A 72,089-nucleotide genomic window follows, 5' to 3' on the forward strand; every position below is an offset into this window, starting at 1 on the left:
GTAGATAGGGGAGAGCAAAGACTTCACCACCCATGGATCCAGCAACAAGACTTGATTGTTGCAATTAAGACATCTGTCAAAGTGATGGTCACTGTCTTGGTCTATTGGGAGTGGGGGAAACTCATGAAACAGTTTGGCAGATTAATATATGTTCAGGTTTAGGTGGGAATGTGTCACCATGAGATTTCCTAGTTTCTGAGCATTCATATTAAAGTAGAAGTCTTTCACCTTCTCATGCTCTGTCATGTAAATAAGGAGCTCGTGTTTTATAAATATTACCATTGTTTTCACATTCTTCTCCAAGGAGAGGAGAGGTTGTGTGACAGTCCTTTTGACCAATGTGGTTGAGAGGTGGGAATTCCACTCTCCAATCCATGGTCACCTTTCAAATAATATTTAAGAGCATGTAATAAACAAAGGTCAGACTGGCTCTGCCCTGCTTTTCTCTCACAAGTCCCAAGTCTCTGCATGGTCATTTCGAGGGTGGAAAACAGCGACAGGAATGCCCAGGTACCTCGCTTGGTAGGGGGAGTTTTAACACTGGGGATCATGTGCAGTCCTCTGGTGGAAGACCCCAGAAACTAGTCTGGGGGCACTTCCGTGATCGTTGGTGGTCACAGATGCCATTGCCATGCCTTGGGGTGATATGTGTGTGAGCAGTTGCTTCTTTTCTCACAGTTTGCCACAGTGGGAATTTTTGTCTGGATGCATTAACTAGGATGTACTAATGATACCGAAATCAGCCAGATAGAAACTTTCTAACACAGTTTTGAGTATTAGAAAGCAGACATTCTTTAATAAAGTGTGTTGGGCTCTTGAAGAATATCTCCTCTAATCGAGCACACTGAGTGTTGAATAAACAGAGTTTTTATTATACACACTGATTATATATTCATTAGTTAGCCCTGCTTACTTGATGTATATGTATTAGTTTATTTTACTTAGTCACACCGCTTATTGGAAGTCCTTATATGGTCTTTTGGGGTCTTTTTTGGTGGTCTTCAGCATCCAGTGTCCCAATATTTTTGGTGGCTGTTCCTTGATCCCAGCTTCTGAGTAGGCACAATGTTGTTGTTTTGCATGACTTCTGCTTTGTTAGCCTAATCTAGGTACACAGGACTGAGCTAGCATCCCACTTGCCTGAGTTACATCCTCTATCTACTTCTCCAAGGCTACTTTGTTCCCTTTATTTGGTAAGAGTAAAAATGTTCTGTTCTACTGTCCTTATCATTAATCAACTCTTGCCTCCACCAGGCCTGGAATTAGTGCTTTCCTGTCACAAATCCCTCCCTTCTGTGCTTATCTCAAGTTCCTGCTGTTGTTGCTTATGACAAGTTCCTTCTGTGGCCTTGACAGTGTTTGAGACAGGTAACTCTGCTCTTTAACTCCTAACACCTTCTTGGATGACCCCTCCTTAACAGTTCCCTCTCAGTTCACTGACATGGGCTTCCAGCTGAAAGGTGGGTTCACCATCCCACTTCCTCATGTCCTCCCCTTGGTCACACAGAAAGAACCAGAGTGGACCATGCAGCCTGCACTTAGGGCTTCCTTTTCCTCTGGGCAGAGCAGAAAGGAACTGATTTCTTGGACCGCTCCTTACAGTGAAGAACTGGCCCATAGGGATGAGGATGTTCGGAGATTTTCTTCAAAGTTTTGGAGCCAGGAAAACACTCTCTGTCGGGCGATTGAAGAGACAGAGTCTCCATGGTTTGCATCAATGAAGCCGATTTTATTGAATGCACTACTGGTTTATATACCATCCAAACATGAGCTAAAAATAACTACTTGCTTAAGCAATAACAACCATATCTATGTTTCTTAGTAACATTGCTTAACTATGGGCTACCACAGACTTGCACAGGCCTGTACTTTCTTGCATATTAAGCACAACCTAATCTCTTCCTCCTTCAGGGTCCTGCCTCAACTTGCTAGGTCTTGTGGCCTGTTGCGGTGTGTTTTATGATGTGAAAGTTTATTCCTGTTAATGGTTTTTCCCTGGGTCCCTCCCCCCCCCCAGGTTTGGGTCAGTCCTCCCTTTTCCCCAGACCCCCAGAACCTTCTACACCCCTCCCCAGAGACATGTCCATCAACTAAAGGGGTTTTACCCCCTCAGGGGAATTCCAGAGAAAGGCGTCAAATGATAGGAGAAAAACAAAGGAAGTAAATCCACCCTAGAAGAACATTGGCTCACCTGAATGTTCCTCTACCTAAATTGTCTCCTCCCCTGTCCCCTCATTGGTGGGTTCCTTGCCCCTTGCTCCCACTACTCCTCCCCCAAATAAAAGGGACCGCAGACCGCGTGATTGGGGTCTGCCGGGGTTGTTTGACTGGTTCAAAGCCCATGCTGGGGCTCAAATAAACTTTGGACTAAGAAAACCCCTCTGCAGTCCGGCTCCTGCTCTTTTGTCTGGTCCAGTTTCTTGGCAAGTAAACACCAAGGAAAGCGGTCTCCTTTTTCCGGCTCCCTGAGGGTCTGCATCTACTGCCTCCGTCCTTGGTCTGGAACAAGTCAGGACTTGAACCAACACGTCATACAGGTGTAACTGATCTCAGCCACTGAGCCAAGAGAGGTATCTCTGCAAGTAATTTCAGCAGCTGTCTCTCTGGGGTATCAGCTGGACTCAGCAGCCTGTAGAAGTCCTGTTCCGTGGTGGGGACTAGCAACCCCCCAGTGGCCCACTAAATCTAGCACATCTACTTCTGTAATGAGTTCAGCAGTACTTTGAGTCCTGCTTTTTAGCTGTATTCCCACATCTCCCCCTTTCTTTTTGTTCCACCAGTAAAATCTTTTTTGTGGACTTATCAATCAGCCTCTCAAAACACATGGCAAACAAATCATCATAAGCAACAGTATGGCTAAAACATAAATTCCTGTTTTAACTAAATGCTTAAGCCAGCCAGTAAGCTTCCATCTCCCAAGTATGTGTCCAAACCAATCACTATCATCTACAACCTTCAATTTGGCAACACTCTCTCAAAGGGCCTGTATGCTAGCGTGAATAGACCGAGAGTGGTCAGACAGGTTCATGCAACAGAAACCTTCAAAATCTTCACATCCATGTCCTGGCAGTCCTACTGCTGTTCTTGTCTTGGTCATGAGGGCTGGATGTCAAGTAGGTAATTTTTCTTTTCTCTGGGCATCATTTTCTTGGAGATGATTGATGTTTGTCCAGACGAGCAGGTAACTACTTTGAATCTGTTGGTGATAAAACATGCATACCTTCTCCCTAGGCTAGTAAATCATCTAGGCCTTATGACTGTACACTCAATGAAGGATCTTTATCTAGAAACTTTTAAAAATTACCTCTGCACATGCAAATCTTCAAAGCAGTATTGCTCTGCTAGGGATCAAATTTGATTTGATTTGATTTTAAACTTTGAAACTAGTAACAAAAACATCCTATAATACTTTACTTTTTAAAAGCACACAAAATGATTGCCTCCTTTGCAGTTGGCAACTATAAAATGAACTACATATCTGGAGTATTTTAAGGTACACCATATTTAGCCAAGTATTAAAAAAATAAAAAGTAATCTCTTAAATTTAAAAACAGTTATAATTTGTTTTTTGAATATACAAAACACAATGCATGGCATGCAGATTTAATCTTCATGAAAGCAAACTCAAGTTTTATGTTTAGATAGCACAATTTTCCGCAATTGTTCTTGGCACAGTTTTCTACCTACATGACGTTGAAGACATTACAAAGTACTTCTAATATACTGTAGTAAGCAAAAAAAGGAGGAGAGGTTGTGTTGGAGTCCATGTTCCCATGAATCCTTTGCGGAGAGTGAAAGGTGAAGGAATTGAATTAAAACTTTGGAAAAATTAGAATATATAAAGCCACACACACATAAAGTAGAAATCTAAGCCTCAATTTTAAGCTTCACATGCCCTAAGTGCCTAGTTGTTAGTGTACAAGTACAGAGCTTCAGGCCTAGTGATAGAGTTTAGACATAACAAAAATAGAGTAGCGTACTGTTCATAATTTTTGGTATGAATTTTGAGCAAATCAGATAAAGTTTTTCACGAATGCTTAGATAGAGTTTTTACACACAATAAGATAGAACTTTTACACTAGCAAGATAGAGTTTTGCACTGATAGATATGCTATATGCATAGGTTTTTGATACTGCTTTTCGTAGTTTTTCGTAGTTTTACGAACTTAGAAAATTGCACCTAGATTGGGTAGTGTGTAGATAAAGATATGAACATGCATTTGTAACATATGGATAAAAAGCCTCTGGGTTGGAAGTGAAGGTATCGATTGATCAAACCAATCTATCGATCCAACCTCCACCTTCTGCAGTCTGAACCGAATGGGATTCTAAAGGTACCATCTATTGTAGTCTGTTGCTCATGACCAGGGCCCTGGGGTCCCGTCCCTTCCCTTTCCCCCTTGTTTGGGGCTGCCAGGGACTCTGTGAGGGTTTGGAACCCCGGGACCCCCTTCCTGTCTCTGCGATCCCTGCGGCCGGGAACTCTGTTTGGGATTCGGGACCTCGGGACCCCTTTTCTGTCACTGCGATCCCCACTGCCGGGAACCCTGTTTGGGGTCAGGAGTTGAAGGTTGTTTTATCCTGAGGCTGGAATGTTATGTTTAATTCCATGTTAAGACTAATGTTTATTTTGGTATTTTATTTCTAAGACTTTATACTCATAACCTATTGTGAGACTGTAAGACCCCTCATTTAGGACTCTCGCACCTTCAGATACATGCTTTCATGTAATAAACAACTTTGTATAAGACCTTAAAATGTTCTTGGACCTTTAAGATCTATTAGCCTGTAGAAACGGCCTTGGAAAGGTTGGGCCTTTTTTCTGACTTCCTGTGGTTTTCCTTTTTGTTACTTCTTCTTGTTCTTTTTCATGTCACCTTTCAAGATACTGTGAGAGTAAGATTTACATTTGCAGTTTATGGAACTATATTTTTTCTTTGTAATTCCTGTAATTTTTTTTTTAATCCTGTAAATATGCATCTTTTCATGATTTGCTAGCTACATATAAAATATTCCTGCTGCTCTAAAATGCCTTTATTTGATTTGAATTTTTATTACCATTCAGATTAAATGGGAACATTTCCCATATTCAATGCTTTTGTACAGGATTCATTTCATCAATTTGGGCTAACGGTGCAAAAAAGTTCTGCTCAAAGAAAGGATCTGCATATAAATTGTCCAAGACTCATGGTACAGGGATCTTGTAAAGGTTTAAAATTTCTCTACCCTTCTGGCAGTCTGTCTTCACAGCAAAACTTGAAGAGGTATTTGGCTAGCATTTATTTGGCAGAAGATAGCAGCAAAATGTACATTATCCCCTCTGTTATTCATCATCTAAACAAATTTATTCTTGCTGTCTTACATAAAATATCTTAGAAGAGCCAAAGACTATAAAAATCCAACTTTGTTCTGGATTCATAAAACCAAAGCTATCTGTGGACAGAATTGCGCTGCGTGATGCTGTGAACTCATAGCTGCATAGTCATTGGTTTCAGTGAGCTGTCTGGAGAACAGCATTTTCAGTGGGCTTCACTTTTGTGACTGTAAGGTGGGGAGTTAAGTGGGGCCTTGAGCCCTGAGAGTATCATGGACTCATCGTGTAGCTCTTTGACCAGCAGAGGCACACTGTGGCATGATGGATTACTCACAGAGTTTCTGTGGTAGAAAAGTTTTCTGCCCCGTGAAGAACGAGAATTCCATTTTCCTGCGCAGAGCTGTTCTGTATGTTACAATGGTACCTTGGATTAATCAAGTGCTATTTGCACAATGGTGAGTGATCTTGGATTATTAAGCTTCTAGTATTTGATCTGTTTCTTGTTTCAGTAAATAGCAAACCTTCCAATGACTCCAATGAGAATAAAATTAAGCTGCTGCTTTATTCCATGTTTGCGTAATAAAATGATGGTTCTTGCAAATATTTGCGATGGTAATTTCAGGTACTGAAGCACCAGCTCTGCTCAGGGCAATTCTGAAATTGACTTTAGCTATTTTTCATGTTTCTTTGTAGGTGAATGCTGCCTTCTCAGAGGCGTGATGACCTGGCTCAGGAACAGCACGACAGCCAACCCCAGGCCGCTTGGGCCATCAGCTCACAAACACCAGTGTGGTGGACGGCAAAATGGCGTTTATTGGCGGGCGGTATGGGGTTAAATATCTTTGGTTTAGGATGTCATTTCTGTCTGCTTACATCACTAGGACAGGGGGAGGAACTTTTATCTATCCGTACAGTGCGTTATCTTCCGGTTGCCTATGCCTAATTTCCCACAGGTGAACTGAGGCACTTCTAGTTTTCAAGGCAAGGCATTTCACAGTATCCTCAAAAAAAGGTTGCTCAAAGAAAAGGTGAAAAAACTGGGGTGAAGGGGGGAAATCCCAGTCCTGGTTTATGTCAGATTCAGACAGATGATCAACAATTAGTAGTTTCATTAGGTACCAGCGAAGTCTTTCACTCTCGCAGATCCCAAAAAGCTTTAAACATCCAGCAACTGCTTCCTTGCAACAAGTCCCAAAGCCAAAAGCCAGATCTGGCCTTAACTTTCCCCTTGCAACCTACAAACTCTGCCAGATGTACAAGTGATTCTCACTCTCCTTCTCAGCTACAAGGAAAAGCACATCCTTTCAGTGTCCCAGAGTCCTTAGCAAAACCTAACAGATATTCCACTTCAAACAGCTCAGTATGCCAGGACAGAAAACTTTTGCTGACCTGCCCTCTTGCCTTTTCCTTGCAGACTTTCATTTTCAGAGCACACACTGAAGCTATGCACTTTGTTTCTCAGTTGACTGTAGTGTCATATTGCCGGAGTCCCGTATGTCCATCTGCTTCTTGCACAGAAAAACTGCTTCTGTGGAAACATGCCAATGCTACGTACTCTCCTGCTCAGCTATTTGCACCATCACATTATGTATCCTGCTTGCAGTCTGAATCTAAACCAAGAAGTTTCTGGCTACATCTTGCACACACAGATGTGCCAGGAAGAAAAGGTTGCTTCGATCTTGCCGCTTAGGTTCAAAAATGTCCATTCACTCTGCAATCAAGTGATGACTTACTTTGCTTTACATCCAGCAAACTTCACACACACACACACAAACACACTGGAGCTATGCACTTTCTTTCTTTCTCAGCTGCACTCACTCATCCCTCACCTTGACTTCTCTACTGCTTTTCTCTTGGCCTTGCTGTGCATGGACTTTTCCTCTTAAGACACCCATTGTGTTGCCTACCTCTCTTTACGTTGTCTTACCTTTCCTTTCGAACCTTGCATTTCCTTGTCATTCCTGGCCATTCCTTTCCTTTGCCTTCCTGACCCATCCATGTTCTTCCCTTGCCCTTCCTATAAATCCAGTGTCATGCATTGACTTACTCACCCATCCCCCATTCCTTTCCCATTTGTCCAGGTCAACCCTTTGTCATGGGTTAGCACTGCCCAGATGTTAATGCACCCATGAATATATGTTTTTTCCTTATCAACTACTGTGGGGATGTGATCAGGAACAGAGCAGAGCAGGCTTAAACTTTAAAAACAGAAAAACAAAACTTTATTACATTACATAAGAACAGAGATAGAAAACTCTAAACACACACAGAGACAGAAATAAAAACTTCTCAGAACATTTCTTCTCTTCCACCAGTTTCTACCCTTTACACATTACCTTCTATAGACCAAACCTTTAGGTTTTAAATGAAACAATTACCCTTCAAAAAAAACCTAATCTTCAATTCAGCAAGGTAGAGAGGAGTCTCTCTTGCACCACAGACTGCTCCTCAGGAAACGCAGGTCCACTCTTTGCGTGTTTCCATGTCACCTGTGGCACCGCCCGGAGAAGTCTGCCAGGGGACACTTTCTCTTTCCTATGTCCAGTGCTCTCACCACTGTCCATAGGCCAAAACTGCATATAGGGCTCTTTTAAGGATGCTTTCATGCCGAGCTCTCCCCATCTTTCCCCTGGGGCCGAGGGCTTTTTTTTCTCTGCGGGCAGAGGGCGCCACCACACCCTCTCCCTTCTCTGTTTGCTCCACTCTTAAAGTGCCAGTCACTGTAGCAAAAGCAAAGGCAGCTGCACCCACCCAAATGCAGTTTATGTTCAAAGGAGACTCAAGTTCAGTCTATGGCTAACATTATGCAAGAAAAGTCCAGCTCAAAAGCTACTCCTCTTCAATCTCTGCTCATCTGGGGTTCTTTTCATCTTTCTTTATCATCTCAGTCTCAAGCTGTTTCTCTCTTCTGAAGCCACTAGCCATGAGAGTTAATGTCTGGGAAAAGTTTCTTTCTGCCTCAGAAAGAGTTAACAGTTTCTGGCTCCCGGCAGGGCTGCAGGCTCGGGCCGCAGGTTCAGCAGCTCCCCCATGCAGTTGGGCCCTTTCTCCCCGGGGGGGGGGGGGAAGGAAGGCACCTCCACAGTTTTCCACCCCTTCAGCCTGGATGGGGCCAGCTCAACTCAAAGCTTGTCTCTTCTCTTCTTCCCCCGGGGCCCCAGCTTACTTAGTCTGCAGCGTGGTTCTCTTCAGACCGGCCACGTGGCCCCCTCCCCCACCCAGCCTAGTAACTGGGCAGGGGAGAGGAGATGTTTCCCTGCTGAAACCGGAACCCAAAAGAGGCCGAACCCCCCTGGAGTCCTGCTTTTAACCCCTTGTGTCCTCAGAGGCGTGTCCAAACCTCCGAGTGACCAATTTAAGTGCCAGCACAAAACCTGATCACTGATTGGCCTGCCTACATCCCCCTGGAAAAATTCACCTCCCCCCCCAACCACGACACCCTTTAATTTCCTTCTCCTTTTTGGACTCTCGTGTCCTAGCCTGCCTCTCCTTTGTCTTGCTTTGCAAAGATGCCACTTATCTTGCCTTGCCCTTGAACCTCTCCCTTGTCTTCCATTACTTTGTTCTACCCTCCCTCACCTGGAATTCAACACTCCTCTTTTCATGGAATTTCTTCAACTTACCTTGCCCTGCCTGCTCCTCCTATAACTCTCAAGGCCTTCATGTACCTCCAGTGTATCAGGAGCATGTGAGCAGAAGCCCAGGAGAGGTCAGCAGGCACACTCATCTGTCCTGGCAGCTTTGTTCTAGCACCTATCCTTGCAAGTCTTGAATTTTGGACACAAAATTCACATTTCACCTTTGGGCTCTGGGACCAGAATGATAGTTCTTTTGCATATAAAGGAAAGCAGGTAGCCCAAGAGTTTTAGGTACAGATTAGAGATGACCCATGTGAGATCAAGGCCAGACAGCATTCTGTCCTGGTCATTTTTGTGTACCAGCAAGCCTTGAATGTACCTGTCACTTGCCTTGCCTTGACAATCCAAGAGTTTCCTTGCCTTGCCCTGCTAAATCTCCAGTGCTTTGCATTCTCTTGCATGCCAGTGCCCCACCCTTGACCTGCCTACTTCTTTTCTCCAGGGCCTTGCCTTGCCAGTCCTACACCTCATTTGCATTTCCTTGCCTTTCCTGTCCCTTCCTTTACTTTGCCTTGCTTCCCCACACCTTGCATTGCCTTGCTGTCCGGTCTGTAGCCTTCCCTCGGCCTTCCTTCCCTCCACTGCCTTTCATTGACCTGCTCACCCATCCCCCTCCTGACTTTCCTTCCCATTTGTCCAGGTCAACCCTTTCACTTCCTTCTTCTAGGACATTCACTACCTTGTCTACCTCTCCCTCTTCTTTCCTTGCAAAGCCCATGATTGTTTTGCCTTGCCCTTGAGCCCCTCCCTTGCCTTGAATTATGTTGCTCACCTCTACCCCACCTGGAATTCAACATCCCTTTTCTCCTGGCATTTCCCAGCCTTGCCCTGCCCTGTCTGCTCCCCCGAGGACTACCAAGGCTCTCACATAACCCAAGTGTTTCAGGAGCACATGAGAAGAAGCCCAGGGGAGGTCTCATGCAGCCAGACCCATCTTTCTGGGCAGTTTTTCTGTGGGATCAGTGCTTGCAAGTCTTGAATTTTGGACAGGTAATCCATATTTCACCCCTTGGCTCCACAACCAGAATGACAGTTCTTTTGCATACAAAGGAAAGCAGGTAGCCCAAATGGTTTAGGTGCAGATTAGAGATGGCCCATGCAAGATCAAGGCCTGACATAGCAGTCTGTCCTGGCAGCTTTCGAGTACCAGCAATCCTTGAATGTGCCTGTCACTTGCCTTGCCTTGGCAACCCAATAGTTTCTTTGCCTTTTCCTGCTGACCCTCCCTAGCCTTGTACTCTCTTGCATGCCCATGCCCACTCTTGACCTGTCTACTGCTTTACTCCGGGGACTTGCCTAGCCCTTCCTCTTTCTGCCTGGCTTTCCCATCCCTACCAATAGGAGTTACCTTCCTATGCCCAGCCTTGCCTCGAACTTTTGGGCCTTGTCTCACCTCCCACTCCCATTTGCTTTCCCCTCACTGCTCTGGCCCTGCCTACCTCTTCCTTGATGTGCCTTGGTTTGCAGTGCCTTGCCTGCATGGAAGGCAAGGCAAAGCAAAGCAAGGAAGTGGTAGGTAGGGTGAGGCAAGGCAGACATAGACAAGGCAAGCAAAAAAGGCTAGGCTAGGAAAACTAGGCCCGGTACTGAAGGCAAGGCAAGGTCAAGCAAAGGACATAGTGCCAGTGTTGGTGGAGCAAATGTTAAGAAATCGTGGAAAGGTATAGTCCAGCAAGACATTTGTCTCCTAGCCCCTTCTGTGTAGGAGCCATTGCTGGACATATTCAGTACTGGATGTGGTATGCAAATTTCTCTTGGTAAGTTCCTGAACAAGAATGGCAATGCTTTTTCATGGGAAGGAAAGTATGTAGCCCCAGTGTTGGAGGTGCAGATAAGAAGCTGCCTCAAGCAGGTCAAAGATGGTGGCAACTTTCTGTCCCGGTGTATTTAGCTTGGAAGCACTGACTTAGTATGATTATGGACTCAGTATCCATCTTTGGAAGGTGGTCTCCTGAAAGATTCAATTTGGCATGTGATTACTACTTCTTGAAATTGTGGCAGCACACATTTTTGGACAGGTAAACAGCTATGCTGAGTCTTGGTGTGCAGCTGATCTAGTGCCCCAGGCTTCTGCCAAATGGCATTTCCCTGGGTTAGAGTTGTTGATGTGTCAGTGGGAATGCAGATGCCAAGCTTCTGAGCTTTTTGTCCTGGTAGCTTTAGTGTGTGAGTACTCCCTAGTGCTGTTCCATTTGGATCCTGACTCTGTGAAACTGAAGGCTTAGGATGGTGCCTAGAGCTGAGAAGGAAAGTGCCTATAGCAGGGTGTGTGCTCATAGTCTGATGGGTGCAGTTGAAATTGTAGGCAGCAAGAGATTTCTCAGCTTTTGCAAGATGTTTTCAAGTTTGTTAGTGGACTCTGTCTTGGTTTGGAAAGACAGGTATCTGTCAGAGGAAACTGGAGTTTCCCTTGGAATGGAGAATGTAAAACCCCCCTCCCTCCAAATTATTACAGTTTTGCAATTAGGAGCTTTCAGGCAAAAATATGGGAATAGGAATAACAGTTCTTTACTAGGAATATTAAAAATACAAATGCAGTAGTACAAAAAAACAAAAACAAAAACAAACAAACCCTAAAACAAACAAGCAAACAAACAAAAGTCCTAGAAAACCCTGACAGAGTCAGAGATACGACCTGACACCCTGTTATCATGGTTGGATGCAGTCCAAATAAGTCCTCCTGGAGTAACAGATGTTGTTCTGTGAAGTAGAGATGATTCTGCAGAGAAAAGAAAAGGGTCCAGTGCTGGCAAGATGGGTCCAGTCTTTCCTCCAAGGATTCAGTGGAAAACCGGCTATCTTGGTGTTTGGGATTGCTGGTTTTATGCTGGTGGAAAGGCTTTGGCTCCTCCCACTGGGTGGAGCATCTCACAATGGAATGAAGTAACGTTATCAGTCATGTGAGAGGTCTTAAATGGCCCATTCACAGGTGATATCCCTGGGAGGAGGATGGGTGGAGGAAGAGATAAGTCACTGTCTTATCTGGTGTTATCAGTTTTCCCAATAACAGAAGGCATCTGCCCTCTTTTCACCCCTAGAGTTACAAGAGATAAAGAACAATATCTCCCAACCAGTTTCAACAGATGAAAAGAGAATACACATTTTTGGTTACATTTTCAACCCAAGACACTCTGTGAGAGTGAAAAGCTTTATTAGAGCAATTGAGTTCATGTTGACCTTTGAGAGTGGTGCAAAGAAGAGCATGCAATTAGAAGAGGAAGATCAGTGAAATCTTTTTGTGCTGGCACAGTAGATTTGAGAACAGGGATGTTTGCAACTTGGATCTGCCCTCAGGATGGTTTCGAGCTGGGCTTGCTTTTGTTTCCTTCTTTTGCGAGTCGACATTGCCATCGTGTGCTTGTTCTGATGAGTGCTGACAGTGTCCAGGAAAAAGGCAAGCCCTTTTCTGGCCCGGCCCCATTCGTGTGGGAGCAGTTCAGGGAAGAGCTCCTCTGTGGATCCTGGCTCTTGGAGACTGACAGAATGTGCTCCTGCATGTAGTGGGGAAGGAAGAGGAATAGTTTCCTTGTTGGTTGTGCAGTTTATAGGCTGCAAAAAAAAAAGGCAATTGCAGCACGGCCCCTTTCTTTTAGAACCTTTTCTGTACTATCAGCTGCTCCTCATCATGTAACTTGCACGCACTGAACTGCATCCACCTCCCATGAGTTATGCACTTTCTCTCAAGCTCTATGTACAATCCTACCCTTTCACGCTTGCAGATCCCAAACCCCTTCAAAAGATAAAGTCCTACAACAAAAAGCCAGTGATGACCTTCATAGTCCCTTTGCAGTCTGTAAAGTAGGCAAAACACACTAGTGATTCTCACTTTCCTTCTCAACTATATCAGCCCATTTTCTCATTGGCAGAGTCCGTCAGCGAAATGTTTCCAGCTGCAGTTCAGACTGAGAGATGTGCCAAGACAGCAAGCATTTGCTGCCCTTCCATCTTCCCTGAGAAACCTGATATTAGCAGTGCAATCACTTCCGCATACCTTCAGTGTCACCGAGTGCAAGCAGCTAGAGCTCACAGAGAAGGAAGTGTCAAGACACACTAAAGTAGTGTTGTAGGAGATTCACGAGATGGCTGGGACATAGACGAGATATCTCTGGAAGCAAAGCAGCTCTGTGAACACATGGTTTACTGTGGGTGCAGGGGCACAGCTTGGAGCTGCTTGGCACAGCTAGAAGCAGGCCAGGAAAAAGAGAGAGAGAGTGAAAGAGAGAAAGAGGCAGAATTTCTTGTTACAATACAATAGGTCTTTTTCTGTGTTGAATATTCTGATTTACACTAACCAACCCAGTGCAAGATACAAATCTTACAGCATTTACATACAGCCTATAGGATTACCATTCTCCTCTCTGCCACCTTTGGCAAGCAGGAGTGTCTTGTTTAATCAAGGGGGATTGCCTTTGGCTAGCCACACCATTGTTCACTAGCTGATGGCTCGGTATCTTACATCTCAAAGCTTGCTTTCATTTCCATATTGCTTGTAGGTTTCATATTCCCAAAATCTAAGCAGTCATATTTTTAAGGCTTTCCTGTTTTGTCTTCCCCAACAGGTGTCTTGGTTTAAGGCAAATTTAGGAGGAAACCACCAAATGGGGTCCCTCTGGAAAGCAAATTCAAGTTGCCCCTCCCCCAATCTGTCCAGGAAAAAATTTCCTTAGAGAAAAGTGGAAAAAACTGTTTATTCAACAAGCAAAGTGCCCACAAGCACAAAAACAATTAACAATATCAAACAACAAAACCTCTCACTGTTCTGAAGTGAGATGGTAAAATTGTGAAAGTCCTTGCAGTGGGTTGTAGCTCAGCTGGCCCAGTCTCTTATTAGTCCCTCCGGGGCTGGAAAATGCCATCCTGGGCCCCAGTGGGCTGAAGGTGTGAGCTCTGAGTGTTTTTCTGGGTTTTCAGTCCAGAACAAATTTAAACAGTTCCTAGAAAAAGGAAAAAAAACAGTCCAGGGAAATTCTCTGCCTCAGCTGGCTAGATCTAACTAAAAAGCAAAGGAGAGTTCTCTCTCGCCATCTGTCTGTAGACAACATGGACCAGGAGCAGAATGTGGAGGAGTGCAGTTTCTGAAAACAAATGAGCTGCTGCTTCTTTCCCCCCCTTTGCTCTCAGAACCAGTCTTAAAGGTATAGAACTCAATATGCAGCATAAACAGAACAGACAATTGGGGATACAAGCATCATAAAGTCACCCTAGGACAGGTAGCCATCTCTGAGCAGCATTTAAATTGCGCAAACATACTGAGACTACGTGCCTCCATTTGAACATATATGGACTGCCACAATTTTTCACTCTCGCAGCTCTGTTGCAAACATCCAGCAGGTGCCCACATCAAATAGGCTGTAGAAGACAAAGCCACTGCTAGGCTGCACCTTCTCCTTCCTCACGAAAATCACATGTAACTCACCAGTGCACTCTGTCCTTCCTTTCTCTGCTGCATCTATCATTGTGTTCTCTGGGTCTTGGAGCCTAAAGGTAAGCGCAATTATTAGCTCTCTTTGAACTTCCTACAAGACATCTACCAACATGAATTTGGCTGGCAAGACAGTGGCAACCACACTCCTCTGGCAACCAGTGCCCTGCGCACAGTGACCCTGTGCTCTGTGGCTTCTTTCTTCACCTTTTGTAGTCTGTCCTTCTTTCATTCTCCCAGAGGCCAGTCATGGTCTACTTCTGGAACACTCTGCCAGCAGGGAAGGTCTCCTAGGCATTGCTTCCGCTGAAACATGACTAGGCCGTGCAGTTTCCTTCTAGGCACTACGTACCACATCATTCTGCCTCTCTTGTCATCTGAATCTAAATGGAAACCTTCTCAACTACCCCTCACACAGAAAACTGCCAGGACAGCAAGCTTGCCGGGAGCTTGCCTCTGAAACTTGTATTTGAACATCATTCAAGGGGCTGTCCTTTTTCCTTTACAATCTGCAAAACACCTATAGATCGCTGTGCTCTCTGCAGGGTCCTTCTTATTTTGAAGTACCACTGCACTTATTACAGCCTAGCAGAGACTTAATCTCCGGAGAGACGTCTTGCATAGAAAAATGTGAGAGGACAAAAACATATTCTTCAGGTCCCCTTCTCATTGCCCAGATTGTGGTGCTGTGTTGAATGTCTTAGACGTAGAACAACTAATCCAGCAAGGGCTTCTCTCTTGGCACATTTCACTGAGCAAGAGTTACATGGACAGTTTGAACTCTGCAAAAGGGTATGAGTGCACCTGAAGCTGAGGGAAAACTACACAACACACAGTGGTTTTGTGTAGTATACACGCTGAAAAAACGACAAAGCTGAATGCCATGGCTGGGCTTCAGTTCTGTCTGGATCATATAAGGTGAAGAAGGAAGCGGCAGAGGACCGGGCTTGTGTGTGCAGCTGTCCTGGCACAGGTCTGTGTGTGAGATGTAGCCGAGAAGCTTTCCATTTCGATTCAGATGACAAGAGAGGCAGAATGCAGGAGTTCGTAGCGCTTAGAGGGAAAGTGCATGTCCCAGGCGGTGTTTCAGACGAAGCTATGCCTAGGATCACTTCACTGCCAGCAGCGTGTTCTGTGCGAGAAGGAGACAACGATTTGCCTCCGGGACTATAAAAGTGACTCCAGGAGAGGGAAAGTGTGACCATTAGAAGAGGTGAAGAATGAAGCTGCAGAGCACTGGGATGGTGTGTGCAGTGTACCGACTGTAAAATGAGCATAGCTGCCCCAGACCTGCAAGCCACATTCACCTTGGCAGTTGTAAGGATAAAGTTCAGTGAGAGCTATTTGTACTTCGACTTATTCCTCTTGCAGCCCCTCTGTGGAAACAATTGTGCCTACCTTTAGGCTCTGAGATCCAGAGAACACAGTGGTAGCTACAACGGAGAAGGGAAGGACAGAGTGTACAGGTGAGTTTGATGTGGCTTATGTGGGACAAGCAGAAGGTGCAGCCCTGCACTGGCTTTGAGAAGTAATGTACAGATCCACAGTATGTAGTGCCCATTCCTGAGGCTGCTTGGAGAAGGGGTATTTAGGAAAGCCTTCTATTTTGACTTGTGCTTCAGGGTCATCATGGGCTCTGCAACACTGAAGGTGTAAGAAAGTGCTTATCTCCATTCTTTGTGATGAAGTGCCTCGGCTGCATGTTAAATTTTCAAGCAGCCTCTTTTCAGTGCAAATACTCCACACAACCACTGCATGCTGTGCACTACTTTTTCCTCAGCTCGGGGTACGCTCTTATCCCTTCTGTTTCACAGAGAAAAAATTGTCCATGTAGATGTCTCATAGTGAAAGAAGCCATAAGAGAAGCACTTTTGCTGGATCAGTCATTATATGTCCAAGACTTTCAACACAGCACCACAATCAGGGTGACGAGAAGTGGACATGAAGTACATGCTTTTGTCCTGGCACATTTTTCTGTGTGAGACATCTATCCAGATCTTTAGTCCTTGCAAGGTTGTAATGCGTGCAGTGGTACTTCAAGCTGAGAAGGATGGTACAGAGAGCACAGAGATATGATGGCAGTTTTCAAGTTGCAAAGGAGAGAGGACTGCCTCTTGAATGTGGTGCAAATACAAGTTTCCACAAGTTTCAGGGGCAAGATCCCAGCAAACTTGTCTTGGCACAATTCTCTGTGCAGGATGTAGCCGAAAAGTTTTCCGGTTAGATTCAGATGACAAGAGAGGCAGAACACTGGGCTACGTAGCACTGAGAAGGTAAGGGCATGGCCTGAGAATTTTTCAGCAGAAGCAAAGAGCTGGAGTGCTTCCCTGCTGTCAAATTGTTCTTGGAGAGAAGGAGAGGGCGATTCACCTCCAAGAAAGTGAAAGCATGACTGGCTACAAGAGGTGAAGAACAAAGCCGCAGAACACTGCGCAGAGCACTGACTTTCTGAGAAGGAATGTACAGAGCCTCACTGTGTAGTGTGCATTCTTGAGGCTACTTGGAGAAGGGGTATTTAGGAAAGCCTTCTGTTTTGACACGTGCTTCTGGGTGTCTTCCGTTGACAGAGGTGTCTGTTAAGGAAGGCAGAAGCCTCCCTTGGAATGAAAAATGTAAACCCCCTCCCTCTGAATTACTATAATTTTGAAATTAAGGGGACTCTCAGGCAAAGATATGAGAATAGGAATAACAGTTCTTTACTAGTATGTATAACAAGGCAAACAACAACAACAATGGCATTAACAACAAACAGAACCAGGAACCCAGTGACAGCCCTCTCACCTGTAGGCAGTTCCCCCTTTGATGCAGTTACGGTCACAGCCAGCAGGGGCACTGTTGACTCCCAGTGGGCAGGGCAGGTGCAATGATTCTCCTGCGGCTGCAGGGGATGCTCTGGCACAAGTTCAGGGAGCACGTGGTAATGACGGCTTGGCTAGACAGGAAAGGATGGAAGAGAGGCTTTGCTTCACAAAACCCAGGGGCAGTCATTCCTGGTGCCCCTGCAGGACTCTGAGGAGCACCAAGCTGGAACCGCAGGAATGAGCAAAAAATCCCAGGGTGGTGGACAAGATGTATCAGAAGCTCTGCTGAAACATGAGATTGGAAACTAGAGGTTATTAACCATAGAAATTAGAAGATATTTATTAGGAATAGGCATTCAGATGATATGTGTTGCTTAATACTTGCTGCTCTTTGTGCTGTATCAGTTGCCTAAGGAGGGAAGAGACAGGACTATGTGCAGGAACAATAAGGAGGAATGCAAGGATGTCTGACAAGGGGAAGGATGTTTACCAAAACAGGAGAAAAGAATACAAGATTACCAGAGATACTGAGATAATGAGGCTCCTCTGGCCCCCAGGACCAGATAAGACTGGTCTCATAGCTTGGAATATGACCAAGGGATCAGTGAACATGCGCAAGGCAGTGGGGTCAGAAGTTCATCTCAAGAGCAAGACTCCTTCCTTCATCCTGGAGACCCTGAGAGGACCACCAGAGAGAACCGTGCAGGTGCAAAGGACTGATAAGCTAATTAGCATATGAAGCGGAGAGGGTTCTCACCGAGGGATGAATATGCATGGCGGTATTGTGAAACTTGATGCATATGTAACATTCTAAAGGATAAAAGAAAACACGAGTGAGGGAGGGGCTGCGCATGGCTCTGGGAGCTATCCCGCATCACGCCCAGGGCTGAAAAAACTACATACCTACTTTAAAACTCACTTCATCTCTGAGTTTTAGAGTTTTTCTGCCAGTAGCTGGAACTGCAGGACATCCTGGAAGAGCAGGGGATGCGGAGCTACAGCGTAGAGAAACCCAGAGCAGTGTGGAAGAAGTGGCAGGGGCAAGGCAGCTGCAGCCCGGCTCTGAGCAGGGCAGGGAGAGCTGAGCTCAGGATTCCTGGGCACATGAGCAGATGATGATGGGTCTCTCTTTTAGTGAGGTATGTGATAATAAGGTCCTGGGTCAGTGGCTGCTCTGACGAGCAGAGGCTCATGCCCCACAGCAGAAGATACAGCTCCGGGCTTGGTTAGGGTGGTGGCAGTGAATTCCCCAAGCAGCAGCTTCGACCGTCCTCCTCCAAAACCGAGAATGAGAGCTAGCAGTTGCCCCATCCCCCATCCTTTAGCTATCCAATTCTCAAGGTATCTCTGTCCCTTGGAGACAAACTCCCCAGATGAAAGAAATGCAACCTGATGCCCTCCTTTCCCCTGAGCTTGGCCACTTCTTTGTTTTCTTAAGTACCCATAATTACCCACTAGTCATTGTTCCTTAGCAACTTATGGGAAAAAAAACTATAGGTAAGAAGGAACAAAAGAAAAGAAACCTAATCCCCAAAATGAAGACTCTGCAACACTGAAGGTGAAAGAAACTGCTTATCTCCATGCTTTGTGATGAAGTTCCAGGCTGCACTTTGCATGTTCAAGCAGTTAGAGAATTCTCAGCTGACTGTGTGAACAAGCTGTTGGCAGGACTTTTGCAATTCAGTGCACTTCTCACACAAGCCCTGTGCTCTGCCACTTCATTCTTCTCCTTATGTGATCTGGAGAGAAGTGAAACACAGCAATGGCATTCAACTTTGCCGCTTTTCAGTGCGAATACTGCACACAACCACTGCATGCTGTGCACAGTTTTTCCTCAGCTCAAGGTACACTCCCATCCCTTCTCTTCTGCAGAGCCAAAACTGTCCAGGGAGCTCTCACGTAGCCAAATAAGCCAGAAGAGACGAACTTTTGCTGCATTAGTTGTTTTATGTCCAAGACTTTCAACACAGCACCACAATCTAGATGATGAGAAGGGGACATGAAGTACACTTTTTTTTCCTGGCACATTTTTCTCTGGGAGATGTTTTTCCAGATCTTTAGTCCTTGCAAGTGTGATATATGGTGTGAAATAATTTGTGTTTGTAATATATGGTATGAAATAATTCGTGTTTTATAAAATATATGGTGAAAAGTCATTCAGGCTTGGGAATAAAAAAAGTGTTCAGGAATTGTGAATGCCCCTGCCAGGAACCCGGGAAAGGACTAAAATTTGCAACAGAAAGAAGGGTGGCTTCGAAAAGAGATGGATCTGACAACGACCCAGTGATTAACACTAGATATGGATCTGGCCTCCATCATCCGGGCTGTGCATCCCAATACATGGTTCCCAGAAATAGAATCAAGAATTCACATGTTCAACTGACCGACAGCAAGGAAAAGGCTACATGAATATGAAAAAGAAACTGGAGGAACAAAAGAAGTATGAGGCAATACACTGTCCAGCTGAAAAACTGTATATAAACGGACTCCGCAAAGACTGAATTTGGGAACAGGGGGAGCTCTGGTGCCATAGAGGCTGAAGCAAAGGTTCACCCAGTGCCGATCCCGGGCTCAACACTGATTTTTGCTTGTGGCTTTTTCAAAATTCTATATTGTAAATTATCAATAAAATTCTTTATTGATAATTTTGGCTAATCAGTTATTACACAAGGCTGTAATGTGGACAGTGGTAGTTCAAGCTAAGGACGGTGCAAAGAGCACTGCTATCTGACGGCAGTTTTCAGGTTGCAAAGGAGAGAGGACTGCCTCTTGAACATGGTGCAAATACAAGTTTCCACAAGTTTCAGGGGCAAGCTCCCAGCAAACTTGTCCTGGCACAGTTGTCTGTGCCGGATACAGCTGAAAAGCTTTCCAGTTAAATTCAGATGTCAAGAGAGGCCATTGTGACACAGCAGAGCCTCTTGGAACACAAAAGAACATTGTGGGGCAATGGAATCCAAAGGAACCAAGTGTCAATTGCAAAAAGAGAGGGGCCTCATAGAATCCAAGGTACCATTGTGGCTCCATGGATTCTCATGGAACAAACTGTCACTTGTAACACAGCACGGCTCCATAGAATGCAGGTGCCCTGGGACATTGCCACTGCTTATAGATGAACGTGTCTATTGTGTTACTACACAGCCAGACCAAATGGAACACAGGAGACCGTAGTGACACAAGGGAATCTTAAGACACCAAGTCTCTATTGTGACACAGAGGGCCACCATGGAACCAAGGAGGCCATTGTGACACAATGCAATCTCATGCAAAAAAGAGTAAATTGTCAACATCTCAGGACAGGGCCCGGCAGACTCCCTGGGAAGGGGCCTGGCCCCTTGGCAGGGCCTGCTCTGCCCAGCTGTGAGGAGGAGACCGGGCAAGCCTGTTACCTGTTCCCAGGCTGGAAGAAAAGAGAGCTTTTCTGGGGTTTCCTAAATTTTTAACATGTGTGTTCATAGATGCATGTTCAACTTCCTAGTGGTTTAACGAGGTGTCAGTATTCAAAACTAGTCATTGACTGGTTGTGTCAGGCACAGAGGATACTCTTAGCAGCTCCTCTTAGAAATATCATTTCCGTGGGTGGCTTCTTCCCTGCTCACTAAATGTCAATGCAAAACCAGCACACAGTGTCACCTGCAAACATAGCAGGACCTCATGGAACACAGATGCCACTTGGATATTGCCAAGGCAGGCAGAACTCAGTGTCCATTGTGATGAAGCGCAGCCTCATGGAACTCAGCCAACCATTGTTATGCAATGGAATCTCATGGATTCAAGGCTCTACTTTGAGCAAGATGGGCCTCATGGGACATCGGTGCCACAGCGACATTGCCAGGCCTTGTAGAAACAAGGCCCTATTATTGCACAGCAAGGTCTCATGGCACCTGGTAAGCCACTGTGCTGGAATGGAATCTGTTGAAAGCAAGTGTTGATTGTGACATAGCCGGGTCTCATGGCACCCAGTGGACCACTGTGATACGAGGCAAGCTCTGGGAACCAAGTGTCAGCTGCAAACACATCAGGGCCTCCTTGAAGCCAGGTGCTACTTGGATATTGCCAGGACGGGCAGAACTCGGTGTCCGTTGTGACACAGCACAGTCTGATGAACCACAGTAGAACAGAGTGACACCATGAATCTTGGGGACCCAAGTTCTTGTCATAAAATCATAGAAACTGACTCATAAAGTCCATACAGTCACATGAACCTGTGGAGCCCCACTGATCGGCCAGTACTGGTGGGGTCTCATCCACACCATTCCTGAGGCCTTGTCCCACCTTACACATGTAGTCTAAGTTCTTCATTGAGGACAGCAAATTGCTTTGACTTGACTATAGTTGATGGGCTGACACAGCGTGTCACAAGTGACTGGAGTTACACTGTGTCCACATGTGTATGGCAGCTGTGGGAAGTTCCTGGAAGAGGTGAAGGTGACTGCCCTCTAAGTTCTCTGTCAGACTGTCAGGAGATTTGCCCTTACAGTGTGACCCATAAATTGTCACTTCTATGTTGGTACCTTTCTGTCTTGTTAAAACCTATACCGTGCTAACTGGATGATGGATTAAATGAATGCTTTAACTAATTACAATGAATGTTACAGTTATTGTCTTAAATATTTTGGTATACATCTTGCATTAAATAGGCTTTACTTTATCTGAAAAATTAAATAGATCTTATGCATAGCCTGTTTTACAGGGTCTGTCTCCAAATTCACCATCATAAATTCCGTCTGGTACAACATGTGGTTCTACTTTCATGTTGCTAAAAGTGTATGTCTTGGTTTAAAAGACAAATGTTTACCAAGGAAGATTGGAACCTTCCTGGAATGGAAAGAAGTCCTCCTCCCTCCAAATTATTGTATCTTCAAAAATTACAGGGCTTCGCAGCAAAAAAGTAGAAAAAGGAGTGACAGTTCTTTACTAGAATATATATATATAACAGAACAGAGCAAAGAACAAAACAATAACAGAAATTTTCCACCCACTAAGTACTGTTTCCCCTTTGGTATAGTTACAACCACGGCTGGCAGTGGGTGCTGGTGGCTCCAGCCAAGCAGAAGGCTCCCCGGGTTGATGTTCCCAGAGATTCCCCTCGGGGCGGCCGTTCCCCGAGGTGGTGAAATCTTCCCCCAGGGTTGCTGTTCCCTGGGTATTTCCCTGGGGTTGCTGTTCCCCAAGATAATAAGGTTTTCTGTCTCCTCTTTGCCCTGAGCGTTTCACACCGAAGGCAGAGACGACACTGTGAGTCCAGCAGCTCAAGTTATCAAGGTTGTTTATTTCATATTATCTAACAGTTCTTGTTCGGCTTTGCAAGGCGTCCCCAGCAAAGCAAGACACGCCGTTGGACTGGCGCTGGGCTGCCGCTGGACTGGGCTGCCGCTGGACTGGGGCGGATCAGAGAGCCCCGTACCTTATGTACCGTACTCCCGACCCAACCACAGTCCAAGACGTATTTATTGTTTACAGAACATTACCAATACTAACTTGCTACGCTAACATGTCAGTTCTATTCTAAACCAATCTCTAAAGTCCAAATCAGCAAAAAGATGGGGGATGAGAACAAGAACAAGGAAACTAGGGGCCACTCCCCAATTCCTCCATCTTGTCCTCTCAGCCCCGTATACTATGAATCCTAATCTCTATATTTATACTCTATGACAAACTACTATCTACTTCTAAATTCTTAGGATCTGTGATTCTTCCTTCATGTGAGCATTCACTTCCATGGATAGAAGCCAGAATCAGAGTCCTTCTGGGCTCTGTGGGAGGCTGGCTGACCCCCTTGTACAGATCCCAGACCCCCCTGTACAGCCCCCTGACTCTCCAGGGCTGTCAGAGGGATCCTCTGGACTCCAACAGAAGGCTGAAACCAGGGTCTCTATATGGGGTTGGAACAAAGCAACCTACTATACAACCAATGTGGTTAAAACATACGTTCTCCCCTTTATTCCCAAAATGGCTGGTTTTATACAGTGTCAGATAGTTTACAGTTGCAGGTGCATTTCTATTGGCATTCAGCATGAGAAAGAATGCAAACAATCTTAGTTTAAGGCAACCACCGTGTTTCTATTCTAACTGTTCTAGCTAAAGCATGCACACAATTTAACTTGAATTCTAACTGCGCCACAGGTTTATCTACTTCTACATGGGCCCAAATCTGAGGCCTAGCAGGCCCAAATCTGAGGCCCAGTTTGGGATAGCTCAAATCTCATTCCATAACACATCATGCTCCTGCTACAGAAGGCTGCAGTGGCTCACTCGCAGCTGGCAGGGGGTGCTCCAATGCAAGCTCGGAACCTCCCCAGGGATAATAGTGGCTCGGAGGAGAGGGGAAGGCAGGGGAGGGGGGATCCTCTGGGCACTCATGCAGACTCTGCTGGAAGCCAAGAGTGAATTTTTCCAGGCTTTGCTTGTTTTTAAATGTGCTTTTGGACACAGAGGCATGTTCAACTCTTTTAAGTGGTTTAACCGGGTGTGAATCTTCAAAACTAGCCCATTGATTGGCTCTGCCAGGTTCTCACAGGGAACCATCCTTCCTAACTGAAAATCACCCTTTGTTAAACCACAACACCAGAGAAGGGCAACAAAGCTGGGGAAATATCTAGATGTTAAGTCCTATGAGGAGAAGCTCAAGGAGCTGGAGGGGGCTCAGACTGGAGAAAAGGAAGCTCTAGAGGGAACCTTCTCACTTTCTACAACTCCCTGACAGGAGGTTGTAGCCAGGTGAGGGTTGGCCTCTTCTCCCAGGCAACCAGTGACAGGACAAGAGGAAATGGCCTCAAGCTCTGCTAGGAGAGGTTCTGGTTGGACATGATGTCTTGGTTTTAAAGACAGGTATCTTCCAAGGAAGGGAGGAACCTTCCTGGAATGGAAAATATGACTCCCCTTCTCTCCAAATTATTATAATTTTGAAATTATGGGGCTTTCAGGTAAAGATATGGGAAAAGTAATACCAGTTCTTTACTAGAACATATATATAACAAGGCAAACAAACAACAGCATCAACAACAAACAAAATCAGAAACCAAAAAAACAGGCTTCTCTTGGCCTTCAAGCAAGCTCCCCTTTGGTGTAGTTATGACCGTGGCTGGCAGAGTGAGCTGTTGGCTCCCAGCCAGGCAGAGCAGGTCCGATGATTCCCCCACGGCTGCAGGGGGCGCTGTGGCGTGAGCTCAGCTGCCTCTCCACTGATAATGGTGATTCGGGCAATGGTGGCTCCCCTTGCAAAACTCACAGGGAGCAGCTGGTCTCAGTGCCACTCCAGGTGGTGAGTTGGACTGTAGCAGTAGCCTCCGAGCAGCAGGCTGGAACAACAGAGGTTAGCAGACCCTGGGGGTGGCAAATCAAAGTCTAGCAATAACCCCGAGGTGGTGGCAGAAGCAGCGGGGGTCCAAGCAGACTCAGGGTGCTGAGTTAAAGTGTAAAAACCCCTCCCCCCAATGAAGTGGTAGAAAACAGTGGGGGCTGGGGAGAGGATTGCTCCTTTGCACAGCTCACGGGCAACAGCTGGTCCTCAGGTCGGGCCACTGCACAGAGGATGATGCCTTAAGTTTTAGCTTTCATGTTTTTCAGATTCTGTGGGTAGTTCTGAGCCTCATATTAAGTGTTAGTAAGCTCTCTTCACAGGGTAGGTAGACAAAACAAATCCTTTTCCTGCTGGAGACCAAGGACAATGAGTACGTTTCATGTCCAAAAGCATAAACAGTGGACTGAAGAGAGAAAACAAGGATGGGACTTCATAACCTGAAGCTGTAATTTTACAATTAAACCCCAGTATGCAAATGGACCAAAACTTATAAAAGTGTAAGACCTCATGACCGGTCGTCCATTTTGTGACCATTTTAAGCCCATCTTGGGTGTAGCCCTGGACAGGCTCTTCTACTGTTCAAGGTGTACCCTTGAAGACCTTGTAATAAATACCTACTTTTTTCTCTTAGCTCTGTCCAGTCTCTGTTCCAGGTCAGCCTTCCCAAGGCATCAGTACTGGTGACTCCGCCAGGACAGTGAGGCATCTGGAAAATCCCCCTGGACCAGAGGAACACCCAGCTCCTGCCCCTCCACTCCTGCTGGCACTCTGAGGGGGGGCGGCCCCAGCTGTGGTCCAGAAGGTATCAGAGCCCAAGAATCCAAAAATCCGTGGGCCTGAGACACTTGAGTAATTGAATAAAGGGGTATTCTGTTTAGCACCTGAGTTAAGTGTTAGGAGGCCTCTTGTAGTTTTGTTTAGTGTGAAATGGACCTAGGGTCAGGCAGAGTGCTCTGTTTCCCCCTCTGGTAGTAAGAGAGGAGGCTCAGATTGCACTGCTGTTGGCCTGAGGCCAGCAGTGGCGAAGGGAGTTAGTTCCCGTGCAGCTCCTAAGGATGGGGGTTTGAATCCTCTCCCTTGCTTACATTCTCTTTCTCTCCCTGGTTACTTTCTTACTCATAACTGTTGAGATATGGGGTGTATATTTTATTGTGAATGTTGTAATAATAATATCCGGAGCAATAGTCCCCTGGGATTAGTATTGAAAATCTGGGCTGATTTAACCAAAGGTGATTCCTTATTCTTTAAATCCCAATTTATTAGACACTCAGAAAGGATCTGGCCAACCTATGAACTAGATAATGATGAGACATGGACTGAATTTGGGAGTCTTGATAAGACGTTAATGTTAGGAACGAATTCCCAGTGGGTATGAGGGCTCAAAAAGCTGCCCGTGTTAGCTGCTGTGGCCCTGGGAGGGGGGCAGGGCTATGTCTCTAGAAAACCAGCCGCCGGGCAGCCACAGCCATGCCGTGCAGCCCTGACAGGCGCAGCCACTGCTGACCAGAACAACAGCCAGGCTCTGAACAGAATAAATGGGAAGGGGGGGGGGCGCACTGGAACCCCCAGCCTTTCCGAGGGACAGGAAAACCCCGGTAGAGAGGGGTTGTGTCATCCCTGTCCTAGCGAAACAGCCGCTCCATCCCCCCAGAAGAAAATGCGGAGCACCCATTAGCATATTAAAAGAGTTTCTGAGTACTCAAAATGCAACTCCCTCCTCCCAATTTGTGCCATCACCCAGCCTTTTAGAAAAATGGGGTTTTTTCCTTTTTGCAGAGAACCCCATAGCTGGGGTGATGCTGCTGTTCCTAGAGAGCTGCTGACCCCCTCCCAGCTAGGTGAGATCTAGCCCCACACCCCAGCAAGTTTGAGGATGAAGGGTAGCTGCCCTGTGGCATCTCCTACCTCATTAAAATGTGAAAAGGAGCAGCTCCTGTGTAGATAGCCCTGTCATTGTTTGCTGTAACTACCTTTCTCCAGCAGGGGTACCCTCTGCTGCGACCAGGACAAATGCATATGCATTTGTATATGCAAATAAAACCAACCCTGTGAATCCTGGAAGGGCTTTTTTGAGAGGAACTACACCCCAAGACGGGAAGCTAGATGCATCAGAGGAGAATTAGAGGGTGCCCTGGCCGAGGAAGGAGTGGACCCACCCTCTGGCCTGGTTTGAAGACTCACCATTACCTATGAGGAGTCTGAATGGAATGGGAGCTGACCAGCTCAAGTGACTGAGATAGAGAACGAGAAACTCTTGAAGTTTTTCCCTGAGGGTAAAGACCTGACGTCTGCTACTCTGCACTCCAGTGGCAGACCCCTCACTGCTCTGCCTTCTGATAGTTGACCAGCGAGAACTTCTAGCTGTTCCTATGGGAACAAGGACTCGGCACCTACTGTTTGCAGTTGAACGATGAACTGGAACAGCACCTGCTCCTTCGGATGGCTGCAGCAGCGTGGAAAACTCCGATCGGACTCTGCAATCCTGCTGATGACTTTAATAATGAGCTGATCACTTTAATAAAGAGCTGAATATTAATAAAGGCATATGCCCTGTTCTTTTCAGTAACCTGAAAAACCTCAGGACAATATATCTGCCCAAATTATTAATTACTTTAAAAAACAAAATAAAAAGGCAAAAGAAGATCACACTTGAAAAAGCAGCACAAGACAGTGAATAGATGTATCAAAGCCTTTAAACACATCCCAGCCCAACACTACTCATTTGACCTTGTGTCCCAGCCAGCAACTAAGTACCACACAGCCACTTGCTCACTCCCGTCCCCTCCCCTTGGTGGGGAGGAGAATTGAAAAGAAAAAGTAAATCTTGTGGGTTGAGATAAGAACAGTTTAATAACTTAATAAAATAACATAATAAAATATTATACTACTAGTGATAGCAATTGTAATGAAAAGGAAAGAGAAATAAAATCCAAGAGAAACAGCACCTGCTCCTTTGGATGGCTGCAGCAGTGTGGAAAGCTCCGATTGGACTCTGCAATCCTGCTGATGACTTTAATAATGAGCTGATCACTTTAATAAAGAGCTGAATATTAATAAAGGCATATGCCCTGTTCTTTTCAATTAATATCAAGTTTAATCTCCCGCATACACAAAGACTGATATTTTGACGAACTAGAATATGCTAGGCTCTTTATGGTGTTGGCTTGTCAGTAAGGGCCAGAGAAAAAGGAGCATATAGTGCTCTTAAAGAAAAAACAGGGGAAAAGTAAAAAAGATGAGTCGATATTGAATAACGAATGTAAAAACGAGGAGGAGGAGTTAGACCTCATTGCCCCTGACTTGAGTCTGGGCCCCAGCCCAGGTCCAGGCAGGCCCCCTCCACCCCTGGTCCCGCCCCTGCCAGCACCGTCACCGCCGTCGTCACAGCAAGCAGGGGAGGAAAGGGGTTTGGCAACCACCGCTGCCACCCCCGACCAGGCTGGGCCCCCACTCCCGCCACAGCTCCCGGTTGGAGTGGCCGGGCGACTGTTGCTGCAGCCTCCGGTTAGGCTGGTCCCCCCATTCCCGTCCCCGCCCCCAGCCAAGCCTGTGCCATCACCATCCGAGCAAGGGGGAGCGAGGAGGAACATGCCTTTGGGAAGCTCGCAGCCAGTGAAGGTGGAGGCGGAAGGGGACAGCCAGCATGTGAAGCCCATGACACCGCCCCTAGGGGAGGAGCCGGGAGGCAGAGCCTTCTACCAAGAGGGCGGAGAGGGAACCTCCCATGGGGGGAGTGGTCCTTCCTCTGCTCAAAGGCTTGTGAGCTTCCATAGCAACCCCAAACGCCAGGGAGCTGCCTCAGATGACGTCATCGGTGCGCACAGGTAAACAGCCCGGGATCAGAGTAGTAGTAAGTCCAGTATGGCTCTTCCTATCGTCGAGACTAGGCAAAGTAGATTATATGCTACAACAGAGACAACTGAATCAGACAACTCCAAGGAAGAGGATGAGATTGATCAGATAATTGCTGCCCTAAGCAGGCACAGGAGGGGAAAGATAGTGAAACAAGCCATCAGAGAACATAGCCCGATGGCCAAATGTACTAGGTAAAAAAGAGAAAAAGAACAAAAACCAGTTTAACAAGCCCCATTACAGCAAGCAGTCGGCAACCAGGGGCCACTGTATGTGAAGGTTCCATATTCCCTTATCAAGTTAGAGCAATGGAAAACTACTGTGGGGAAATAAAAAGAGAACCCAGATAAAGTAGCAACATTTGTGGAATGGGAAATTAACTCACAAAACCCTTACTGGGCTGATTTGAACTCTATGTTAGACTCATTACTTGACCCTACTGAAAGAAAAATGCTCAACAAGGCTATCACAACATCAGTCGAGGTGAACATTGCAAATGGATTGCTTCAAGGGACTGTCACAGAGATTTTCCCCCTTGAAAATCCAGGATGGGATCCAAATATACCGGAACATATGATGAGGTTAAAATGATATCAAAGCCTTGTGGTATATGGGTTAAAACACGGTGTCCCTAAAGCTATAAATTGGTCAAAGATTTATGAAGTAAGGCAAAATTATGATGAATCACCCACTGATTTTTTAAACAGGATAAGAGGAACTACCATCAAATATACAGATTTAGATCTAGAATCAGCTGATGGCAAAGCACGTCTAGTACTTTTGTTTATGGGTCAAGCTTCAAATGATACAAGGAGAAAGCTGCAAAAGACTGAGGGGATTCAAGACTGATAAACTGCTAGAGGTTGCCTGGAAGGTGCTTCGAGACAGAGGCCCAACTGAAAAAGTTAAATCCCAACCTAGTAAGAAAGCAACTCAAGAATATCATCCAAGAAAACTTCCCCTACAGAGAAGGACCAGTGTACATAATGCAAGAAGTGGGGAGATTGGAAGAATGACTGTCCAGCATTGAAAGAAAAATCCTCAGTTCCTCAACTCCCAGTAGTACAAACCTCAAGAGGCTCAAGTTCCGAGTGACGAGGAGCAAAGGTTTCTTCCCTGGCAAAATCTTTGGTTGTAGCTAAGCTGGAGAAAGAGGACACTGAATTTCTGGTAGATACTGGAGCTGCTTATTCTGTGTTAAATACCTTAGAAGGGAAACTGAATCATGATACTGTACATGTTGTTGGGGTGACTGGGGTAACCAAAACACGACCGTTCTTCCAACCTTTAAAATTTAACTTGGGAAAGCATTGGGTAACCCATCAATTCCTTTGTATGCCTAACTCCCCTAAACCATTGCTGGGGAGGGACTTGCAAAAGAAATTGGAAGCAGAAATCATATTTAAAGAGGGGAAGGGTGTACAAGTGGTAATTCATGAATCTAAATTTGTGCAAGTTGATGCACTTTTTATACAGGAAAAATGTGGTGAAATCTCCACTGAAGTTTAAAATGTGATAAATCCAATAGTATGGGCAAGTGATATCCCAGGAAGATCCAAGCAAGCAGAACCAGTGAGTATTGCACTCAAAACAGGAGCCACACTGGTAAGGCAAAAACAATACCCTTTGAAATTAGAGAACTGTAAGGGATTGGCATCTGTAATTGAAAATTTCCTGCAACGTGGTTTATTAATGCAATGTGAGTTCAAATTCAACACCCTTATTTTAGCTGTTATGAAAGCAGATGGTAAGAGCTATTGATTAACAGAAGATCTAGCAGCAATTAACAAAATTACACAGGACATACACCCAGTGGTAGCTAATCCCTACACCCTTCTGACCACAGAGAGATGAATTAGGGTGGTTTACTGCTGTAGACCTGAAGGATGCCTTTTTCTGCATTCCTGTGCATAAAAACAGCCAAGAGCTTTTTGCTTTTGAGTTGGAAAATCCCAAGACAGGGAGGAAAACTCAGATCACTTGGACAGTTTTATCCAGAGGTTTCAAGAACAGCCCAACAATATTTGGAAACCAGCTAGCAAAGGAATTAGAGGACTGGAAAAGGGAAGAGACAGAAGGAGTTATTCTTCAATATGTGGATGACATCCTGATTGCAGCCAGAACCAGAGATGACTGCATACAACTTACCTTAAGTTTATTAAACTTCTTGGGACTGAGTGGGTACAGAGTTTCTAATGACAAAGCACAGATTGCCAAAGAAGCAGTAGTTTACTTGGAGCTTGAGATCTTCCATGAGCACCGACTGCTCAGCAAAGAACGGAAAGAAGCCATCTGTTGACTCCCAGAGCCCCATACTGCGAGAGAGATGCAAGCTTTCCTGGGAATGGTAGGTTGGTGTCTTTTGTGGATAGCAAATTTTGGACTGCTGGTAAAACCCCTATATGGGGCATTAAAAGCAGTCAAAAAAGGAATTATCATATGGACTGAAAACACTAGAGCAGCATTTAAACATCTCAAACACTCTCTAATGTCAACTCCAGCACTGGGACTGCCAGACTTAATCTTTTCAACTTTTTACATATGAGAGACTGAATGTGTCTTTGGGCGTACTAACACTGTGTCTCATGAACCAACGGAGGGCTGTGGCCTACTTTTCCAAACAGCTAGACAGTGTTGCCAAAGGCTGGGCAGGATGGCTGAAGGCTGTGGCAGCTACAGTCCTCCTGATCCAGGAGGCCCAAAAACTCACCCTTAGGCTAGACATTGTAGTCTATATATCCCATGCAGTAGCAGCTGTACTGGAACAAAAGAGGGGCATTGGCTGTCTGGTAACCAAATGCTTAAATATCAAGCACTGTTGTTAGAACAGGATGATGTTACCCTGAAAACAACTTCTGTTGTTAACCCTGCCATGTTTTTGTCCTCCACCTTAATTGACAATGAGCCTGAACATAACTGTTTACAGACAATTGAAGAGGTCTATTCCAGCCGACCTGATCTGAAAGATATGCCCCTGGAAAATCCAGATTGAGAGCTTTTTACAGATGGGACCAACTTTATGAAAAATGGCAAAAGGATGACAGGCTATGCAGTAACCACGCAGGATAAGGTGATTGAGGCAAAGGCCCTGCCAGCGGATGTGTCATCACAGAAAGCTGAACTGATTGCACTGACGAGAGCCCTAGACCTGAGCAAAGGGAAGAAGGTAAATGTATGAACTGACTCTGAATAGCATTTAGTGTTGTCCATGCCTATGGACCAATCTGGAAGGAGAGAGGACTGTTGAACACTCAAGGTAATCAAATCAAACATGCTAAACAAATACTTGCCCTCTTGAAGAGCATCAGAAAACCCACAGAAGTAACTATCATGCATTTTAGAGGTCACCAAAAAGGGAAAACCACTCCAGAACTGGGAAACCTCCTTGCTGATAAAGCAGCAAGAGGGATTGCAGAAAAAGGTATTCTCGCAGTAATTCCACAAAAAGAGATTGATTTCTCAGAGTTCACCCCAAAATATGACTAAGCAGACCACAAACTAATCAAGTTTCTTAAAGCTGAGATCACAGAAAGTTACACCAGCAAATCAGGTTGTAGTCCCACCCCTGATCCTTTGGGAGCTAATTGAAAAAGAACATGAAAACACACATTTGGGGGTTGAAAATCTTCTGAATCATGTAAAAAAGGTAGTAATAGGAAAGGGAATGACTGACATTATACCATCAGTAGTGAGCAAATGTGAAATCTCCTGTAAAAACAACCCTGGCACAAGGAAAAGAGTTGTGTTAGAAATAACAAAAGCAGGAGAACTTCATGGAGAGTACTGGCAAATAGATTTTGTGGAGTTACCATGCAAAGAGGGATACCGGTACATACTGGTATTTGTCTATACCTTCAGTGGATGGCCAGAGGCTTACCCATCGCACTAACACAGCCAAGGAAGTGGTGAAAGTTTTGCTCAATCATATAATTCCAAGGTTCAGGGTTCCCTTGGGGATGTCATCAGATAGAGGACCACACTGTTGCAACAGTGGTTAAAGAAGCTATCAGGATTCTTGGGGAATTGCTTGGGATCTGCATACACCTTATAGACCCCATGCGAGTGGTAAAGTGGAACGTAGGAACGGAACCCTCAAACACAAATTAGCAAAATTTGTCAGGAAACATTCATGACATGGGATCAGGCCTTGCCTATAGCTTTACTGAGAATCTGCATACAACCAAGGCAGAGGGATAACATCAGTCCCATGAAATACTGTATGGCAGACCATATCAGATTCCACATATTCCAGGTGAAATTCACATGAAGGCGAAACTTGATTTACAGAGATATCTAATGGCTTTAGGTTCCACTTTGCAGAAGCTCCAGACTTACATCGTGCTATCCAGACCCATAGGACTGGACACACCTGCACATCCTTTCCACCCTGGAGATTGGGTCTAAGTTAAGTGGTGGGACAGTGATCCTCTACAAGCCAGGTGGAGAGGACCATTCCAAGTTCTGCTGACTACCCTCACCACAGTCAAAATTGCTGGCAAAGGACCCTGGATTCACTACTCCACAGTTAAGAAAGCAGGCCCTGGTCACAGTGACGAAAGGAAAGGAAAACCCAGAGGGAGAAAAAACCCCAAAACCACAGGGCAACAGGATCTCAGGTCAGATTCACGCACTGTGCTGCCTGGCCACAATGTCCATCATCCTCACCAGAAGGAAGAGCAGCCTCTGGCTCCCAGCCCTGGTAGGATCTCAGGCAGCCCTTCACCCATCTGGATATTCCTGAGCCAGGAGGGAAGGGGAAGGGGGGGTGTGACAGTTCCAGACACAAAACAAAACCAAAACCTCTATGAGATCAGAACTATCCCCAAGACACCTTATTATAAGTTTCTTCACAGAAAGGGTTTTTTAACATTGGAACGGCCTGCCCAGGGAGCTAGTGGTGTCATCATCACTGAAGGTATTAAAGAAATGACTGGACGTGGCACTTAGGGCTAGGGTTTAGTTGACGAGGTGGTGATAGGTCACAGGTTGGACTTGATGATCTTATAAGTCTTTTCCAAGCTTAATGATTCAGTGATACTGTAAATTTCCTAGTATCTGTGATGCAGGCTTTAAACTGTGCCTGAAGCTGAGGTCTGAAGGTATTTAGCATTTCTTAGGTTAGGACCGGAACTTCAGTATTACATTAGGGGCTGTTGGTTGGAGACAGATGACACAAAATAACCGAGGTTCATCAGCAAACAGCAATGAGTTTAATATGGCTGCTCTTTTTATAGGGAGTTTGAATGTCCTGGATTTAGATAGCTGATTGGTTGGGATCTCTCTCCACCCAGATCTCTGGCCAGTGGTGTATCTGCATCTAAGTTTGAACAGGGTTGGCTGAGGGTCTCTGAGTCCTATCGTTGTTCACCCAGGGACTTGTTTATGGAACTAGGAAAGCTAAATTTGGTTTCTTATTATAGCCAGATTTATCTGTCCAGCTACAGACTAGCTGTACCATGTCATTTCAGTACCTGGAAATATTTCATAGAATCACAGGATGGTTTGGTGCACAGGCCGTCTCTACAGGTTAATAGATCTTAAAGGTCCAAGAACATTTTAAAATTTTATGCAAAGTTGTTTATTACATAAAAGCATATATCTGAAGGTGAAAGAGTTCTAAATGAGCCATCTTATAATCAGTTGTGAGCATAAAGTCTTAAGAAATAAAATACCAGAATAAACAACTGTTTTGACACAGAATTTAACACAGCATCCCAGCCTCAGTGTAAAACAACCCCCAGCTCCTGACCCCACACAGGGTCGCAGGGACAGGAAGGGGGTCCCGAGATCACAAATCCCAAACAGGGTTCCCAACCGCAGGGTCACAGTGGCAGGAAGGGGTCCCAGGATCATGAATCCCAAACAGGGTTCCTGGCCGCAGGGTCACAGTGGCAGGAAGGGGTCCCGGGATCATGAATCCCAAACAGGGTTCCTGGCCGCAGGGTCACAGTGGCAGGAAGGGGTCCAGGGGTCCCGAACCTGCACAGAGTCCCCGGCAGCCCCAAAAAGAGTTCGGCAGCAAGCGCCGCAAGGGGGAAAGGGAAGGGGACCCCAGGACCCTGATCCCAAGTGACAAAGACTACAATAGTCGGTACCTTTAGAATTCCATTTGGCTCCCTGGCAGGGCTTTTTCCTCAGGCTGCGGAAGGTGGAGGTTGTATCAATAAATCAGACTGATCAATCAAAACCTCCATGTCCAACCCAGAGGCTTTTTATCCATATGTTACAAATTCATATGCATACCTTTATCTACACACTATCCAATCTAGGTGCAATTCTCAAAGTTTGTAAAACTACGAAAAACTACGAAAAGCGGTGTCAAAAACCTAGGCATATATCATATCTATTAGTGCAAAAACTCTATCTTGCTAACGTAAAGATTCTATCTTATTATGCGTAAAAACTCTATCTTAGTGTATGTAAAAATTTTTATCTTATTTGCGTAAAGTTTATACCAAAAATTATAAACAGTACACTACTCTATTTTTGTTATGTCTAAACTATATCACTAAACATGAGGCTCTGAACTTTTACACTAGCAATTAGGCACTTAGAGTATATTTTCTTAAAGCTGAAGCTTAAATCTCTATGTATACATGGCTTTATATAGTCTAATTTTTCTAAAGGTTTTAATGCAACCCCTGCACTTCTCACTTTCTGCAGAGGATCCATGGAAACATGGACTCCAACAGTTTGGGTTGGAAAGGACCTTAAAGTTCATCTTGTTCCAACCCCTCTGCCATGGCCAGTGTCGAGGTTTAGGAATGGTATTCTCCAGTTTAGTTTTCTCACTAAACTCATGCACAGTTCCCCCTCCCGCCTCCACTTGGAGGTACAAAAGGCAAGATAACAAGCTGAGATAAGAACAATTTACTGGAAACAGCTATGAGATAAGAAAATGAACAGTAACAGCAACAACATTCATAACAAAAGTGTACAGAGTGGTTCACATGCAAAAAAAATGCTCACCTCAGAGCTCATGTGGAGCTCACAACCTGACTGCAGCCACACTGTCCTCAACTGTAAGAGAGGCCTTCTTTCCAGAAAAGAGTCCCTTCCCCTCCTGCCCCTGGCATGAGGAGAGGCTGAGACAGCTGACCTGAATTACCCAAAGGGATATTCCGAACCACAGAATATCATGCCCGGTATATAAACTGGGGGAGTGTGAGAGTCAGTCCAAAGACCCTTTGTTTGCCTCCCGATCACTGCAGAAGGATGGGGGGGAGGGGGGGCTGAGACCATAGAGACCCCCAACTCAGTTCTCCTGGCCTGGCACAGGTTGAGGTGTAAATCTGCCAAAGTCCTGCAGGTGTCCCTGCTGGCCCATGGGAAGAACAATAGACCTGTCACAGTGCCTGAGATGTGTTTGCTGCTGGCTGGACTAGCTGTGCTTTGGACTGCCTGTGCCTACTGCAAAAGCCAGGCTGCCTTGCCCCTCATGGAACAAGAAGACCGCACCCCTCACGAGATCTCTCCCCCCCCCTTCCTGGCTAGCTGCCTCTCTCTTTGAAAAGGACTATAATAAGCTCCCCGAGGAAGACCCTTTCCAAGGCCTCCCCAACGGATGAGAAGGATCTATTGGTGCATGCCACGAGGACTCCGAAGGTGGTCTATTGGCTTGGTCTTGTCTCCCGTTTGGTAGCTATAATCCCCTATTTTTTCTTTTTTCTTTTTTCTCTCTTTCTCTTTCTCTTTCTCTTTCTCTTTCTCTTTCTCTTTCTCTTTCTCTTTCTCTTTCTCTTTCTCTTTCTCTTTCTCTTTCTCTTTCTCTTTCTCTTTCTCTTTCTCTTTCTCCTTTTCCCCTATCACACATTGTTTGTGGGTATCAATAAAAGACACATTGATTTTTGGTTAAAACTGAGTTCTCCTTGCCTCTTTTTGCACTTTGAAATCACAACAAACCATCATGACCCTTAAACGGATCGTGACAGGGAGTTGGCTGGGAAGGTGTAGAGGTTTCAGGTTTGCTGAATTCTGTTTGTTAAATTTAGTGTAGCAGTCTAAATATTCTCTTGTGAAAATAAGATTAGGAGAAAAGGCAAAACAGGCTCAAATTAAAGATAAAAAAAAAAAAGAGATTTATTAACACACACCAAAAGAAAGAGGGAAGAAAAAAATTAAAATGAAAGCTTTCAAAGCATTCCCCTCCCCCCCACCAGTGGTTTACTTTCTCACATACAACATAAAGAGACAAAACTTGTAATTTTCAGTCAGTTTCACCATTCAAATATAATCTTTGATCAGTTCTTTTAGGAAAGGAGTCTCTCTTAGAAACTTCTAGGGAATTTCTCCACTGACAACATAAAAGTTCTCTTGCGGGTCTTATTTCTCACAAAGACAGCAGTCCAGGAACCTGCCTTTGTGAGGTCCTTCCCAATAGCAGCTTTCCCAACACTGCATATGGGCCATGTCTGCTTATTAGGGGTACTGTTCAAGGATGCTTCTTCTAGTATAAAACAAAGATTCTCTTCTATTTCCGAAATCATCTTCATCTCAAAAACTAAAAATCTCTTTTTCCTTACAAGCAAAGAGCTTCATATCACTTTTAACTAGAGCTTTACATCCCCCCCAACAGCATTCATATGTTACAGGAAAAACAGTCTATTATCTTGTCCTGGGGTGACAGGACATTTTCATGCTTTGTATCCCAATCGTGTGTTCCTGTTCCCGTGCTCCCAGTTTGTTTTGTCTATAGCTGTGCCCCTCCCCCGGCTGCTTGCCCTGGCTTGCTTGCTGCTAGCTTTAGGCTCACTTTGCTAGCTTTGCTCTCTTGCTTTTTGCTTTTTGCTTGCTTTTTGCCATTTTTTCTGGTTTTGTTTTTCCCCTTCTTTCCTTCCTCCCCTTCCTGAAGGTATTGGACCTGCTTCGGGCCTTGATTCGGGAATGTCAAGGACCCCCCCCCCCCCCCGGAGTCTGCACTACAGAGAAGCTCGGCACCCTCCCCAGCAGATACTGCCCAAGCCGTTCGGCCTCTCTTGGACTTGTGAAAATATTTGTTGTCATCTCTGGGTGTTTTTTCTTGTGTTGGGGAGTGTTTTTTGTTGTTTATTAATAAACAAGTTTTTTCCACTTTTCCTAGTAGATGCCTTCTTTTCCACCCCTTGATCTGATCCAAGATAGCTCAGCTTGGGGCTGCAATCAGAGTTTGCCAGCTCTCTTTCTTCGCTGCCAGCTGCTACCGGGCTCGGGCATGACCTGGCCCCCTCTGCCGCGGCCTCCAGCACTTGGCCAGCCCTGCTGAGCCAGAGCCTCCCGTCTCCCCTGCTGGCAGCAGGGGAGAAAAGGAGCTCAGCCGGCCAGGCCGCTCCGTGAGGCAGCAGCTACAGGAGACCTGGCCGGGCCCAGCCTGGCCCAGCTGCCCAAGGGGGAGATGGCCTAAGCTGGGCCCAGCTGCTGCCCATGATGTTACCTGGTGGCTAACTGAGAGAGAAGAGAGGCCACTCCCCAAAGTCTCAGCTTTATATGGGTATTACCAAAAGTCACATTCTGTTTTCTCATTGGTCAAACCACATGCCAATAGTCAGAACTGGCCCTAGATAGGTATTTGTTTTTTCCAAAGAAATCTAAGGTCCTGACAGGGCAATATTCCATATCCTTCTTCAACTAAAAACCAAAATGAGTTAACCCATAACAGAGGGACTAATGGCTGTTGGGAGATGGGCTGGGCATCAGTCAGCAGGTGGTGAGCAACTGTACTGAGCATCACTTGTTTCTCTTGGATTTTATTTCTCTTTCCTTTTCATTACAATTGCTATCACTAGTAGTATAATATTTTATTATGTTATTTTATTAAGTTATTAAACTGTTCTTATCTCAACCCACAAGATTTACTTTTTCTTTTCAATTCTCCTCCCCACCAAGGGGAGGGGACGGGAGTGAGCAAGTGGCTGTGTGGTACTTAGTTGCTGGCTGGGACACAAGGTCAAATGAGTAGTGTTGGGCTGGGATGTGTTTAAAGGCTTTGATACATCTATTCACTGTCTTGTGCTGCTTTTTCAAGTGTGATCTTCTTTTGCCTTTTTATTTTGTTTTTTAAAGTAATTAATAATTTGGGCAGATATATTGTCCTGAGGTTTTTCAGGTTACTGAAAAGAACAGGGCATATGCCTTTATTAATATTCAGCTCTTTATTAAAGTGATCAGCTCATTATTAAAGTCATCAGCAGGATTGCAGAGTCCGATCGGAGTTTTCCACGCTGCTGCAGCCATCCGAAGGAGCAGGTGCTGTCCCAGTTCATCGTTCCACTGCAAACAGTAGATGCCGCAGTCCTTGTTCCCATAGGAACAGCTAGGAGTTCTCTCTGGTCAACCATCAGAAGGCAGAGCAGTGGGGGGGGGGGGGGGGGTCTGCCACTGGAGTGCAGAGTCAGCTCTTTACCCTCAGGGAAAATCTTCGAGAGTTTCCCGTTGTCTGGCCAAGTCACTTCAGGTGGCTGGTTCCCATTCCATCCAAACTCCTCATAGGTCATGGCGAATCTTCAAACCAGGCCAGGAAGTGCATCCACTTCTTGCTCGGCCAGGGCACTATCTAATTCTCCTCTGACGAATCTAGCTTCTTGTCTTGGGGTGCAGTTTCCCTAAAAAACCCAGGATCCACCGGGGCGGTTCTATTTGCATATACAAATGCATATGCATTTGTCCTGGTCGCAGCAGAGGTATTCCTGCTACAGGAGGTAGTTACAAAGAACAATGATAGGGCTATCTAGTCATGGGCATCTTCTTTTCACATTTTAATGAGGTAGGAAAGTGTTGCCAGGCAAATTTTCTTCAGGGCAGCTTCCCTCCCTACTCAAACTGGCTGGGGTGTGGGGATTACCTCTAGCCAGGAGGGGTCAGTTGCTTTTGAGGGACAGCAGCCTCACCCCAGTTATGGGGGTTCTCTGCATTTTTCTCAAAGGCTGGATGACGGCACAAATTGGGAGGAGGGCCGTGGCATTCTCAGAGCTCTTTTTATATGCTAATGCCTGCTCTATGTTTTCCTCTGGGGGGGATGGTGCGACTGTCTCGGCTGTCTCGCTATAGGGCTAGGACAGGGATAGCCCAGCCCCCCCCCCCCCCCCCCCCTCCAGGAAATTTGTTCATAACAGTTACCAGTTGGCCGGGCTAAAAAAAAACCTCATTGTCCTTTGCTATATTTGAATGACTTAGGATTTTCTACTTTCTCCCTTCTCTCTTGATTTTTTTTTTTTACAGTGAGTGTGCTTTTGTATGATATCAGGGTAGATTTTCCTGGTTTAGATTACAAGAAGGAATGTAGGTCATTAACAGATGGTTGTCCTAGGTGATCCAAAAATCATCATGTATTCCATATCTTCTCTATGCTAACTAGCCCAAGATTATTACTGTCCTGTCTCTTTAAGATCCAGAACCTGGGAAATGGAACTTGTGTCTTACCCTGGGTTCATGGAGGGGAGGCATGCTGGGTCCCTTTAAAAGACAGGGAACAGACGCAGAGCCCTCTTTTGTTTCTCTCTAGGTTCTGGAGTGGGTTGCCTGGTGCAGGTCTCCAAGAAACTGCATTTTACAATCCAAAACTATTTCAGAGCAAATTTTGCAATATCTTTCTGCAGCTGCAGGGCCAAGCCAGGACTGGCCAGGGCCAGGACCACCATTCTTCAGTGCTCAGTGAGACCAATTTCTTTTCCCCCCCACAATGCAGGAGTGACCCGAGGTGGCAGGAGGAGGCAGCAGGCAGCAGAACTGATGGCAGACACACATGCACCACTGCAGTCACCAAAGGGATGCAGGGAAACTGACACTACAAGGCCAGAGGTGCCCCAGACAATGCCAGTACCCCTTATCTGCCACCAGAACTGCTTCGTAAGCTCCTACCTTCCCTTTTTTTTTTTTTTTTTTGTTGTTCTGGAGATAGGTTGAATCAAGAGGGGCTTCTCTGCCATCTTGTCTTTGGCTTCTGATCACCACAGTCTGCTATGGTGGCCGCCTTCTTAGGGGAGGGGCTTCTCTGCCATCTTGTTTTATTTGTTCCTGGGGAGTGCACGGGATTCAGTATCTTTGTATCTAGTGCTTATTACTGTTATCTTGGTTGTTGCTGGTTTGTTTTTCAGTACACTGTCATTTTTTCACGTCTGTCTTCTTGCATTCATCTCTCCTTATTGGTGAAAGGGGAGTGGTTAAAAGCAAGGGGAGGTAGCTCATTTTGGAGTCTCCACCCTGTATAATTGTCTTAAATGAAGACAGTGGTCTGTATTCTTCTAACTCCAGGAATACTGAAATAGCTTATCTTAAAAGACAGGGGAAACCTAGACAGCTGGCTAAGCACCAGGAAATTGCAGGGTTGACAATTAGTGGAAAGTCTGAAATGAGATTAATGGTAGGTTGTGCTCTAAAAAGGAGCATGTTCAGCACCAGTAGACATTTGTCAGGAACAAATTCTGGAAGAGTCATGTACTGATGCCTTAAAATACAATTTTGCCTTTCTCTTGACATCCCCATTCCTGCAAGGTCTTGGCATGCCTATGTGGTACATTTGTCTCTATTACCAAACATGCTCATAGACTGGGCTAAATGCCTTTTATTTGCTTTTATTGAATGTATTCATGAGGGGCTTGTATAGACCTGGTTGAAGGAAAATCTTATAAAGTCAGTCCTTTCCATACAGTCAGTTAATTGCAAAGGCCCTGAGTATTTTTGCAAAAGATGATCTTTAGCTGAGTGACTTCTAATGCTGAATAGGCTGGCATTCATGAGACTTAGATATCCAGGGAGCATCCTTTTTTCTTTCCCATCATTAGTAGCAGCTTTGTATTTCCCCTTATGCAAGGGCAGAATTGTCTACCTGCTACTCTACAGTGCTCAGTCTATAGCCATAAGCTACAGGTGATTTTTTTGGTAAGGTGATGAGAAGGCATTGCCCATATAAAGACACAATTATTTAGTATAAGATAGTAATTGTTTGTAGCTTGTTCATGGGATCTTTGATGTTGCTCACAGTTTTCCAGATTTTTCAAATGGACAATATGAGCTGCTGTGGTTTTGTCTTGGTTTGGAAAAACAGGTGTCCGCCCGGGAAAGCTGGAGTTTCCCTTGGAATGGAGAATGTAAACCCCCCTCCCTCCAAAATTATTATAATTTTGCAATTAGGGGCTTTCAGGCAAAGATATGGGAATAGGAATAACAGTTCTTTACTAGAATTATGAAAAATACAAATGTAGTAGTACAAAAAACTAACAAACAAAAATCCTTGAAACCCCAACAGAGTCAGAATACGACCTGACACCCTGTTGGTCAGGGTGTTGGAAGCAGTCCAAATAAGTCCTCCTGGAGTAACAGATGTGGTTCTGTAGCAGTAGAGATGATCCTGTAGAAGGATCCAGTGATGGTGAGATGGGTTCCGTCCTCCTCTGGGAAATCCAATGGAAAACTGGCTGCCTGGTGTTCTAAATGTCAGGTTTTTAGCCAGGCAGAAATTCGTGGCTCCTCCCACTGGGTGGAGCATCTCACAATGGGATGATGTAATGTTATCAGTCATGTGGTAAGCCTTAATGGCCCATTAATAGCAGATATCCCTGGGAGGGAGGATGGGTTGTGGAAGAGATAAGGAACATTGCTTCACCTGGTTTTAACAGCTGGCCCATTAACTGAAAGATACCCTCCCCCTCCCCCTCCCCCCCCCCCCCCCGGAGTTATGAGGATTGGGTTATAAAAGAGATAAAGAAAAACATCTCTTCAACCAGTTTCAACAGGTGGCAAATAGAATACACATTTTTGATTACTTATTGCAACCCAATACAGGCTCCCAGGGAAAAATATAAACCCATATATAGTCCCTGCAAACAGTGCTCAGGCAGACCATAACCAAGATGTTTCTGAGCTAAGTACAGATTCACCCAAAGACCAAAGGAGTGCTGCCTGGAGGCGGAGAGGACATCAACCGCATCCACACAGAAAAATAAACTGTCCCGTCACCAGATCACAGGGGATACAAAACTTCAGTCAAGATTCAGCTTAAGTCTAGCCTTCATCTACTTTAGCCAGTTGTTTTCCCCAGTTCACCTATCCTCCTTCCTTCCCCTAACCCTCTCACTCGACCCCTCCCCACTGTTCTTTTAATAAAGATAGGGGAAAGAGAGGGTTGGTGGGAAAAGGTGGGAAAAGGTGGGAAAAGATGGGGAAAGGAAGCTTTTTAAGGCTCAGTTACACAAATTGCCTGCATTCTTTTAACAGAAGCACCTTTCCCAACCACACATTCATTAGTAGAGTACAGACATGGTGGCTAAGAGAGTGCTTGTGGGGGTATTGCTGGCAGCAGCCCTGATATTCTTTGCACACTCTGTGCAAGGTAGCAAGCTCCACCCACAGCTGGTGAGTGCTCCACAGACCATCAACGACCCCCAAAACAATGACAGGCTGAAGTGTGCTCTGCAGTTTGCCATGATGGCTATCAACAACCAACGACATGCTCCAGTCGAGTGATGCAGATCATTAATGCTAAGAAGCAGATCATGACTGGAGTCAAGTCCATCATAGAAGCAGAAATAGCCCAGACAATCTGCACAAAGCCAGCAACTGATAAGGAGACCCAGACAGCCAAGCACACCATCTGCAATTTTGTAGTGTTGACTGTTCCCTGGCAGAATCAAATAGACCTGGTAGAGAACAAGTGCCAAGCAGTGAATGATTCCAAGAGCACACAGACACCAAAAGAAGACAAAGAAGAACTGAAAAGCAAAGGAAATACTGAACAGTTTGAGAACTCATTTGGACATGTGGAACACAAGGGATGGGTTGATTCTTTTTTTCTATAGTGTTCTTTCAGTTTCTGTAGTTCTTATCATTTTTCTCACAATTTTATACTTTTTACGTTACTCCAAAAAAGCCATAGGGGAAGTCTTTTTAATTAATAAAAAAAGGGGAGTTGTGGAGGCTGTTAATGCAGACAATAATATAAACACACTCCCCTGGAGAGAGAGCAGCCCTTAGGCTTGAGCTTGTTGCAATCCCCCTAAGGTAGAAACCCTGACAGATAGCTCTCTTTGTCATGGTGAGAAAGTGTGTTGCCCCCAACAGGCTTTGTGGCAGCTATGTAAATCTTTTGTACCCCATTGGGCCTTCCCCTTTGCTCCTCCCCTCAGCCCTCAGATCATTTGCCCTGATGTTTTACCCTGCCCCCTGCTTTTCCCATATAATCCCGTTCCCTCTGACTCTTTGGTTCTTCGTCACTGGACCCCTCTAAAGAAGAAGCTGAATAAAGCCTTCTGTGGAACTCCATATGAAGGCTCTGTTTGTTCCTTCAGCGTGGCCCCGAAGAGCTCATTTCATGGAAGAGCTTGAAATCACTCAGCAGCAGCAGACTGTCATGGGTTAGTACTGGCTAGATGTTAATACACCCATGAGTGTATGTTTTTCTTAATGAGCTGGTGTGAGATGTGGTTAAGAACAGAGCAGAGTAGGCTTAAAACTTTAAAACAGAGAACAAAACTTTATTACATTACATAAGAACAGAAATAGAAAGGAAAACTCTAAATACACACAAAAACCAGAAATGAAACTTTCCTAGAACATTTCTTCTCCTCCATCCTGGATGGGGCTGGCCCAGCTCCAGTCCCGTTCTCTCTCTTCCTCCCCCCCCGGGGCCCCGGGCCTACCTCAGCCACGTGGCCCCCCTCCCCCACCCAGCCTGGGTAGGGGAGGAGGGAAAAGGTGCTCCTCTCCTGAAAGTGGAGCCAGAAAAGAGGAAGTCCCTCTGGGAGGCCTCGCTTTTAACCCCTTGTGTCCTTGGAGGCGTGTCCAACCCTTCAGTGGCCACTAAAAGTGCCAACATTCAAACCTGACCACTGATTGGTTTGACCACAGCCTCTTGAAAAAACTCACTTCCCCTCAATCCAAGACATGGACACACCGGTGCCTCTGGGACATCCTTCTAAGGACGCTTCTCCAGAAAGGTCATGGCACTCTAACCACCACTGCCCACAGTGACAAACCAGCTTTGTTTTATTTGGTGTAGCTTTCATTAACTTGTGTTTTTGCTTTAAAAAAAAAAAAAAAAAAAAAAGTTTTCATTTAAATATGCATTTGTCCTGATTGCAGAGTGGAGGTGGAATTTAGAGTTGTGTGGGCATGGCTAGGTTGCTAGTCTATAGCAGCTACATCATTGCCGCGGAGCGTAGCTTTTGGGGGGAAGAAAAGGTGAGCACAGCTCTGGGAATGGCACTGTTTGTCTCCCTCTCTTCATTGGAGGGGTGTTGAAGTGCATGCCTCTCTGGGTTCCCCAGGGAGAGAGAAATGCAGGGATTGAATTAAAGCCTTTAGAGAAATTAAAATATATTAAGCCACACACATGTGAGGTGGAAGTTTAGATTTTAGTTTTAAGTCAATACACTCTAAGTGCCTTAAGCATCTGTCAGCCAGCACAAGGCCCAGAGACCTAAGGACTGGTAACTTAGCTTTAGACATAACAAAAACAAAGTAGAACATCGCTCACAGTACTAGATAGAGCACATACAATTTTTACATGGATATGTCAGAGTCCAGGACATCCTTCTGGTCACCCTGGAGGATCTGGAGACCGGACAGGGGGTCTGGGATCTGTACAAGGGGGTCAGCCAGCCTCACACAGAGCCCAGGAGGACACTGCCTCTGATCCCTGTCCATGGGAGTGAATGCCCACATTGTATGAAGAATCACAAGCTGAGAGAATTCAAAATAAGTAGTAGTTAGTTTATCACAGAGTGTAAATGTAGAATCTAGGATTTTTAGTATATGGGGTTGAAGAGGCAAGATGGAGGAATTGGGGAGTGGCCCCTGTCCTCCTTGTTCTTGTTCTTGTCCCCCATTTTCTGCTGAGTTGTATTACAAGGATTGGTTTAGAGTAAAAATGACATGTTAACATAGGTAGTAAGTATTGGTAAGATTTTCTAAATAAAAAGTATATTGTGGATGGTGGTTGGACCAGGGGAATGGTACAAAGGGTCTGGGACCCTCTGATCTGCCCAGTCCGCCGCGTGTCTTGCTCTGCTGGGGACGCCTGGCAGAGCTGAGAAAGAACTGAAAGATAATGAAGAATAAACAACCTTGGAAACATGCACTAGCAGACTCAGCTTGTCTTCTCTGTCTCTGGTGTGAGACCTTTTGGGCAAGAGACGCTCGAAAGCCTTATTACCTCAGGGAACAGCAACCCCGAGGATAGTCTCAGGGAACAGCAACCCAGAGAGAGAGAGTCCCGAAAACCTTATTACCTGAGGGAACAGCAACCCCAAGGAGAATCTCAGGGAACAGCAACCGTGAGAGAGAGAGAACCTTTTATGTCAATAGATATGTGTCATGGGTTGAAGCTGGCCAAATGCAGTGCACCCATGAGTGTATATTTTTCCTAATGAACTACTGTGAGATGTGGTCAAGAAAAGAGCAGAGCAGGCCTAAAACTTGAAATAGAAAGAAAATTTTATTAACCTACATAACAACAGACATTAGACAAAAAATGAAACCCAAACACCCAAAAGCAGAAAAGAAAGCCTCCCAGAACACTTCTCCTCCCCCCAATTTCCATCCCTTGCATGCTCAAACCGTTAACACTAGCACATTACCCTCATCTACTTGCTTAAACCTTCCACAACCCTGGGTTCCCAATCCAAGTCATCATCCCTTAAAAAAACAATCTTCAATCCATCCAGGGAGAGAGGAGTCTCTCTCGCATCACAGACCCGCCACAGGAAACACAGGTCTACCCTTCCGTGTTCCCATGTCACCCATGGCACCACCCGGAGAATTCTACCAGGGTGACACCCTCCTTTCCATGTCCAGTGCTCTCACCACGGTCCATGGACCAAAACCGCATAAAGGGCTCTTTTAAGGATGTTTGGCCAAGTACCAAAAACCAGCCATCTTCTCATATTGGGACTAGCAGTCCCCCCCACATTTACCCCTGGGGCCGAGGGTTCCAAGAACGAGGCCACAAAATCTTTGGTTTTGAGCCAAAATGCATCCACCCAAATACAGTCTTATTTATGTTCAGGAGAGTCCAGGGTCCATCTATAGCTAACATTACACAAGAAAAGTCCAGCTCAATAGCCACTCCTTTTCCTCTCTAGCCGATCCAGGGGGGTCCTTTTCATCGTCCTTTATCATCTCGGTCCCAGGCTGTCCCTCTCTCTTCTGAAACCACCAGCCATGAGAATCAATGTCTGGGAACAGTCTTCCTCTGCCTCAGAAAGAGTTAAAAGCTTTTGTCTCCCAGCAAGGCCACAGGCTCAGGCACTGGCAGGCTCCAGCAGCTCCCACACCCAGCTCCCAGCTCGGCACCTTCTCCCTGGGGGGGGCGGGGAGACAGGACGAGGGGAGGGGGGGGGAACGGGGACCCGGGGACGGAAGGCAGCTCTGAAGTTCTCCACCCCTCCATTCTGGATGGGGCTGGCTCAGCTCCAGTCCCGTTCTCTCTCTTTCCCCGCCTTGGGGCCCCAAGCCTACCTCAACCTGACCACCTGGCCCTCCTCCCCCACCCAGCCTGGTCAGCTGGGCAGGGGAAGGGGGAAAAGAGGCTCCTCTCCTGAAAGAGAGGCCAGAAAGAGGAAGTCCGTCTGGGAGTCCTTGCTTTTAACCCCTTGTGTCCTCAGAGGCGTGTCCAAACCCTCAGTGGCCACCGAAGGTGCCAACATTCAAACTTGACCACTGATTGGTTTGACCTCAGCTTCCTGAAAAACTCACTTCCCCTCAAACCAGGACAATATGGTATATGATAGAGCTTTTTAAGTTAATAGATATGCTATATGCATAGGTTTTGATACTATCCTTCATAGTTTTTCAAAGTTTCACATACTTTCAAAATTAGGTTTAGATTGGTGTAGAAAGAATGTTTTAGAATTGTCTTCTTAGCTGATTGAGTAATTTATACACAGGGATATGAATATGCATTTATGGTTTATGGATAAAAAGCCTCTGTTTCTGGGGCAATGGCATTGATCCATTTATCCTTTGATTGATCAGTCCACCCTCTTCACCATTCACAACAAGAGAGAATGGGGCTCAGAACTTTGTCAGGTATTATATTGCTTGTGTTGCTGCCAGGGCTTTTGCTGTTGGGGTCGTTGCCACTGAGAACGCTGCTTGGGAATGGGTCTCTCTCTCTGTGCTGGGAAATTGTCTTTGTTCTGCGATCGAGACACTCTCTCTCCCTCTCTCCTGTGAGTTGGGAAACTGCCTCTGTTCTCGTGACCGGGACTCCTTGCCTACCTGTCTTTCCCCCATGGCTGGGACTCCCTGTCAATCTGCTTTTCCCCCATGGCTGGGACTCCTTGTCAATCTGCTTTTCCCCCGTGGTTGGGATTGTGTGTTAATTTGCTGTTAAGCCCCACTGGAACTTTAAGTCTTATAACTTTTAGTAAGACTGCTTGCTTAGAACTCTTGCCTTTGAGACTGATGCAGTTATATAATAAAGAACTTTGTAATAACCAGAAAATGTTCTTGGCCTTTTAAGACCCTAAACCCATGAATAGCTTGACAGTGGGGGTTTCTGGCATCAGCCCTGTGCACCTTGTCCTCTGACACAGCTGCTGCCCACTCCCTTCCCACTCCTCTGAGATGCAGTTCCAGAATGTGGTTTCGAAAAGTAGCAAATGTGGCTCTGAGATGTGACTCTGAAAAACAAGAGCCACACGGAATGGAGCCCAACAGAGCAGTCCAAAGCAGTGGTGAAACAGAGTGGAGCCAAGCCCAGTGTAGCAGTCTGAAGTGGCAACATGTTGCAGTGCAGATGATTTACCTTTTAGGAGTTTTTCCCATCATTGTTTTTCATTGTCTCAAGCTCTGGGACAGGGAGACCCAAGTTCAGGGAGCGTCCGCCTTCTTGTCTTTGTCCCAGTGGCCTCATGGAACTAAGTTGAGGTAATGAACACCTTTTGTGTGTAAAGTACCTTTTTTTTTTTTTTTTTTTGCATGCTTTTGTTATTAATATTGCTGCTGTCACTGTGGATTTCTTATTCCATTGCTGTTGGCTTTCAGTAAATTAATTCAACCCATAGTCTCTGCCTTTGTTCCTTTCTTATCAAAGGGGGTGGGGGGAAGGGGAGTGACTTATTTGGAGTATAGTTTCAAGCTGGTGTTAAACCACCCTGTTCAATTGGTGGCCAACATGAGGCATGATAGGGTTGAGATAACATCTTTCATCTATGCATTTGTGTATTAGCTACAAAACTCCCTGGTTACAAAGCTGCTCAGTCTGTACACATGGTTGTGGTACCTAACCCTGTATATACTCCTGTATAGGCATTATGTGCCCACGGCAGTGCTCTTTTTCAGAGCAGGGAGAGAGATCAAGATTGTTTTGTTGTTGTACTGTGCGATATCAGTTTATGATGTGATAACATCAAGGATAATGGAAGTCTGTCACGGCTGCAGCTGGTCTAGCTGCAAAGATAAATCTGTCCATAACAGAGCCCCAAACTCAACCAGCCTAGAAGTCCCTGGGTGAGCAATGATAGGATAGATTTGAACCCAAGCAGGGAACCCCAGCCAATCCCATGCAACCCTGCATGCAGACACATCAATGGCCAGAGAGCTGGGCAGAGCTAAAACCCCAACCAATCAGTTGTCTAAGCCCGTGAGTTATGAATCCCCTATAAAAGGGGACTCTGAGCAATAAAACAGGCTCTTTGTCTCTGTCCTGGTTTGAGGGGAAGTGAGTTTTCCAGGAAGTTGTGGTCAAACCAATCCGTGGTCAGGTTTGAATGTTGGCACCTGGAGTGGCCATTGAGGGGTTGGACACGCCTCTGAGAACACAAGGGGTTAACAGCAAGGACTCCCAGAGGGACTTCCTCTTTCTGGTTCCATTTTCAGGAGAGGAGCATCTTTTCCTCCTCCCCTGTCCATCTTTCAAGGCTGGGTGGGGGAGTGTTGGAGTCCATGTTTCCATGGATCCTCCACCGAGAGTGAGAAGTACAGAGATTGAATTAAAACTTTTAGAAAAATTAGAATATATAAAAGCTTTAGATACATAAAGTAGAAATCTAACCCTTAGCTTTAAGTTTTACATGCCCTAAGTCCTAGTTGTCAGAGTAGGACACAGCTTCAGGCCTGGTGATAGAGTATAGACACAACAAAAATAGAGTACTGTTCATAATTTTTAGTATGAGTTTTATGTACAACAAGGTAGAACCTTATGCTAGTAAGATAGAGTTTAACGTTAATAGATATGCTATGTGCATAGGTTTTGACGCTGATTTTTGTAGTTTTACGAACTTTAGAATTGTACCTAGATTGGTTAGTGTGTAGATAAAAAATATGAATATGCATTTTGTAATTTGGCATAAAAAGCCTCTGTGTCAGTCGGTCAGTGGATTGATTGATCAATCCGATATATTGATCCAACCTCCACCTCCTGCACCCTGAGGAAGGAGCCTTGCTAGGGAGCCGGAAGGGATTCTAAAGGTACCATCTATTGTTACCTGGGATCTGGGCCCTGGGGTCCCGTCCCTTCCCCCTGCGAGGGTTCAGGACCCCAGGACCCCTCCTTGCCCCTGCGATCCTGTCCCTTCCCTTTCCCCCTGCGGCGTTTGCCCCGGAACTCTGTTCGGGGCTGCTGGGGAGTCTGTGAGGGTTCGGGACCCCAGGACCTCCTTCCTGTCTCTGCAACCGGGAACTGCAAGGGTTCGGGACCCCCGGGACCCCTCCTTGTCCCTGCGACCCTGCGCTCGGGAACTCTGCCCCACTGCCACTGTGAGCCCCGCGGCCGGGACCCCTGTCTGGGATCTGTGATCTTGTGTTCCCTTTCTGTTATTGTGACCCCACGGTTGGAAAATCCTGCTTGGGGTCAGATGGGAGGCTGATTTACCTAGAGGCTGTAATGTCAGATTTATGCTTGCTTATAGTCTTACTAGAGTTTTGCTTGTTAGGAATTCTATGCTTTGTTTGCTGTTTCATTAGAGTTGTGTGTGTTAAGATTTCTATGCTTTGGTTATTGTTTTACTTAGACCTTGCTTGTTTATGTTTATAATTGGTTGTATTGTAAGACCGCTCTTAGAACTCTCACACCTTCAGATACATGCTTTGTAAATAAACCACTCTGCTTAGATACTAAAATGCTGTAAAACCTTATAGAGATTTTATACCCGTACAACGACCTCGGCAGGGGAGGGAGAGGGAAACCATGCGGCCAGGCAGCCGGGCTGAGGCAGGCCAGTGCTCTGGGGGGAGAAGAGAGTGGATGGGACTGGAGGTGAGCCAGCCCCATCAAGATGGAGGGGTGGAGAACTGTGGAGGTGCCTTCCCCTCCTCCCCCCCAGGGAGAAGGTGTCCAGCATGTGTGGGAGTGCCCGAGCCTGCGAGTGTCTGAGCCTGTGGCCCTGCTGGGAGCTTTTAACTCTTTCTGAAGCAGAAAAAAACTTTTCCCAGACACTGATTCTCATGACTGGTGGTTTCAGAAGAGAGAGAGACAGCCTGGGACTGAGATGACAAATGAAGAAGAAAAGAATCCCAGATTGGCAGATATGAAGAGGAGTGGCTTTTTGAGCTGGACTTTTCTTGCATAATGTTAGCCATAGACTAAACCTGAATTTTCCTGAATTTAAGACTGTATTTGGGTGGATGCAGTTGGCTCGAACCAAAGACTTTGTGGCAGTGATTGCCTCTGTGGAAGGGGAGCTAACAGAGAAGAGAGGAAGAGGGTGTGGTGGTGCCCTCTGTCTTGAGGCATGAAGATCTCTGTTCTTGGAAACCCTCGGCCCCAGGGGTAAATGTGGGGAGGACTGCTTGTCCCAGTATGAGAAGATGGCTGGTTTTTGGTACTTGGCCAAGCATCCTTAAAAGAGCCCTATATGCAGTTTTGGTCCATGGACGGTGGTGAGAACACTGGACATGGAAAGGAGGGTGTCACCATGGCAGACTTCTCTGGGCCGTGCCATGGGTGACATGGGAACATGGGAGGGTGGACCTGTGTTTCCTGTGGGGGATCTGTGGTGCGAGAGAGACTCCTCTCTCCCTGGATGAATGGAAGATTGGTTCTTTTTGAGTGATGATGACTTTGATTGGGAACCCAGAGTTTTTGGTTTAAGTAAGATGGAAAGTGATGTGTAAGTGTTAACAGTTAGAGCATGTAAGGGGTGGAAATTGGGGGAGGAGAAGAAATGTTCTGGGAGGTTTTCATTTCTGGTTTTTTTGTGTGTTTAGGTTTTCTTTTATTTTCTATTTTTCTGTTCTTATGTAGTTTAATAAAGTTTCCTGTCTAATTTCAAGTTTTGGGCCTGCTCTGCTCTGTTCTTTACCACATGTCACAGTAGTTCATTAGGAAAAACATACACTCATGGGTGCACTGGCATCTGGCCAGCGCCAAGCCATGACAGTCTCATAATCATTGGTGATTCCTGTTGGAGTTCTGTCTCCAACCTATGGTGTACTGTAATAGGGGTCATTTGTGATGTGTATTTAGTGTTGCTCTCCTGTCCTGGCTTTGGCTACTGCCTCTGAGGATTCATTAGTAATTACACTCAGACTGTGGTGGGAACAGGAGAGGATGATTTTTCCCAGCCCTTCACTCCCTTCTCTTCCTTCAGGGCTGTTACAACAGCTTTTGAGGATTTTGAATTCCCTTTGGATGTTAAGGAATGTTCTTGTCGCTAAGTCTGCCAGGTCTCCTCAGTGTGGTCCACACCATGTTTAGAACAGGGCAGAGATTTCTTGGGAAGTTGTCCCGAGACCTGCCCTGGGTATGGATAGTCATGAGTGGCATTGAATGTGGGAAAAAATGGGCCAGCTTTTGAAGGAGTATTCTGCTCTAATGGTTTGGAAGTTCACCCCTGAAAAACTACAAGACCCTGATAAAGTGGCAGAATATTTGATAAAAAAATGTTATGGCAGTTCCAGAGAGGCACAAAGTTATGCAATGTGCATCTCTCTCTGAGATCATCTTTATTTCTAGGAACAGAGATCTTCCTCCTAGGGGCAGAACTTCATCTCATCTCTCTCTCTCTGTTCAAACTTCTCATAAGATCCCAGCTACTTCAATATTTGCTTAGTCCACCTTTGCTTATATCTGCAATCTGAACACTCTTTTCATCTTCCCAATATGTATTTCCATGACTTAAAGGGAAATTATAGTATATTACAGTCCATTACCATGGCTTTACCAAAGAATTTCAGCCTAAGACTAGGCATCTTCTCATTCCCTCTCCACCTAAGACCCAACTCTTCCTTCGTTGACTTTGATGTCTTCATATTGTCTCTCTACATGTCTCCACTCTGTCCCTTTTTCTTACTTAAGAAAGGATTAGTGTTTTGCAAATTTCATCTCTGCAAAGAAAGAGTTAACATTCTTCCCAAGCCTGCAGAGGGTCATGATTTTTTCCTGGGCATTGGCCGAAGATGGTAAATTCAGGCTGTGCCGGGGCTGGGCCAGGATCTCAGGAGTTCTGGCTGCATTCAATTTTTAGCTGCAACGCCACTCTGCATGGCTACAGAGCTGCCCTTAGTCTCAGCTGCATGATCTCTTGCACGGCTGGACCCCTCCCTCAGCAAGGGGTCTTAGTAGCTGTGGCTGGAGGATGCTGGGGGGAAGGACATCTAGGATCTCACAGCAGCATGCCTGTTGCCCTGAGATCTTCCTAGTTTGCTGAGCATTCATACTAAAGCAGAAGTGTGCAGCTTCTCATGCTCCTATCTATAAACACTGGCCATGTTTTGCTAACTGTCTTTCATTGTTTACATATTTCTAGGTGGGAGGAGAAAGGTGATTGACAGTTGGCTTGACCAATGGGGATTAAGAGGTGGAATTCCATCCTCCAATCCACAGGCCCCATAGGAAATGTATAAAACTGAGTTTTGTAAATAAACTTGGTCTTGGGCTCTCACTCTCCTGCCCTGCTGCTCTCTGAACCCAGACCTCTGTCTCCTCAGTGTGTCCTTATCAGCTAGGCTTGCGGTGATAGCATGCCCGCGGCTGGGGCTTCCCCCCCTTCCTCTGCCTGGCAGCCGCTGGGGGGGGAGTCTGGCCCGGCCCTGCCAGGCCTCCCGGGGACGCAATGCGGGTGCAACTTTAGTGGCAAGATGTTAACAGCCACTGGAGGCCTGATGTGGCTGGGAGAGGCCTTCTCTCCTCCCCTCCCCCTGCCCAGCAGCAACCAGGCCCAGCCCCAACCTGGGGCCCAGTGGGCTTCCTGGGAAGGGGCCTGGCCCCAGGCAGGACCCTGCCAGGCCTGGGCCCACTCTGCAAGGAGGGAGCTGGGCCAACCTGTTACCGCTTATGAGGCCGGAAGGAAAAAGAACTTTTTCCGAGATTTCTCTGATTTCATCTGTTAAGGAAAGAGTTAATATCTCTCCCAGGTCTGTAGAGGGCATCATAGTTCTTTCCTGCTTGATCTGGGAAAAGGCTTGTTGCTGTTCAGGGCCCCACTGGAAAGTGTTCTTCTTGTGGGTGACCAGGTAGAGAAGGCTCACAATCTGGCTGTACTCAGGAATATGCATTCTCCAAAAGCCTATGGCACCTAAGAAAGCTTGTGTTTCCTTCTTGTTGCTTGGTGGAGACATTCCTGTGATCTGGCCCTGGGAAGCCTGCCGGGCCCTGGGTCAGAGATGTCAGGAGGTAGAATAAGAGCCGGAGCAGGAATTGGCATTTTTTCAGAAGTAGAAGGTAAAATGGGAGTTGAGGTTAACTGTCTTGAATGTGCTTCCCCTCTCAACTTCCCTTGTCTTCTAGGGGGTGGTTCAAACAGATCCCCCAACTCTTGCTCCAGTGACTCATCTGGGTACACCTTGTCAGGGTGTGTAAAGCGTTGATTCATGGAGCATGTAGTACAACATGGTTTTAGCCCTCCTCTACTAGCCTTATTGTCTTCTTCCAGGGCCAATACCAAGGGGTCAGAGGGGGCCCTAAGTCCACAATCTCTCTGCCACTCAGGGTGGTTCTGGAGGCAGAAAAACACGTCAGCATGCGTCACCTCCTCCCATTTCTGTTCCCGTCTCAAAAACAACATAAGCTGTAAAAGAGTCTCATAATGTAAAGATCCAGCTGGGGGCCACCTGACGACCCCCTCAAGCCTGTAAAGTCACCACCACTGTGTACAAAACTCTACTAGGGCCTCTTTGTTCTCTGTAACACCATACCCTACACTAGTTCCTTCCAATGTGCCAAAATACAGCCTAAAGGACTAGTTTTAGGGATCTCTTTACTCTGGTTAGTTTCCATCACTCCTCCTTAACAAGAACCAGAACTCTAATTCTTATTATCCCCTCCTTTGCTTTTTATGTCGCTTCCATCCAAACCGAGCTTCACAGGTCCTTACAGCCCTTTCCCAGTCTTTTTCTCACACAGCCCACAGCTCAGGTACTAAATGTGACTTTGCACACACCAGCTTTAAAATTTTTGGTTCTAAATCAACTTGATCTGGGAGCTATCAGCACTGGGCACACTCTCTGTACTGGTTAGCAGAAGAACAATAGTAACGTCCTGCACAAATTTTACACTGCAATAGCACCCATGAACAATGCCAACCTCTAGATGCACCAAAAGCTTCTGGAAAATTCCCACAAATACAAGCTATTCCATTCACTCCTTCTTGACTTTCTAAATTCTCCACTGCCTGTTGCTCCCAGTCCAAAACCACTAGTTCCCCAGCAGACATCTGATATAAAACTTCTAAATATATTCTCTCATTTCCCCTGTGTCTTGGTTTGGAAAGACAGGTATCTGTCAGGAGAAACTGGAGTTTCCCTTGGAATGGAGAATGTAAAACCCCCCTCCCTCCAAATTACTACAATTTTGCAATTAGGAGCTTTCAGGCAAAAATATGGGAATAGGAATAACAGTTGTTTACTAGGAATATTAAAAAAAACAAATGCAGTAGTACAAAAAAAAAACCAAACAAAAAAACCAAGCAAAAAAAAACAAGCAAACAAACAAAAGTCTATGGGAATACACAAGACAGAGAGTCAAACAGACTGATTAGCATAGCTAGTTTGATAACCAAGATGCCATGGCAGGAACAAACAGAACTGTGAAAATTACAGGCGATGGGATTACACCTGCTTAGGGGAAGAGAGAAGATTCAATCAACTTCTGCAAGCAGAGTTGTAAAATGCATGAGTTGTCTGTGTGATTTTTAACCTGATTATTGTAGTAGAAATTATTAACCTGTTTGAAATAGTATATAAGCTTTTGGGAAACCTGAGTGAAATCGAATTCTGATCACCGAATCAGTCTTCCCATCTCTCAATTATTGCCAATAAAAGTCCTAGAAAAACCTGACAGAGTCAGAGATACAACCTGACACCCTGTTGTCAGGGTGTTGGAAGCAGTCCAAATAAGTCTTTCTGGAGTAACAGATGTTGTTCTGTGAAGTAGAGATGATCCTGTAGAAAAAGGGGTCCAGTGCTGGCGAAATGGGTCCGATCTTCCTCTGAGAATTCTGTAGAAAAACGGCTAAATTGATGTCTGGGATTGCAGGTTTTATGCAGATGGAAAGGCTTTGGCTCCTCCCACCGAGTGGAGCATCTCACAATGGAATGAAGTAATGTTATCAGTCATGTGAGAGGCCTTAAATGGCCCATTCACAGGTGATAGCCCTTTGAGGAGGATGGGTGGAGGAAGAGATAAGAAGGCACTGCCTTATCTGGTGTTATGAGGTGTTCCATTCCCCCCCCTAGAGTTACAAGAGATAAAGAACAATATCTCCCAACCGGTTTCAATAGATGAAAATAGAACACACATTTTTGGTTACATTTTTCGACCCAAGACACCCTGTCTATCCACCAGTTTACTGAATTCACAAACTCCCACGAGTAAAGCTCAAACCAACGAGGCAAAAGAATTCTCTCTATTCGTTTGGCCAGATTGGATTCTCAGACCAAAACTACCCTATTATAATTCTAGCAATCAGCATCTACAAACACAACTACCCTACCTAAAATCACAACTAGGCCCTTATCAAAGGCTTCTACTCTTCCTTGCCAAACTAGTCCTGTCCTTTTTCTGTCCCCAGTCTACTTCAAAAACATTCACGTCTCAGTTCTGAGAGACTAAACAACTCTTTCAAACCACTTTTACTATTTCACTCAGGGCGTGCTGCACCTATAACTTTTGACACAAGATGGAAGTGTTTCCTCAAAAATACACCACAGCTCCAAAACACAACTTCAAGTCACTTACGAACAAAACGTCTCTTCCATGCAAACTAGCACCACAATCTTATTATTCCCACGGGAAACACTTACAAACACACTACACTAAAGCACTCAACCTCTATATCTCAAATTCCACAGGCAAAACCACCCAAACAGCAAGCCTAAAAAACTCTCGGAGTCCGGACCCTTTTAACGTGAGCACCGGGTGTTACAGTAAATACCATCCCCCATAACTGAAGTACACACACCACAGTCACAGTGGGAAGGGGGGCTTTTTGTTAGGGGTTTTGCACAACATACGGTGCTATTGATTTATTAAAATATGAATATCGATCTAATATCAATATTAAACTGTGACAGACAAAAGACTCTCTAACAGTAAAGTTAGAAAGTGTATGTTTATTGCAATGCCGGGCAGCGCGTGGGATAGCTCCCTAATTCGCACTGCAAAGATCACAGGTAATTACAAAGCCTTTTATTTACAAAAATGTTGAATACACAAAGTACAAATGCATATTCATACCCCTGTCACTTCCTCTTCTCCGCTTCGTATGCTAATTGACAAAAAGGCTATTAAGCATGCGTAGTTTGTTCCCTGAAATGGGTAGGTGGTGCTTTTGTGAGGAGTGGTCACCAAAAGGAGGAAGTAAAACGAGTCTTCCTCGTTCTAAACTTTCAACCTTTTCAATGTAGATGTGATTGATGGATGGTAGAACTCCCTGTTTCCTGTTTTCCAGGACTACTTCAGTGGGTTTCTGGAAACAGGAGGTCTGGTGTTGTATTGATTAGTTTCTCTGTTTGACAAGCAATGAGTTATTAAATCCAGGGTAGCTTATCTTAAATCCGGTTTCTTTTAACCATCCTCTAACTTTTAACTGATTTCAGCAAAGCTTATCTATTCATTTCAGCTAAATCAGCAACATCTATTGTTAACTGTAACCTTAGCTTTTCTCAAAGCTTCAAAATTAGTGTCTCAAAAGCACTGAGTAAAAAAATCTTTCAAAAACTGAGAGCAGCATTTAGCAAAAGCCACCTAGTTAGTGAACACCGGAAGTGCTACCAACAAAGCAAGCCCTGCCCACTCTGAGCTCATATCTACAGTAAACAGAAATAAAGTCCCAGTAGTACATTTGAAAAGTTTGTTAAAAAAACCAGTTTAGATCCGATCGGCCTTGAGTACAGACAAACCCACCCGTAGGATTGTGTTTTCTCAAAAACCAAGTTGCACATAGTAAATAATACAGAAAGATAAAACAACACAATGTGTACCTCAGAGAGATATGATTGTTGGGTGAGAACCATGTGTAAATATCATTTTTTGCTAAATGTCCCTGCCATTGTCTGTGTATATAGTTGTATACTGTGTATATATATGCATGTATGAGGGGGGTGTGTGTGTGTGTGAAGAGTTAGAATTTATTTAGTTTTGATATTAAGTTGACGATATAGAGATAAGAGGTAGAATGTCCTAGGGTGACTTTATGATGCTTGTATCCCCAGTTGTCTGTTCTGTTTGTGCTGTATATTGAGTTCTGTGCCTTTAAGACTGGCTCTGAGAGCAAAGCAAGGAACGAAGAAGCTCCAAGTTTCTTTTGAAAACAGCTCTCCTCCTGCACATTCCTCTCCAGACTGTGTTCGTCTAAAGCACAGACCGCTGCCTGTAACAAAAATCTTTTTTTTGCTTTTTAGTTAGTTTAGCTAGCTAGGACAGAGAAGTTCCCCAGACTGTTTTTTTTTTTTTTTTTTTTTTTTTCCTTCCCTTTTTCTTAAGACTCTTTGAATCTGCTCCAGACTGAAAACCCCAGAGAAGCACGAAGGGCTCGCACCTGTGGCCCACCTGGCCTAGACCTCCAAAGAAACTTAGTCTGATAAAGAACTGAGTGAGCTGAGACACCCACAGCAAAAATTTTCTCAGGTTTACCATCTCTGTTCAGAGCAACAGAAGTTTTATTGTTTCATATTATTCATTCTTTATGCTTGTAAGTATTTTGTTGTTAAATAAATAAGTTTTTCCACTTTTCTCCAAAGAAGTTCTTTTCCTGGACTGGCTAAGGAGAGAAGCCTTTTAAGTTTGCTTTCCAGAGAGACCCTATTCAGAAGTTTCCTTCCAAATTTGCCCTAAACCAAAACACAGTCCAACCTTTTATGCCCTTCATCTTACATTCATTCCACCTGTGTGCCCTATCTACTCTTTTGTGATTGGTCAGTACACCTCAGCACTCCATGTTTCATTGCCTTCAATACTATTCACCTGTCCTACACTGTTGTAGCCCATTAGGTGATGCCTTTCATGTTTTCAGACTCTATGCTGCTTAGGTGTAGTTCTGTGCCTTATATTAAGTACTCGTAAGCTCTCTTCACAGAGATGGTAGATAAAACAAATCCTTTCCTGCTGAGGACCAAGGACACCTTTCAGGCCCAAAAGCATAAACAGTGGTCGACTGAAGGGAGGAACAAGAAGGATAAGACCTCACAACCTGAAGCTGTAATTGGACAATTAAAACCCAATATGCAAATGGACCAAAACTTATAAAAATTTGAGATCTTGTGACCAGTCAGCCATTTTGTGACCATTCACATTTTGTGACCCTGGGTGCAGCCTTGGTCAGGCTCCTGTCCTGCCCAAGGTGGATCCTGGAGGCCTTTCAATAAATACCTACTTTATTCTCTAGCTCTGTCCAGTCTCTGTTTCAGGTCAGCCTTCAAAGGCATCATAGGGATGAGGCTTGGCTGCAGCCCCATTCCCAATCACCACAAACTGTGTGCCTCCAGCTGGGATGTTTGCGAAGTGAGGAGATGCCCCCATTGTTTGCTCTGAGGGTAACCGAGGCTCTGTTGCCTGCAGAGTTGTGCAGCCATGGCTTTGATGATAACTGACAGCAGGATTGTTAAAGTCTGGCACTGGGTTCTGGGTGGATGACCGGCACTTGGCTGTTACAGTGTGAAATGGAACAGAAGGATTTGGAATTGGGAACCCAGCCTCCTGTTTAACTGGTTCTGAGAAAGGAGCCTCAAAGGAGGCTCGTGACTGTATCCAAGTGACAGATCTCCAGACTCAAGCTGAAGAGGATTTACAGGACTCCTCTGCCAAATGGGAAGAGCATGTTTATTAATGGGTCTTCAAAGATGGTGGGAGGAAAACGAATTAGCAAATATACTATAGTAAAGGGAAGAGAATTACAAGAAGAGGAGAAGCTACCATGCACATGATCAGCTCAAACGGCAAAACTATACACTTGTGAGAGCATGGGAATTATATCAGGACAAGATAGTGAATGTTTTTTACTGATTCTAAATATGCGTATGGGGTGATACATGCATTTGGGAAACTATGGAAAGAAAGAGGTTTATTAACCTGCAGGGGAAAAACATTAGCTCATGAGAGCCTAATTACTTGCTTGTTGGAAGTGGTGGATTTACCAAAAAAGGTAAAAAATAAGAGTTGTTAAGGGACATCAGGCAGAGTGCTCAGAAGACACCATAGGTAATCAACTGGTCAATGGAGATGTTCAAAAAGCAGCACTTTTGCCAGAGATTTCTGGGCTCCTCCCTTTGCTCCCTGTGGCTCAGCTGTTGCCACGGAGAGGGGGGAAATGGCTGTGGTGGTGGTAGTCTTTTCCACCAGAGGAGGTGGAGATAACTAAAGGTGGTGGGGCAAAAGAAAGAGGGAAGAATTTATTAACAAAAGAAAGTAAACAGTAGATGCCAAGTGTACTGGTTTTACATTAATTGACATTTGGTGAGGAGGGAAGAAGACACCCAAGGAAGTGATTTTCTAAGAGAAGCTACTAGTCTCCTTTGTGCCTGACAAAACCAATCAGTGACTACTTTAAATACCGGCACCTTGTTAAACCCCTAGAAAATTGAACACACATGTTAAAAGCAAACAAACCCTAGGAAAAGCTCTGTTACTTCAGGATCTTGAACAGGTAAAAGGGCGCCAGCAGGACCAGCTCTGCTCCCTGTGGGCCTGACAGGGCTGGGCTGGGCCCTGCCTCTGCTGCAGCACTGGCCAGGCTAGGCCGGGCCTCCTCCAGCGTGGCTAAAATTCTGCTGTTGCTGAACTTCACCAGAAACCACCAGGCATGGGGAGGGGAAGCCATCAGTCTGCAGATAGAATTGAACAAAGCAGGGGCTGGAGACCAGCTATACAGCCAGAGTGTCTGCCACTCTTCTGGCCGAGCCCCCTGAGATCCTGGCACAGTCCCAGCGTGGCCTGAATCTATCACCGTGACTGCTTCGGCCACTACCCGGTAGAAACCATCAATGACCTTCCACAGGCCTGGGCAAGATATTAACATTTATCCTCTCTCGAGTGAAAGAAAAGGACAGATTGAAGACATGTAGAGAAACAACATGACACCAAAGTCAGTGAAGGAGTCAAGTCCCAGATGGGAGGAGAATCAGAAGATGCCTTAGTCTTAGGCTGAAATTCTTTTGCAAGGCCATGGTGATGGACTGTGATACACTAGAAATACCCCTCTAATTCATGAAAGAAGTATGGGGGGATGGAGTGTTCAAATTGCAGACATGAGCAAAAGTATTTGTGCTGAAGCAAGTAAATGTTAAAGTAGCTGTAATCTCATGAGAAGCTTGTACAGAGAGAGAAATATGAGAGTGATGAAGACCCTTTGCCCGCAGGGAAAGAAGAACACCTCTGTTCCTAGAGATGAAGATGATCTCAGGGATAGATGAAGAGAACCTTTGCTTTTGAACAGTTCATCCTTAAAATAGTACTCCATGAGTATGACATGGCCCATGAACGCAGCTGTGGGAAGGCTGCATGAGATGGGGGGGACTTCACGGATGCATATTTCCTAGCAGCTACTATTTGTGAGAATTGAAGCCTCAAGAAAATAGTTTTCTTGTGGAAAAGTCTCCATGACATGGCAAGAGAGACCTCTCCCTAAGAGAACTGATGAAAGACTATTTTAGAGGTGATAAACTGACCTAAGTCCCAGGTTTCGTCTCTATACGTTGTCAGTGGGAAAGAAAAGTAGCTTGTGGGGGGAGAAGTGTTCTGAAGGTTTTATTCTGATTCCTATTATTTTTTTTCTTTTCTTTCAGTTCTGTTTAAATAAAGTTTTCTTTATACCCTTTAAAGTTTGAGCCTGCTTTGCACTTTCCCTAATCCTATCTTGCAGCAGAAAAGGAGTAAATAATTCTACTGGGTGTATTTGTGCTAGGTCAGCGCTCAATCCACCACATTACTTGGTGTGAATGAAAACCACTTCACCAAGAACTTTGAGCCTGCAAATATTGGGACAGCTCCATGGGGGGAATTGTTGGGACTCTCGAGGACCGCCTTGAGTCTTTGTTTTAGCAAAACAAGCTACTGACATGTGCCTGGCTACGGTTAACAGCCAGTCTGCAGAGGAGATTGCACAGCAGGGAAATTACCTTGGGCTATATGTCCTTTCCAGGGATGTCAGGCGTATTTTCCTGAAATACCCTAAACAAGAGGGCTTCGATATCCTCTGGTAGTGGTATGCCTGCTGGCAGGGCAGGCAGAAGAGTTTCTACTCTCTTCAGCAACTATTTGATCAGTAAACAAATGGGATTGTGAAGGCAGGGGACATGGACAAGGGAACTCATTTTGAAGGAGGATCCTTCGAGGGATTATGGCTGCTTTGAGAATTCAGTGGAACCTCCATGCCCCCTGGCACCCTGAGAATTCGGGTCAAGTAGAATAGATAAATGGAAAAACAAAGGAACACCTTTTTAAGCTGGTGATAGAAACTAAGATGCCATGGGTACGACTCTTGACATTGGCTTTAGCAATGTGAGAAATGATGCTCACTTTTAAAATTTAAAGGGTTTATTAAACCTTTAAAAAATACAACAAAAGACTGAATAAGGAGAAAGAGCAGCACTGGGAGTCTCCTTGACCAGCACCCATGTGCTCGTCTACAAAATGGCTGCACCACCTTTTATACTCCTGGTGTTACATCAGCCAACTTTGGCCCTTTCCAAAGCCTGTCAGTCAACTTCTCTTTGCTGTCCATTGGTGGAGATCACTTTCTTGCAATTTGATTGGAGGTCAGGTGTTGCCACGCTGTGCCTCCTAGTAACAAGCCGGCATTTCCCAAATGCCCCGACTACCAAGACCATCCTATGACAACAATACAAGGGGAAGGGGAAAGAGGACTATGGGAGGACATATCACAATAACACAACTATACATCTACAGAACTTCTTACATACACATAATATTTATCCCTTAATTGTGAGAGCCAACCATTTCATTACTCATCTATAACAACGAGAATAAGGGTCAGACCCAGAGGAGATATTCAATTATCTCCCTTTGAATTGATGTTTGGAATTCCTTACCCTTGCAATTCTCAACCTAGTGGGGGGGAATAAGTTATCTATATTTAAAATATGTGGCCAGGATACTATGTCTCATGAAATCTTTTTGACAGGAACCCCAGTTAACACAGACGCTGCCTTTGGACTTTGCTGTTCACAACATCCAGCCAGGAGACTGGGTCCTGGTTAAGGAGTGGAAAGAAGCACCACTGCTGGAGATGTGGCGTGGACATTTCCAGGTGTTACCTCAGAAACAGCCATCAAGACAGCAGAAGGCAAATGTACCCATCACACTTGGGTCAAGGTCTCTGAAGCCCCAGAGATTTGGACATCTCAGCTGGAGAAGGATGGGAGGCCATGACTGACACTCTGCAGGAGTACACCAGAGCAGTAGCCAATGTGTTGACATCGAGGGAAGCCTCGTGTGCCTGCCCACAGGCTGTCTGCTGAACAAGCCTGTATGGGCATCCCTCCTTTCGGATCTCCATTCTCTGGGGGGCTAAACCTTGGTGTCATTGTTTTCTTTATGTTAAGCTGTTTCTGTGCCTTCACTCACCACAGATGGTGCACAAGACAACTGTGAGAATTAGATTAGGAGATTAGATTACACCATTGGAAAGTTTTTCTTAATAATCTTACCTTTATATTGTCAGTTAAGTTTGGACCAGAAGTGGTAGAATCATTTTTTAGTCCTAGGAGAAGAAGGAGCAAAAGCCTTTAAAATTAGCAATTGTTTGATCTGCAGAAGGCCAGGACGATCTGATGACAGGCCATGGGTGACCAACATGTCTATCACAGGTTAGCTCCAAACTGGTCAGGGATATGTTATGTAGGATATATTAGACTGTTGTTCTTTTTATTCCCACAAGTTCAGGGAAATCAGTTAGAAAGAGGGGGGGAGTGTATGATATATTAAATGACTCTAACTGCTGTTTGCAAATTGATGGCAATGAAAAAGTGGTGTGTCATGGTTGCGGGGGGAGGTCAATTTTTCCAGGGGGAGGTGAGTAGGCCAATCAGTGATCAGCTTTTCTGCTGGCACCTGGATTGGTCACTCAGAGGTTTAGACACGCCTCTGAGGACACAAAGAGTTAAAAGCAGGACTCCAGGGGGGTTCGGCCTATTTTAGATTCTAGTTCAAGCAGAGAGACGTCTCAGGCCTCCTTCCCCTGCCCAGCCATGAGGCTAGGTAGGGGAAGAAAAACACATAGTCAGGCTCAAGTAAGCCAGAGCCCCGGGGGGAGAAGAGAGTAAACAAGACTAAAACTGAGCTGCCCCGTCTAAGATAGAAGGGTAGAAAACTGTGGAAGTGCCTTCTGTGTGTGCTCACCCCCCCCCCAACCTCCAAGAGAAGGTGCCCAACCACGTGAGAGTTGCTGAGCTTGAGAGTGCCTGAGCCTGCAGCCCTGCCGAGAGCTAGAAGCTCTTAACCCTTGTGTAGCAGAAAGAAACTTTTCTTAGACATTAATTCTCATGACTAGTAGTTGCAGAGGAGAGAGGAAAGCAGCCTGAGACCGAAATGATAAAGCACGATTGAAAAGAACTCGATAGGCAAAGAATGAGAGGAGTAGCTTTCTGAGCTAGACTTTTCTTGCATAATGTCAGCCATAGACTGAACTTAAGTCTCTTTTGAACATAAACTGCATTTTGAGTAGATACAGCTGCCCTTGCTTTTACTACAGTGACTGGCACTTAAAGAGTAGAGCGAGCAGAGAAGAGAGGGAGAGAATGAAGTAGTGCCCTCTGCCCTCAGGAGAGACCTGCTCTTAGAACCTCGGCCCCTAAGTAAAAAAGGAGAGAGCTCAGCATGCAAGTATCCTTAAAAGAGCCCTGTATGCAGCTTCAGACTATGAACAGCAGTGAGAGCGCTAGACATAAAAAAAAGAGAGTGTCACCCTGGCAGACTTCTCCAGGCAGTGCCACGAGTGACATAGAAACACATAAAGAGTAGACCCGTGTTTTCTAAAGAACAGTCTGTGGTGCGAGAGAGACTCCTCTCTCTCCCTTGCTGAACTGAAGATTAGTTTGTTTTTGAGTAGTAATTGTTTGATCTAAAACCCAAAAGTTTAGTCTGTGAAGAGTAATGTGTAGAGAGTAAAAACTGAGAAATGTTCTGAGAAGTTATTTCTGTCTCTGTGTGTGTTTAAGAGTTTTTCTGTCTCTGTTCTTATGTAATGTAATAAAGTTTTAGTGGTTTTTTTGTTTTCAAGATTTAAGCCTGCTCTGCTCTGTTCCTAATCACATCCCACAGTAATTGTTAAAGAAAAAACATATATTCATAAGTGCATTAACATCTAGCCAGTGCCAACCCATGACATGGTGAAACAAATAACAAAGGGAATAAGAAAATTACCTCATATACTGATCTAACTGTGAAAAAGATTGGAATGGGACATGTTTTTGTGGTTACCTTGTGGACTATGGGTTAAACAAATGCTTTTTTCCCTCTTATGTGCTGCAGCAACTCTCATCTTTTTACCATGCATGATCCCTTGCTTAGTGCAACTTAATCAATGTGATCAAACGGATGCAGGTAGTAGCCCTGCCTACAGATCCAGAAATGGCTACAAAGGTGAATCATGATTTTAAAGAGTTAAGATTTTAGCTAAGGGTTAGAAGCAATTCATGTTGATCAGGATGTAAGTTAGATAAGCAAATGATAGGTTAATGATTATTAGATGCTTAAGCTAGAGCTAATTGTTATATTATTTGCCATAATGTGCTTATTTATAGAAGACAGTGGAGTAAGTGAACCATTATAAGAACAGATTGAAACCAGTAAGAACAATGGACAGCACCCGGACTTTATATCAATCAATCACAAAGCAGGGGACCTTGGACTGTGCCAGAGGGTCACGGAGACCTGATGAAGACTCTCCTGACTTCATCCTTTGAGACCGCTGACCCAATTCAAGAGAAGAATTGCACATGCGTGAAGGAATAATAGCCTCATTTTAACACAGAACGGGGATGGGAGGTGCTGCGGTTATGCATAGATATTGTATGTAAGATCTTGGGAAATTATTGGAGAGGAAAGAACCTTGTATGGGGTCGTCACACTTTTTGGAGACGACTCCCATGCTGCCTGCCCATGAATAAACATACCACTTTCTAACTTTAGTTAGAGGGTCCTTGTCCATGATCGTATTGGTTTTTAACCATTCATTCTGGCGAGATAGCCTGGAGGAGGTTCTGCTCGGCTGTGAGACCAGCTTGGGTGGAGGACCCCCTCGGGGTGCCCCCAGGATATTCCTGGAAGAGTGGGCTCCAAACCTGGAATGTTCATCCAGCAGCAGACAAGGATTCCTGACTACTAAAATCTCCGGAAAAAAGGGTATGTTTAAAGATTGAAACACTTTAAACAGTGACCTGTAGGCATACACTTAGTCAGGAAAGGCCATTGATAAGTTGTGGGAGACGTCCCAATCACAACTTGTGCCTCTGTAGTGTGCTTGCAAGCTGAAATGGTATCTGGTCAGTTGTATTTGGTTGCCAGCAGAGCGAGCTGTTGAGCTGTTGTACCAGGCCGGGGAAGGGGGAAGGGGCGGGGGGGGGCTTGGATTTTGGTTGCTGGCAGAAGGGGATTTTACCAATTGTTGCGTTGAAGAGGGATCAGTTTGCTAGCAATTTGGAGCTAGCAGCTGTAAGGGCAAATCCTAGTCTATGGTTGTTATGCTGTGTGAATGTGTCTTGACTGTGAGAACCATTCTGAGAGAGTTTGTTGAGATGTGCTATTAGCACGAAGTGAGAGGGAGTTTGGACCCAGGGTTCCATTCTTGGGTGACTGAGACGTCTGGGGAAAAACGAAGCAAATGGGGCTCATGATTAAAGCGCTTGATAGTGAGACACTAATTTTGAAGCTTTGAGAAAAGCTAAGGTTACAGTTAACAATAGATGTTGCTGATTTAGCTGAAATGAATAGATAAGCTTTGCTGAAATCAGTTAAAAGTTAGAGGATGGTTAAAAGAAACCGGATTTAAGATAAGCTACCCTGGATTTAATAACTCATTGCTTGTCAAACAGAGAAACTAATCAATACAACACCAGACCTCCTGTTTCCAGAAACCCACTGAAGTAGTCCTGGAAAACAGGAAACAGGGAGTTCTACCATCCATCAATCACATCTACATTGAAAAGGTTGAAAGTTTAGAACGAGGAAGACTCGTTTTACTTCCTCCTTTTGGTGACCACTCCTCACAAAAGCACCACCTACCCATTTCAGGGAACAAACTACGCATGCTTAATAGCCTTTTTGTCAATTAGCATACGAAGCGGAGAAGAGGAAGTGACAGGGGTATGAATATGCATTTGTACTTTGTGTATTCAACATTTTTGTAAATAAAAGGCTTTGTAATTACCTGTGATCTTTGCAGTGCGAATTAGGGAGCTATCCCACGCGCTGCCCGGCATTGCAATAAACATACACTTTCTAACTTTACTGTTAGAGAGTCTTTTGTCTGTCACAGTTTAATATTGATATTAGATCGATATTCATATTTTAATAAATCATCTGGCGAGCCAGGCAGGAGTCTGTTCTCTCTGGCCGAGGGGCCATCGGGGTCTGGGACCCCTCTGGGAGCCCACCCAGAAATTTCTGGGAGAGGGCTCCAGCGGCCCCGCTGACACCCCGGCGAAAGACCAGGACCTGTCAAAACTACCGACAAAAAGGTATGTTTAGTAAATATTGGAAACGGGTACCTTTGAATAGAGGCAGCTTGTAAGTCGTAAGAGACGTCTTATGCAAAGCAGAGGCCTGATTGGGTTTTGTAAGCTCTGCGGAGTCTGGTATTTGTAGTTTCTGTTTCAGGTGGTGCTGGTGAAAAGAACAGGGCATATGCCTTTATTAATATTCAGCTCTTTATTAAAGTGATCAGCTCATTATTAAAGTCATCAGCAGGATTGCAGAGTCCGATCGGAGCTTTCCACGCTGCTGCAGCCATCCAAAGGAGCAGGTGCTGTCCCAGTTCATCGTTCCTCTGCAAGCAGTAGATGCCGAGTCCTTGTTCCCATAGGAACAGCTAGGAGTTCTCTCTGGTCAACCATCAGCAGGCAGGGTGGTGAGCAATCTGCCACTGGCATGCAAAGTCAGCTCTTTGCCCTCAGGAAAAACTTTCGAGAGTTTCCCATTGTCTGTCTCAGTCAGGTCCGCTGGCCAGTTCCCATTCCATTCAGGCTCCTCACAGGTCATGGCGAATCTTCAAACCAGGCCAGGGGGTGCATCCACCCCCCACTCGGCCAGGGTACTATCCAATTCTCTTCTGACGAATCCAGCTTCCTGTCCCGGGGTGCAGTTTCCCCAAAAAAACCCTCCCAGGATCCACGGGGGCAGCCCTATCTGCATATACAAATGCATACGCATTTTTCCTGGTCGCAGCAGAGGTAGTTACAAAGAACAATCACTGGGCAATTAAGGCCGGAGCCGCTCCTTTTCACTTTTTAATGAGGTAGGAAAGTGTTGCCAGGCAACTCCTCTTCAGGGCAGCTCCCCTCCCCACTCAAACTGGCTGGAGTGTGGGGGTTAAACAGGAAAAACCCCCTAGGACAGGGACAGCCCAGCCTTTTTTTCTCTTTTTTTTTTTTTTTTTTTTAACTGGGAAACTTGTTCATAACACTGGTAGCAGCACCAGGAGTTTGTAGCCTGTGTCCCGAGGTGGGGCAGCGGCAGCAGGACAGCCAGTTTTGGTGTGTTCTGGGAGCAGTAGTGCTCCATTTGGCTTGGTTTGTGGCTGAGAAGCAGCTTGGTGAGCTGCATGTGGGTGTCAGCTGCAAATTTTGGGACGAGAGGGGTCCTGCTGTGGGTTGCAGGAGATCACAATGGCAGCCCGTACGCGCTGGATGTGTGTGTAGTGTAAACGATCTTTGTTTTGTAAGTTTGCGTGCTTACACTGTGGAAATTACTGGTGTGCCATACATGTGTTTGTTTGTGAGGATTTGTATTTTGATTTGTGTTTTTGGGGTGTGCTGGTAGCGTGCTGTATGTGTTTTGGAGGAGTCGTGTATGTTTAAAGTTGTAAAAGAATTTTAAAACCCCCGCCTGATCAGCGGAGGGATATCTGCGTTGGTGTTTGCGAAAGTAGTGCTTACACAGTTCCTGGAATGTGTGCCACGGGGAAGTACTGTGTGTGAGTTTTGTTTGTGTGGCTGGCAATGATATTTTAACCAGTGTGTTGTTAAGTGGAGAAGACAGTTGTGAGTGAATAAGCTGGTTATTTTGTGTGAAGGAATGAGTGATGTGAAAGGTTTGAAATTACGCCCGGTGTCACCTTGGTTACCGGCGAAAGGATTCAGGTTTTGTAGTCTCGCACTGTGTTTTACCAGCCGCGCTCGACCCGAAAAGGTTTTGATAGTGGGGACTTGTATTGTCTGTGAAGTAACATGATTGTTTGTGAGGCTTTGAGATTGCCGGTGTGTGTGGAGTGGTATTTTAACTAGGAACTGGTGATTCCTGGCCTCAGAGGACTGCGGAACGGTGTGGGGCTGGGGTCACCCCCCACCCCCCCCCGCTTCCCTCTTGCAGAGGGATTTGTGCTGTCTCCGCTTGAGCCCTTTGGCTTATGGCGAGACTTAGTTAAACTTTTTGGTTGAGTGTTGTGAAAAATGCGAAATGATTAATTCATGTTAATGAAATATTATTGAAAACTATAAAACTGTATATATATCTGTGTTGTATGAAAATGTAAGTTTCAGGACACCCTGTAACATTTTGTTAAACCAAAATTATGAAAAGGCAGGCGCCACCCCAGAAACTCACATTCAGAAATAGACAAAAGGTTTACGGGAAACCGGCAGTCTCCTCGAGCACCGGGAGGAGACCCATCAAGATAAGGCGGCAGAACCATCAACGGTTCCCAACTACACCCTCTCCGATCATCAAGCCTCCTCATCCATATCTCGACCATTCATCAGCCATGAGGATCTATAGAAACTGGACATTAACATATGAACTGAAAGAAAGAACTCTTTCCAGCCTGGTCGAAGACACCCTTGGATTTGAATAGATAGCCGGGAAACAAAGGGAAATATGGGGAAATATTGCCTAGGGCAGAATAAAGTGTATAAAAACTAAGCCCCAAACCGGGCAAATTTGTGAACCAAAGGGGAGGCAGCAGACGGCCAAGTTCTGTGTCTCACGGTTCACCCTTGGCATTTTCCTGGGAAAAAGACTGTCAAGTATCTCCGCTGTTGGTGGGTTTATCGAAATTCTGTAATTCGATCTTTGTTAATAAACCAAATTATTATTTTAATTGGAATATCGTATTGGCATTTATAACAAGTGTGTATGTTTGGGATTGTTAACATCTGACCGAAGCCAGATATTAGTTAGTATTTTGCAAGAGCCCCATCTATACTCTAATTAAGGCTCGACAGGAATTGCATTGGGTTTTAACTGTACCCTTGCTGCAGTATGTGTAAAACTGCTTGCAATTTTTGAGTGCATTTTAGCTGCAATATAGCCAGTGCAAGGTATAACAGAGGACTTGGTTCGATAGCGATTTGTAATCAGCAGTTTAAGCAAGGAAGAGGGGACAAGTCTGTGTGTTGTCAATTTGTTTGACTGTGCTGTGTTGTTTCCTTTTAGATTAAAATAAAAAGGAGCTTTTCCCTTCCCATGGTGTGTGTGTATGTGCATGCGTGTAAACCCTGCTTCTTTCTTCAGTAAAATTATATGCCCAGGAGCAGGAGATATAGGGAAGCCAGTGGAAATCTTTAGGGTGAAGAGTGCCCAGTATATCTTTATACCAGAGGAATATTAAGTATGGGAGCAAGTGAAAGTCAAGAGATTCCCAAAGGCAGTCCTCTGGGATGTATTTTAACACAATGGAAAGAATTGGTGGGTTATGGGGATACAGAAACCAAAAGGGAGCTTGTTAAGTTTTGTACACAGTGGTGGGCACTGTATAGGCTGGAAGAGGGGGTGAAGTGGCCAGAAAATGGTACTCTGCACTATGAGACTATTGCAGCTAATGCTCTTCCTCCGCCGTGAACCAAAGTGGCAGGAAGTGGCTTATGCTGATATGCTTTTTACTCTTAGGGATCACCCTGAGTGGCAAAGGGATTGTGGAATGAGGCCACCATCTGATCCTTTAGTGTTGGCCCTTGAAAAGGACCATAAAGTTACTAAGGGAAAGCCCAAGCAGTGTTGTAGTACCTGCTCAATAAATCAGAGGTGCACGCATCCTGACAAGGTATACCAAGCAGAGGCTTTGGAAGAAGAGACAGAAGACATACTTAAACCACCCCCTAAAAGGCAGGAAAGGAGGAGGGTGGTGGGGGATGCAGATTCAGAACCATCATTAATTCCAACCTCCCCCACCTCATCTCTAGCTTCATCTTCCTTTGGAAGGACAGCAGCTGAGGTAGGGGTTTCTCCACCCACTCCTGAACCCAGGGAACCATCCAAATTTTATCCACCACTGCCTAACAGTGACAGTGAGTGGGATGAACCTGAACCTCCCCCACCAGTTCCCAACCTTGCCCCACAAGGACTTATAGCATCAAGGACACGAAAACAAACCAGAGAGGTCATACAAGCACCTCTAAGGCAAGCAATGACCTCTGATGGAGAAACAAAACTGGTTAAGATTCCCTTTTCCTCGACTGATTTAGAAATTTGGGAAAAGAGTGCTAAGGGCTATCAAAGAGATCCAATAGGGGTTGCTAAGAAAATGAAGTTTATGATTAAGCAGCATTTACCTGATTGGGCAGACCTCCAACTGCTGCTTGATGCATTAACAGAGACTGAGAAGCAATTAGTTTTGAAAGTAGCTAAGGATCTGGCCGAGGATGATTGTAGAACAACACAAGAGGATGTTAGAGATATATTTCCCCTCCAAGACCCAAAATGGGATCCTAATGGAGATGAGGGGTTGGGACGGTTAAAGAGATACCAGGAATTGATAGTAAAAGGGCTGGAAAGAGCAGTCCCCAAAATCGTAAACTGGTCAGCCTTGTATGCTATCAAACAGGGCCCTTCTCAAACACCTTCTGAATTTCTAGATCACCTGCGAGATGCAATGCGCTGACACACCACCCTGGATCCTGGATCTGATGAAGGGACGCAGCAATTAATAAATTTCTTTTTAGAACAGTCTACAAGAGACATCAGGCGGAAACTCCAGAAGATCCGGGGTCCAAACAGCCGGAATTTAGAAGCTTTACTGGATGAGGCCTGGAGAGTTTTTAGTAATCGAGAAGAAGGATATAAACAAGGGATGAAGAAATTAGTAGCAGTAGTAAAAGAGGGAGAAAAAGGAAAATGTGGGCAAGGTCCACCGAAACAGGGACCACCCTGACTAGGAAAAGATCAATGTGCATTTTGCAAAAGATTTGGTCACTGGAAAAACCAGTGTCCAGAACTAAAAAAGGGTGATGAACATAGAAAAGG

At 45.3% G+C, this 72,089-nt stretch overlaps 1 long non-coding RNA gene across 1 annotated transcript; it reads right to left on the reverse strand.

Annotated features, from left to right (window-relative positions):
• Nucleotides 1-22,256: 22,256 nt before the first annotated feature.
• Nucleotides 22,257-28,228, reverse strand: LOC134565267 (uncharacterized). The gene is made up of 3 exons (XR_010083846.1): nucleotides 27,424-28,228; nucleotides 26,873-26,960; nucleotides 22,257-24,476 (listed from the first exon to the last, which is right to left on the reverse strand). It is a non-coding gene; the product is annotated as an uncharacterized LOC134565267 (long non-coding RNA).
• Nucleotides 28,229-72,089: the final 43,861 nt, after the last annotated feature.

Source organism: Prinia subflava, assembly GCF_021018805.1.
Source record: "Prinia subflava isolate CZ2003 ecotype Zambia chromosome W unlocalized genomic scaffold, Cam_Psub_1.2 scaffold_49_NEW, whole genome shotgun sequence".
Lineage (NCBI taxonomy): Eukaryota > Metazoa > Chordata > Aves > Passeriformes > Cisticolidae > Prinia > Prinia subflava.